This window comes from Mytilus trossulus, chromosome 11 (assembly GCF_036588685.1).
Source record: "Mytilus trossulus isolate FHL-02 chromosome 11, PNRI_Mtr1.1.1.hap1, whole genome shotgun sequence".
Taxonomy (NCBI): Eukaryota; Metazoa; Mollusca; class Bivalvia; order Mytilida; family Mytilidae; genus Mytilus; species Mytilus trossulus.
Genome location: NC_086383.1, coordinates 24,092,916 through 24,165,004, shown reverse-complemented (window position 1 = coordinate 24,165,004; position 72,089 = coordinate 24,092,916). Strand labels below are relative to the sequence as shown.

At 34.3% G+C, this 72,089-nt stretch overlaps 3 protein-coding genes across 3 annotated transcripts in view; all 3 read right to left on the bottom strand.

Moving 5' to 3' along the window:
• The window catches only part of LOC134690906 (uncharacterized), a 20,802-nt gene extending 17,394 nt beyond the window's left edge, over window positions 1-3,408 (bottom strand). Inside the window, exon 1 of the mRNA XM_063551069.1 lies at window positions 3,185-3,408. Coding sequence (XP_063407139.1) covers window positions 3,185-3,379 — 195 coding nt within the window. The 5' untranslated portion in view covers window positions 3,380-3,408. The remainder of the gene's footprint in view (window positions 1-3,184) is intronic.
• Window positions 3,409-30,165: 26,757 nt separating this feature from the next.
• On the bottom strand, window positions 30,166-34,944 carry LOC134689875 (uncharacterized). The gene is made up of 4 exons (XM_063549845.1): window positions 34,813-34,944; window positions 33,573-33,698; window positions 32,249-32,332; window positions 30,166-30,503 (listed from the first exon to the last, which is right to left on the bottom strand). The coding sequence occupies exons 1-4, from the start codon at window positions 34,895-34,897 to the stop codon at window positions 30,166-30,168; spliced, it is 633 nt and encodes a 210-aa protein (XP_063405915.1). The 5' UTR covers window positions 34,898-34,944.
• A 31,112-nt stretch (window positions 34,945-66,056) lies between these two features.
• The window catches only part of LOC134689874 (uncharacterized), a 10,083-nt gene continuing 4,050 nt past the window's right edge, over window positions 66,057-72,089 (bottom strand). Inside the window, exons 3-5 of the mRNA XM_063549844.1 lie at window positions 70,050-70,257; window positions 66,597-69,568; window positions 66,057-66,083 (exon numbers count right to left, since the gene is read on the bottom strand). Coding sequence (XP_063405914.1) covers window positions 66,057-66,083; window positions 66,597-69,568; window positions 70,050-70,257 — 3,207 coding nt within the window. The remainder of the gene's footprint in view (window positions 66,084-66,596; window positions 69,569-70,049; window positions 70,258-72,089) is intronic.

Here is a 72,089-nt window from a genome sequence, read left to right as displayed (position 1 = left end):
ACGGGCCCAAATATGAAAAATCTCAGTACATGGTTAGATTCAGCATATATCAAAGAACCCCATAGATTCAAATTTTGTTGAAATCAAACAAAGTTTAATTTTAGACCCCAATTTGGACGAACTTCAAAACTTTGCCCAAAACAAAAATCTAAATACGTGTTCAGGATCAGCATATCAAAGAACAAAAAGTAGTAATTTTTATTTTATATCTAACAAAGTTTAATTTTAGACCACGATTTGGAACAACTTAAAAACTGGTCACATTAGCAAAAATGTTAATACATGTTTAGATTCAGAATATCAAAGAACCCTAATTATTCAATTTTTATTAAAATAAAACAAAGTTTAATTTTGGACCCCGATTTAGACCAACTTACAAAATGGGGCCAATAATAAAAAATCTTGTACATGTTTAGATTCACCATATCAAATAACCCCAGGAATTCATTTTTTGTCTCAATCAAACAAAGTTTAATTATGGACCCCGATTGTGCACATGATAAAACATCTAAGTACATGTTAAGATTCAGCATATCAAAGAACCCCAATAACTAATTTTTTGTTTAATTTTGTTTAATTTTAGTTTAATTTTGGACCCTCTGGACCTTAAGGTAGACCCATTTGAAAACGGGACCAAACATTAATAATCTACATACACAGTTAGATCCGGCATATCAAAGAACCCCAATTATTCATTTTTTGATGAAATCAAATAAGATGCTTTTCTGTTCATAAACCTTGTGTTTAAATTTTATAGATTTCTATTTCCTTATCCTAAAGTTATTGTGCAAAAACCAAGACAAATGCTTATTTGGGCCCTTTTTGGCTCCTAATTCCTAAACTGTTGGGACCAAAACTTCCAAAATCAATCCCAACCTTTCTTTGGTGGTCATAAACCTTGTGTTTAAATTTCATAGATTTCTATTGACCTAAAGTAAGGTAAGAGTGCGAAAACTAAAAGTATTCGGACGACGACGATGACGACGCCAACGTTATACCAGTAAACGACCACAAATTTTTCAATTTTTGCGGTCGTATAAAAAAATCAATTTGGGAAGGACAAATGGATCGCACATTATGTTTTACAAATTTCTATTCAACTTGTTTAAATATAATTTGTTTTTTCTATGTACAAATTTCTCTAATTAAGAAAGACAAATCACAGCACTTCCTTGCATAAGGTTAATATGATAAATTACTTACTTAGTGACTTATCGTTTATAAACCGAAACACAACCTTGTCTTGCTCCATGGTTTTTTTTTCATAAACATTTTAAAGTCAAATGTATAATGATTATATATATAAGGGAATATTTGAATAGTGTGTAACCGTAAATTGTCCGATATGTCAGGGTTACATCTAACCGCAATATAAAATACATATCCCGATACTTTAGTTTGATACAATCTTCCTTAAATATTTACAGAAAATAGTTTTTGACTATATATTATGAGTCAGATAATACATAATTGAATGTTAATCACAGACATATCAATCAAATACCCGTTGGTATGTTATACGAAGGAACATCTAAAAAGATGCATTAGCTATAACACTTGACCCTAATCATAACTCAACAATACAAAACATCATGCTACTACTACATGTAAGAAGTATATATAAATAACCCAGCCATGCATCCTAACACTCGTTCTTTTTTTCATTAATTCACATCTAAATTAATCAGTTGCTCCGCAAGGCGCAGCTTTAAACGGACTTAAAGATAGAAATCTGAACAGTTGGGGCAAGTATGGCACAACATTTAAGCTTGATACAGCTCTGAATTTGAGTTGTGATTAAATAGTTGGCAAAACATAGATTTATGACACAAAATGAATGTGGTCTAAGAACTTAAAAACTTTATAAGAAGTAAATTGGAATTTACCTAATATGGTCCAATATCAAAAATCTAAATACATGGTTAGATTCAGCATATCATAGAACTCCAAGTGTTTAATGTTTGATGAAATAAAATAATGTTTATTGTTAGACCCTTTAGACCTCAATATGAAGCAATTTGATAACAAGACCCAAATATTAAAAATCTATATACAGTGTTAGATTCAGCATATTGAAGAACCCCATTTATTTATATTTTGTTGAAATCAAACAATGTTTAATTTTTGACCCTTTGGACCTTAATGTAGACCAATTTGAAAACGGGACAATACTGTGCAATTGAACATGTCTTGCTATTGCGCAATACTGTGCAAATGAACATTTCTTGCTATTGCACAATACTGTGCAATTGACAATTTCTTGCTATTGCGCAATACTGTGCTATTGAAAATATCGTGCTATTGCACACTACTTAATATAATAATTTTGGACCCTATTTGGACCAACTTGAAAATTGGGCCCATAATCAAAATTGTAATTTCTAGTTAAAATTCAGCATATTAAAGAACCCGATGAATTTTTTTTTTTAATTGTTAAAATCAAGTTTAGTTTAATTTTGACCTTCTGGACCTTAATGCAGACCAAATTAAAACAGGACCAAAAATTAAGAATCTAAATACAGGGTTAAATTTGACATATCAAAGAACCCCAATAATTCATTTTTGATGAAATCAAACAAAGTTTAATTTTGGACACTTTTGGCACCCAATTCCGAAACTGTTAGGACCAAAACTAAAAAAAAAATCAATCCAAACCTTCATTTGGTGATCATAAATCTTGTGTTAAAATTTCATAGATTTCTATTTAATTATACTAACGTTATTGTGCAAACACCAAGAAAAAGGCTTATTTGGGACCTTATTTCCAAAACTGTTGGGACCAAAACTCTCAAAATCAATCCCGACCTTTCTTTTGGGGTCATGAACCTCATTTCAAATTTTATAGATTTCTGTTTACTTATTCTTAAGTTAGTTTGCAAAAACCAAGAAACATACTTATGTGGGCCCTTTGTGGCCCCTAATTCCTAAACTGTTTGGACCAAAACTCTTAAAATCGATCCAAACCTTCCTGTTATTGTCATAAACCTTGCGTTTCAATTTCATAGATCTCTATTTATGTTTACTAAATTTATAGTGCGAAACCCAAATGTCTTCGGACGACGACGACGACGATAATGACGTCGACGACGCTCACGTCATACCAATATACAATGTACGACCAAACAATTTTTCATTTTAATTGCGATTGTTTAAAAAGACAAATACTCTAGTTGTTAACACGAACCTTTTCAATACGTATACATTTGTCTGTAAAGCTCACATTATCCATAGATGTATCACTCGCATGGGCCAATTGATTTCTGTACCACTTCAGTGTAGCCAAGTTTGCTCCTGGTAACGTATCATTCGGATGTGGAAGTTGATCCCATCCATTGGATGGCGTTGATAAACATCCTAGATTTCGTAGCAAACAGATCATCAGTGTCAGATCGAAGTCCTTAGAACATGTAGCTTGAAAAAGAAATAAAGTGTAATAAGAGGAAGGATACGTTTACTTTCAGAAAATTCCAACGTCCTTCGGATATGCATTCATTTACGCTGGTTGGTTATGGTTTTCATTGAATATGCAGTATTTGAAATATAAGATAATGTTCGATCCTATTATTCGGTAACTATCTTGGCATGTGTTATAAGTTGACTTGCAGTACAAAGTTTCTTTTTCAAGTGTTTCACTATCTAGTGTACATGACCTTGTTTCCATTAATTTTGTTGAAAGCTCATTGTTGGTAGATTGATTGATTTATTGATTAATTGAATGGTGTTTAATATTCGAACACTTTTATTGGTGAAGACAACAAGATTGCCCGGATTGAATCATTATCATCAGGAGGAAACATTACAGTCAACGTCAATTAAAAAAGTGAGGAAAGTGAATTTGTGCATGTTGGGTATGGCTGAAATTCAGACACCCATTATCGACAGACACATGTTTCGTTAGTTGATTTATTCCGACCACTTGGTCACCAATGTCTTGTACTCTCATCCTAGATAAAACATCAAATGTCGACGATATAAAGGTACCTTTTAAAGTATGATAAACGTGGTGGTTAATGATATGATCATTGTTTAAGTTTATGCTTTGACAAGTAATCTTCAAATACTACTCATTGAGTCTCTTGTGGATAGTTGTCCTATTGACATTCTTATTAATGCCCTGTATATGATTAATAATGTGTTGATACATTGTATCAAAACACAAATATCAATTTTGTAGCGGATAAGTACCGATTGTTTTGTAACATAAAAGGTAAAATCTCAAACATACTTAACTCAGAGAAAAATATAATTGGAAAGTCCAAAATCACTTGGTATAATAACAAAATATATTTATTTTTCATAAGTGTCAGTTTTGCAAACTATTTTAGAAGGCTAATTATAAAATTACACAAAAAAATACACCGTTAAAAACTCAATGATAATTGAAATAAGAACCTTTTGTTACAAGAGGCATCGGAGGCCGATACGGTGACCATATTGTCCCAGGGACACCTCTTAAAATGTCTAATTGAACCGCATTGATTCGTTTTGTATTGTGTAGTTTGATAATTTCGCGCACGTTGCTATTAATAACTTGAGTTAAGCTTGATGGCGGAAATTGTCCGTCAAAATATCTTCTGGCTATGTGAGGTGAAACTTTAAAGTTGAGCAGGAAAAACCTTGTGAAGTTTTTTTCTTCTTCTGTTAATTTCGCCACCGAAGCCATGATATAATTTTGTGGTCTTTGAGGGATGTTTTTTATCCAAAGTCTTCAATAAGGAACTCCACCTTTCGTCTATGCTGGAACCAGTAACCTGCAAGAAATTTAAACATTTTATAACATGGGTATACACATTTTAAAACAAATTCAGAGTAGCTTTTAATTCCATGGTGTTGTCTTTTCTCAGCTGATATTTGTCAATCGAGTTTCTGTTCAATATTTTATATAATGACAGAAGTGTTGATAGCAACACCGTTAAGACTTCCCATTCTTGGAGCTTAAACCAGTTTAATTTATTATTCATATCAAGTTTTTTATGAATAGAGACATATCATCGAAGCTTAATTACTCAAAACACAGTTTTTTTTAGGATATTAAAATTTCATTTAAGAAGACAATCTTTGGTTCTAGAAAAGGTTACAGAAAAGGAAATAATAAATTTTTACGTCATCACATATCTGTTATTTGATTGGTTGGCTAAATATAAAAATTAGATAATTCTAGAATATACACTTAGTTCAAATTGACTGTTTAATTCAAATAGAAATTGTCCACATAGACATAAATAAATTTATAAAATAAATTAGATTTTAATTCTTAAATTTTACAGCAATACTACAAATAACTAAATGACATGGGATTCAGTAAGCTTAATATATATGTAAGATAGCTGTAAAGTTTGATGAAAATCCAAGTTGATTTGAAAAAGTTATTAAAAAAAATTAAAATGTACTATCTCTATTTCATCTGAACTGCAAATTCTAGCTTTTTTTACCAAGATAACTTTAATTCTTGAATTTGATAGCAATGCAATAAAAAAATAAAATGACCTGGGATTCAGTAAGTTTAATATATATCTAAGATAGCTACATAGTATGATGAAAATCCAAGTTGATTTGAAAAAATTATTAAAAAAACTAAAGCGTACTAACTCTTTTTTGTCCGAAATGCAAATCCTAGCTTTTTTATACCAAGATAACTTTATCCTTACATTTAACAGCAATACAAAAAATAACTTATTGACCTGGGATTCAGTAAGCTTAATATATATGTAAGATAGCTGCATATTTTGATGAACATCCAAGTTGATTTAACAAAAAGTTATTAAAAAAATAGAGTGTACTTTCTCTATTTTGTTCGAACTGCAAATTCTACCTATTGACCTAGATTAATTTTTTTTTAATTCTACAGCAGTACAACAAAAAACTAAATGGCATGGGTATCAGTAAGCTCAATATATATCTGAAATATCTGCATAGTTTGATGAAAATCTAAGTTGATTTGAAAAAGTTATAAAAAAAATTAAAGATGCCTATCTGACATGTCTGAATTTATATAATAATTGTTATTTTTACATATGGTAATTATATTTTTTTTTCATTTCACAGCAATAAATCAAACTGCTTATAAGCTTGAATTTTGTAAGATCAACATGTAATTTAGTTAGATGGGCTGATTTAAACCAGTCAAAGCTAAATTTAAAGGTCAGGACTAGTCGAGACAGGTCGAGACTGGTTGAGACTGAGTCGAAACTAGTCGAGGCAGATCGAGATTAGTCAAGACAGGTCGAGACAGGTCAAGCATTGGTCAAGACCATTTAAGACTACACAAAGATCATCAAGTACTGAATAAGACTAATTAAGTAAAGTCGAGTACAGTTAAGTACAGTCGAGACAATGTCGAGACTAGTCAAGTAAAATGTGTGCTCGATTTTACTGGTCGAGCACAACAACTGGTCAATTCAGACTTTGAGCAGTTTGTAGTGTCTGTTCATAATGCATGACTGTGATTTCGTAATGCAAGGTGTGATTTCGTACTGCATGACTGAGATTTTATAATGACTTGGTGTAGCAATTTCTCCGTTTATAATGACCAGAAGTCGAAATTGTCCTTTTATAAAGCATGGGCATTTATATACATATTGTAGTAAGTTGGTTAATAATGAAACTTAAAATTTTCAAAAAAGATGACTGAATAAAAAAAAAGTTGCTGGTTAAAGGCAGGACATGGAAATAAGACTATTTAAGTATTGTCTCAGATACATTTTGCACACAAATAGTACAGTTAACCTATACATTACAGCATTGTTATCAACACATATTCCTCACATAGATATTGAATCGCATTTATAAACATTCATTCCAATAACAAACCATTTTTAATAATCATAATGATACTTTTTTCCGTAAGCAAATACAGCTTACAGGATTAAACTTATTTACACATTATACATATACAGTATTATAATGTCATAAACTATTTCTGACATAGATTTTTTTTGAGTTGTATTTCTAAATCTTCATTCGACTAATAGAACCATAAGTTGAATATTTTGGAGCAAATTTATAACATGTCGGATTTTGAAGACAATCATTACCAAAATCAAAGTCAGTGACGCTATTATGTATCAAAGTTCAGAATGTATTTTCAAACTAGTGCGAAATATGAGCACAGGACTAATTATTGCAAATAAAGCATATACCATACCATGTATATGGTGGTATTAATATAGAAACAAAATAATAAGAGAGAAAATTAAACATTGGGAATATAAAAATAAAAACATTACAGAAAAGGTTTATTGTTCGCGATATGCAGTATAAAACATAAAACATTTTAATTCAATTGCTGTCCAACCGGCTTAGTTCTTATTCATATTTCGCCTTCGGTCTCAAGTAATGAATTAGCTTAACTGCTCTATGAGGGGTGAAGATAACATATGATATCTCTGTTTAAAGAAAAAAATTATACCCACCAGACCATAGCTGGCCAGTGACCTTGACCCTAGTATATAAGCACCTGTTCCATAATAACTTGTCATTATTTTTCTAGAGGGTGTGAAGTGAACACTTCACTTGAATTCTTTTTAGTTATTTTATTTTTATCTTACATTTGGGAGAAAGTTACTAAAGTTACATTAACTTGTTTACGATGTACGACAAGTTCTAATGTTATTTTGTTATTTAGAAATAACAATTCCTCCATTGTCTACGATGTATGACAAGTGTTGATAGAAATGAATTTAAAAATTTCTTGTCTACGAGGTATGACAAATGTCCATGGAAATTAATAAAATATGTTATTTACGATGTATGACAATTTTATATATTCATTAAGTTTTTGCCTTAGTACGATGTACGGCCCATTTGTTACTTAATTCATACTCCTGTTTGTTGAACAGGTAGATATTTAAAAGTATTTCTATTCACCTGAAGGTATTGAGTACTCTTCACAATTTACACGTGTTTTACCTGCACAGGTACACTTTTTTGTATTACAATGGCTGAATGTGTTTATGCAAATGTATTGTTTTTGCAAGATGTTTAGAATGATGTTTACACTTACAAGGGTGATGGTTATGATTTTCATCACCTCTGGAATGTTTTAGAAATTAAAGATGATAAATTTAATAGAAAAACAAGAGGTATTTTGAATAAATCCTCTTCTTAAACAGTTATAAAACCTAGTAGATTTATAAAAGATCATAATGGCATGGCAATTGGAAATAATTAACAAAGCAACAGAACCTGTAAAAAGTAAGTTTTAAAATCTAGTGCTACTTGTATAGCTTCAAAATCTACTTGATTTGTGAATGTTTCTCACGAAAGTGCTGTTGAGATTTAAGATAGGCATGTATATTGATACATTGACTCATTATTATTAATGTAGTAAAGAACCTGTATGAATCATGAGGTTTGAGACAGTTTCACTGCCTTCAACTCAAGCAGAGTTTGTAGAGAAACCTGCTGCTATATTTCAATTTTGCCACTAGAGGCTTACTTTAATGAAGATTTAGTTCTAAATTTTGATATGAACTACTGAAATGATACTGTGTTTGTACCTCCTTTTGAAGTTTGTTCCATGGCTGATGATAGTCCAGCCGGAGTTGAATTTGATACGTCTTTTGATCTTGCATTAAGGTTTTCAGAAGCTAAGCCTTTAGGGCTTCTTTTAGTGAGATTAATAGTCCATTATCTCATCCTGTTTGTTGAACAGTTTAATCATGATTTTGCTTTGAAAATCCCAAAATTGTTCAAAAAGGCAGAAAACTGTCTAAGTTTTCTTCTGGACTTTCTGTGACTGTAAATAATACTACCATGTCAGCAAATATAAAATCAGGAAAATATAAAGTTCATAGAGGAAATACTATCACACTGAGAACTGTGACAATCCTAGTGAGTCTAGGATAAATAAAAAATCGAAATGTGGTTTCAAAGATGCAGGAAACCCAGAGATACTTTATTAAGGGGTTGATCATCACCCCTATTGTTGAGTTGGCTATTTGTCTTCTGTAAGAATACGCCATTGGATCTTGATAATACAAGGATTTTATTGTAAAATTATATGTGTTTGTTTGACCATGAGTTTCTAGTTAAACCCATAGGAGATGCTCAGAAATATTTAGACGATAAAACTTATTTGTAATTCTGTTGTGATAGTTGTTTTATCACGTTTCTAGTTATGATTGCATGAAGCAAACTTAGTGTTTATACAAAGATTCTAAAGCAAATTCTAGATTCCTTGGAAGAGGTTTCAGGTCTAGCAATTAATTTACTCCCAGCTGTTATGGGAAAGGCAATATCAGTTTTTTAACTGCAGAGGCTCGGTTGGTCAACAGGGTGACTATACTAGTAGGCAATTCCCTTCATTATGAGGGAGAGGTTTCCAAAAAGGGAACAGATAATCTTGAAGAGGTCACATTTATCAACCAGTTGCTATATATACATTAGATAACTTAAATATTATGATTTGGAAAATGTTACTAATGATCTATTGTTATTAGATTTAATAAGAAATGGTTATAAAATAATTTTAATGATGTACCACAAGGTTCATCATTTTTGAATAAAATACATTTCACCTTTCATAAGGATAAATCAATTTCAGAAGTCCAAAAATTGATAGCTAAGGGAGCTATTTGAAAGGTTGATCGATCAATGGAAAATCAATTTATTTCCTATATTTTCTTAGTTCCTACGAAAGATTGGTCTTCAAGGCCTGTAACTATTTGAAACATTCAAACAAACTTAGCTTGTGGCTAATCAGCATTTGGAGCAGGACCATTTATCTTTTGTTTAGATGTAATTCTTTAGGATAATTATCTTTATATAAAGAGAGAGGGAGCTAACATCTATAGATATCACAGATGCATATTTAAGTATTATTTATGATTATATCACAATTTCCTGATTCATGTGGAAAAGACATTGATATGATATTTATGTTTTTTGTTTTGAATTGGCTTCTGCATCAAGAGATTTTACTAAGGTTTTAAAACCTGTCTATATATTTATGAAATAATGTCACTTGAAGTATATACATGCTATAGTTTATAGCATCATGTAAATGTAGCGGAATTTGATAAGACTGTTATTAAAATGAGAGGGTTAGCGCTATAGAACCAGGTTTAATCCACCATTTTCTACATTTGAAAATGCCTGTACCAAGTTAGGAATATGACAGTTCTTGTCCATTCGTTTTTGATGCGTTTTGTTTTTTGATTTTGCCATGTGATTATGGACTTTCCAAATTGAGTTTCCTCTGAGTTCAGTATTTTTTGAGATTTTACTTTTTTTTATACATTGATGATTCTTTTATTATGGATCATAGTTCAGATGATTGTATTGTGAATACAGAAGGAGTGTAATTCTTGATAAGCTGTGCTTCGGAATAAATTTTGAGAAATTGGTACTCATTCCTCAGAAGCACATTGTTTTCCTTTGTCTCATTATTAATACTGAGCTATTTAATTTTTTTCTGACAGATGAGAAACGGTAAAATTATCTCCCTTGGGAAGTTCTTTTTAAAGAGAATTTTGTAACTGTATTATAGATGATTTACATCATATATTGGTCTTGTGACGAATGCTTTTAATGCAGTATATGTGGGAATGTTACATTGCAGAAACATGGCGAGAAATAATGTTGTAACACTGTATAGTTGTTACAGTGTTTATTATCATCAATAGGTGAAATTTTTTAACAATTTAAAATCAGAAATTAAAAATTTGATTTATAGACCCATCCAAATAAGTTTTTGGATTGGACCAGATTCCTCATAAGAAGGATTTGGGATCCAAATTTGAAGAAAATGTTTCTGTTTGTAGATGGAGCTTCTTTAAGAGTATGCACTCATTTCTTATAGATTTCAAAGTATTGTTGGCTATATGTTTTTTTTGGAGAAAAAGTTTTAGTCACAGAGAGTTATACAATCAGAAAATACAATTTCAGTAGCTTGCATTATGCAATAGGAGGTATAACCTCTTTGTCACTTAACATGCTTACTACAAATATTTCATTATTTGTGCTTGGTGTTCAAGAAAGAACATTTTTATCACAGCTCTTTATATTCCTGGTAAGAGAATGTTGATGCTTATCATATGTCTCAAAAGTTTACAGATTCAAAAGGATGGCAATTGAAAGAAGATATATTTGTTTTGTTGTTATCACGTTTTCATTTTCAAATCTGTAGATAATTATTTCGTTGTCTTTTGACCAACAAGCTCCTTTCAGAGATGTTTGTATTTTTCATGGTCAGAATTAAGACGTTTAATTGCAAGAGAACATACAATTGTCCATAATATAATTATAATCCATTTGTCATTTTTGACCAATAAATTGTGTTTAAACTATATTATTATTAAATGAGATATATTTAGTTAAAATCATCACAAATGTGGTACACAAACATCACAGATATATAAAAGGAGCATGAAACGACTAACTAATTTATTTTTTATAGTAATTATTCATACAAGCATTGAGATAAATCTAAATCTACTGGATTATAATTTACATTTTTGAAGCAAATAGTAGCAGAACTTAATTCGACTGAATTATTGCGATATTGATACACATTATGCTGATATTCCTCTTCATCATGAGGTTAATGATATTAAAACAAAGAACAAAACAGTATATATGGACAATATCTTAATTTGAAGAACATAGGAAGACTTTGCAACCGGAACCTCTCGTATGTGATCATAGTCTATTCAACTTATTAAATGTTACATGTCTAGCCACATAAGTTGTACTGCAAAGACATACCTAGTTCTATCATTTTTGACCTGGGTATACATTCTTTCTATAAAAAAACAATATAATGTGATTTATTTTAGGCAGTTACTTAAGGAAGCTGAAACTAATTCCTGATGAACAAATTTTTAGGTACTTGACGTCCAGATAGTATCTTCTATTGTTGGCTTTGACACAATGAAACGGGATGCTGATTAAAAGTATAAATAACTTGTATATTTGAAATTTAAAGGAAATTGAAACTCAACTATACTGACTCATACCTGGAAACATCACTCCTTTTTTATAAATACATTTCTTGGTAGGCCATTAATTTTTGCTTAATTTTTTCATCAGTTTATGTTTATAGTGATAATTGTTATGACGAAGTTAAATGAAACATAATAAAAAAAACTGACACAATCGATTACACCAAGTACCATTCACCGACTCTTCAGAAAAAACAAGCATACAAATACACCATAAATAGATACAAGCATAACTATTTTGTACACTACATACGTTCACAAAAGATTTATCAGTGATGCTCGAATCGAAAAAAGTTATAAAGTCGAACACAATCCGAAGTTTAAGAGCATAGATGACCCAAAAACCCTGAAGGTTTGTGCCAAATACAGATTATGTTATATATTTCTTAAACAGGACGTCCATAGCACTTTGTCAAATTTACAGTGCTGTGTTTACATAATATTTATGACCATATCATTGATAAATTAGCACAGAAGTCTTAACCTCGTAATATCATCGGAACGGAAACCTCTATCATCAGTGAAATATACCCAGTGGTTGTTAATACACTCATCACATATACCAGGCCTAAACTATTGTTTTCGTATACAAATAACTCATATCTGCTTATCTGCTATTGTTTGGATTGAAATAAAAAGATATAAGGCTGCTTAAAAGTATTTATAAAATACTTTAAATCACTTGTATGTATAAACTGTAAGAGAATTTGAAACGCAACTCTTCTGACTTCTGATCTTGCTATTTCATTTTTATTAATTCATTTGCACCCTGGCAAAAACTGTTTTGTACCTTTGCCATTTGTACCTCATGGAATATTAACATGTATAATTTTTACCGCATGAACAAACTTATATGTATACCATGTTGTACCTTATAGTGGTGATTTTTACTTTCAAAGTAAACAAAACAATTATTTCAATAACGTAAATATATGAATTGAGGGATTTGGTATGCCTGTCTATGAAACAAATGCACATACAGCAAAAACATTCGTTTAAGCCCTCTTAGGTCATCATTTGCTCTATCAAAAGGGTCAATAAGGATACATTTACATAGGACATATACAGATCTAAATATAGTCTTGAAAGTATGTTTACAATGATTTAGCTTGATTTTCGGCATGATAATTAAAAGGACAATACGAATTATCAAAACTAAAACAATGACCGACACTTACTCTTCTCGAAATAGTCAAACTCTAAAGAGCCAATTGTATTTTTAATGATAAATATAAAAGGACTTTCAGATTGATCAGGATATTTGACAGATCCGTAACACGACGATTACCCCCTGTTTTCGACAACTCGCACTAAATATATCATATTCAATAAGAATTAAAAAATGCAAAAAGAGTGAATGAATATAAGGCAACCCTCACACTAAAGTATCCTTGTTGTACATAAACGAACTTATATAAGACCTTGTAAAATATTTGCAAAGCGCTACATGAAAGACGGGCCAAATATACTAGAGGGATGGTTAAACTCATAGATCGCAAACAATAAAACTGACAACGCCATGAAAAACAGACAAAAAAAGTACACATGACACAACCTAGAAAACTAAATACTAAGCAACACGATCCCACCAAAAACTAGGGGTTATATCAAGTGCTCCAGGAAGGTAAGCAGACTATGTACCACCTGTGGCACCCGTCGTTTTGCTTATCTTATTACAAACCCAGTAAATAATCTAATGCGGTCGGTCACATTTATAATAAGGGAGAGGAATTATAGTTACGACGTAAGGAACATATCCGATATCATCTGTGGAAATTATTCCATAACAGTCAAGCAAGTCTTGATGGCGTCCGTCAAATCTACCAAGGGATAATTTCAACTTCACCATTTGGATTTTGGGGTTTAATGGCTTCCTTGTAACTTTTTTTAAAGATTATACCGTTTGTTTTTCCGTTTGAATGGTTTAACACTAGTATTTTTTGGGGACTTTTATAGCTTGCTCTTCGTTTTGAACAAAGGCTCTGTGTCGAAAGCCATACCTTGACCTCTAATGGTTTACTTGAATGGAGAGTTGTCACATATACCATATCTTACATTATCTATTTGATATCTGATAACTGTTACTGCAAATATACACAACTTACCCTTTCTACATCAGATGATCATTGGCAGTCGTTCCATCATGCTTACTATACCACCTCTAGTATTTTGTGCAATAGTTTATGGGAAACGAAAAACTTCCTGCTAGAAATTTTTACAATTCTTTTCCGGGAGAAATTTCCAATTATACTGATCATTTTAACAAAAAGATTGACAGATAAATATTATAAGTGTTTGAATATATATTAAGGAAATAAAATTCAATTTAATAATATTTGCAAAATTTTTTTCCATATTCTCGACTTTTTCGTGTGTACATCATGTACATAGGACAATATATAAAGCAATAATGATACTGCACTCCAACGAAAATTTAAAACGTAGGTTTTTCAGTTTTCATTTCTTTTCATCGACTTTCTCGACTTTTTCGTGTTTTCACAGGACAAAAAATAAAATAAATAAATAATAATGATACCGAACTCCAGGGAAAATTTCAAACGGACTGGTTTCGGTTATAATTCTGTTTTCACCTCTCTTCATGTTACCCATCCCCAATGATATGTGTTTGGTATGTGCGTTCCAGAAAAAAACCTCTTAGAATTCATTTATATCCCCCTTGCTTTGATGAGGCGGGGTTCCTTCTACTAAAGTTCATTAGACTTATTCGTGGTTTTTGGTAAAGTTTTGAATATCCACTTGGTATAGTCCACCATAAATTTAAACTGTGCTTGTTTTGGAACAGATTGTTATTAATATCATCCTTATATCAGTAGAGAGGCAAAAGATACCAAAGGGACATCTAGAGTCAACATCATTAAGGACCATGAGGTCTAAACTTTTCTTCAGAAATGAACAAAGTATCGTCCTGTATCCAGTATTGAATAGAAACAGTGTCGTCGTGTGACTTAAGACGATATGTCTGTCTACTGTAAAACAATATATAAACGTGAAAAAATGATAAAAAGCACTTATTTAATTTAAACTATGAATACACTTGACAGTCGTATATCTCGATAATAGAGTTCATTAGTCACCTTTTTCTATAATAAAATAATTATTCAGTAATCACAAAGCGGTTTGTGATCGTACTGGAAGACAAAGCAGCCAATATTGTAGTGATGATGTGACGCATATACTTCACTCAACGAAATGATAAACTAGTAACAAGAGCTATAATCCCTGTACGCTGCCACAAATGGAAGTATATGTGAAAATGTGGTTGATAATAATAGATTTTCAACTTATTTAAAAAAAAAACACCAGAAGATGGCAATCAGAAAGGTGCAAGTACATTTCTATTTCATCATTTTTTGACATTTTGATTTTAATCACAGGTTAAAGATGCCTTGAATTTTAATTGTGATTGATTCGGTGATGGATCAAGTGTGGGGGTTCTAGGGAATGAAATCCCCTTTGATTGATGACTAATGCTTTTGAATGGGGACTAATGGTTGGAACCCGCCTTTAAAAAACGCTAGATCAACTCCTGTTTTGTACCAGCCTACCTTACTTGGTAGACTTTGCATTGGATAAATGTGTATTCTTTACTACATGTTTAGTTGTATTATCATTTTTTTACTATGTTCATTTCAGTTTATGAAAAATACAACAGCAGCAGACGAAATGAATACTTTGTCTTGTAATAAAAACAATTGGCCATTTACATAAACAGATTCTTGTTGTCAACGCTACATGGGGAACAAGATGTAATACAATTCTTTATGCCATGTGTACAGACAAAAAACGACCAGACATACTAAATTCCTGTGATGTTACGGAATCAAAAAGTCTTTGATTAGAAAAATTCGATTTATGTTACGATATGTGTATCTTCATTATTTGAAGGATTATGATTGGATATCAAAATGAGACGATGATACATTTTTGATCATGAAGAATTTAAGATTTGTATTATCATTCCATAATCCTGATTTAATCCTGATCCTTGGTAACCATTTTGATATGCATTTAAAGCAAGGTTACATGAGTGGAAGAGCGGGATATGTGATAAGTCGGTCTGGGTTGAAGATAATTATCGAGGTAGCATTTAAAAAAATGGCTGTTCACCCGACGGGAACGATGAATATTTAGACATTGGTAAATGTCTACAGATGGCAGGTGTACCTCCGCTTGTATCATATGACAAATATGGACGTGAGACATTCCATACTGATAAGGTGTGGCAAAATCTTTATGGAACTGTTCCCAGATACTTGAAAAAATATAGTTGGAATGGGGTAACTGATGTAAGTTTATGTTGAATGTTGAAACATTTTTTGAAATTTTAGAATTTTCTGACATTAATATGAGACAATCAAAAGTCGTGTTACTTGTATACCTACATGGTAATGTTTTGATGTGCTGTCATGGCTGTGATCGTTTTTTGTAGGTTTTTGTTTTTAAAATGAATATCTTTAATTGAACGTATGTTACAGATGGGTGCACTCCTAACCTGTACAGCAAGTTAACTTGATAACCAGTCATTTGGACTGGTCAAAGTTAACCTGTGACCGAATATAGGACTGCTCTGACCAGTCCTAGGACCAAAATCTAGTTAACTTGAAAAGCGGACTTGGTCCTAGGACTGTTTTTATGTCTGCCAAAAAGTTAACTTGGAAACAGGTCCGCTATTGATATAAGTTAACTTCGAACCAGTCCTGTCATAAGTTAACATAAGTTAACTTCGGAACCAGTCCTGTCATAAAGTTAACATAAGTTAACTTGGAAACCGGTCCTGCCACAAAGTTAACTTCTGCTAGGACAAATCCGATCAAAACCAGACCTGTTCCCAAGTTAACTTTTGACTGGTCTGCTCAACACTTATTAAGTTAACTTGTAACCAGGACCGCTCTTCGTTGATTTAAAAAAAAATAATATCTTTGTTTCGTAGTATAAACATCGAAAATAAAGTAATTTGAAAAATAATACTTCCGTTTTATGAACAGGATTAAATACAAATATTTGAAAATAAGTACGCACAGAACGTAACACAAATTTATCTGTGATCTGACAATCTATCTATTATAAAAACGATCTCGGTTACAATGATAACAGGCACTGAATATATATATATTCCGAGATTAAATCAGGAACATATATATTAATGTTAGATATACTGTTCCCAGATTAAATTCAATCATATTATGTATGTTTTTGAAAAGAAGTATATTTGATGTTAGGTGTATACGTCCTTGTTAGTTATACATCCTTGAACTATGCAGCCGGCCCACAATAAGCAATAGTTTAAATAATGACTACAAATTTTTGTTCGCCTAAATTAAGGGTGCCAGCATGTCCTCTTTTTACTCAAAATACTGATACGTAACAAAATTTCAGTAGTTTAGAAGCCTCCAGTTGACTTGTACAACAAAATTATTTGACCGCATCCACCAAAACTGACCATATATGCACATTAATTTGTAAATCTATATACCCGCATAGTAAATCAGCCATATTTTTTTTATGTCAGGATTCAATGTATAATACAATCATGACAATGGACAGCAATATTACAATATAATAACAACAAATTTTTGTTCGCCTAAATTAAGGGTGCCAGCATGTCCTCTTTTTACTCAAAATACTGATACGTAACAAAATTTCAGTAGTTTTGAGGCCTCCAGTTGACTTGTACAACAAAATTATTTGACCGCATCCACCAAAACTGACCATATATGCACATTAATTTGTAAATCTATATACCCGCATAGTAAATCATCCATATTTTTTATGTCAGGATTCAATGTATAATACAATCATGACAATGGACAGCAATATTGCAATATAATAACAACAAATTTTTGTTCACATCAATTTAGAATACCAGCATGTCCTCATTTTATTCAAAATATTGATACGTAACAAAATTTCAGTAGTTTTGATACCTCCAGTTGACTTGTACAACAAAATTATTTGACCGCATCCACCAAAACTGACCATATATGCACTTTAATTTGTAAATCTATATACCCGCATAGTTAATCAGCCATATTTTTATGCCAGAATCAATGTATAATACAATCATGACAATGGACAGCAATATTGCAATATAATAACAACAAATTTTTGTTCACATAAATTTAGGATACCAGCATGTCCTCATTTTATTCAAAATATTGATACGTAACAAAATTTCAGTAGTTTTGATACCTCCAGTTGACTTGTACAACAAAATTATTTGACCGCATCCGCCAAAACTGACCATATTTGCACTTTAATTTGTAAATCAATATACACGCATAGTTAATCAGCCATATTTTTATGCCAGAATCAATGTATAATACAATCATGACAATGGACAGCAATATTGCAATATAATAACAACAATTTTTTGTTCGCCTAAATTAAGGGTGCCAGCATGACCTCTTTTTACTTAAAATACTGATACGTAACACAATTTCAGTAGTTTTGATACCTCCAGCTGACCTGTACAATAAAATTGTTTGACCGCATCCACCAAAACTGACCATATGTGAACTTTAAATTGTAAATCTATATACCAGCATAGTAAATCAGCCTTATTTTTAATGTCAGGATTCAATGTAAAGTACACTCATGACAATGGACAGCAATATTGCAATATAATAACAACAAATTTTTGTTCGCCTAAATTAAGGGTGCCAGCATGTCCTCTTTTTACTTAAAATACTGATACGTAACAAAATTTCAGTGGTTTTGATACCTCCTGCTGACTTGTACAACAAAATTATTTGACCGCATCCACCAAAACTGACCATATGTTCACTTTAATTTGAAAATCTATATACCCGGACAGTAAATCAGTCATTTTTGTTATGTCAGGATTTAATGTATAACACAATCATGACAATGGACAGCAATATTGCAATATAATAACAACAAATTTTGGTTCGCATAAATTTAGGATACCAGCATGTCCTCATTTTATTCAAAATATTGATACGTAACAAAATTTCAGTAGTTTTGATACCTCCAGCTGACTTGTACAACAAAATTATTTGACCGCATTAACAAAACTGACCATATGTGCACTTTAATTTGTAAATCTATATACCCGCATAGTTAATCAGCCATATTTTTATGCCAGAATCTATGTATAATACAATCATGACAATGGACAGCATTATTGCAATATAATAACAACAAATTTTTGTTCACATAAATTTAGGATACCAGCATGTCCTCATTTTATTCAAAATATTGATACGTAACAAAATTTCAGTAGTTTTGATACCTCCAGTTGACTTGTACAACACAATTATTTGACCGCATCCACCAAAACTGACCATATGTGCACTTTAATTTGTAAATCTATATACCCGCATAGTTAATCAGCCATATTTTTATGCCAGAATCAATGTATAATACAATCATGACAATGGACAGCAATATTGCAATATAATAACAACAAATTTTTGTTCACATCAATTTAGGATACCAGCATGTCCTCATTTTATTCAAAATATTGTTACGTTACAAAATTTCAGTAGTTTTGATACCTCCTGCTGACCTGTATAATAAAATTGTTTGACCGCATCCACCAAAACTGACCATATGTGCACTTTAATTTGTAAATCTATATACCCGCATAGTAAATCAGCCATATTTTTTTATGTCAGGATTCAATGTATAGTACACTCATGACAATGGACAGCAATATTGCAATATAATAACAACAATTTTTTGTTCGCCTAAATTAAGGGTGCCAGCATGTCCTCTTTTTACTTAAAATACTGATACGTAACAAAATTTCAGTAGTTTTGATACCTCCAGCTGACCTGTACAATAAAATTGTTTGACCGCATCCACCAAAACTGACCATATGTGAACTTTAAATTGTAAATCTATATACCAGCATAGTAAATCAGCCTTATTTTTAATGTCAGGATTCAATGTATAGTACACTCATGACAATGGACAGCAATATTGCAATATAATAACAACAATTTTTTGTTCGCCTAAATTAAGGGTGCCAGCATGTCCTCTTTTTACTTAAAATACTGATACGTAACAAAATTTCAGTGGTTTTGATACCTCCTGCTGACTTGTACAACAAAATTATTTGACCGCATCCACCAAAACTGACCATATGTTCACTTTAATTTGAAAATCTATATACCCGGACAGTAAATCAGTCATTTTTGTTATGTCAGGATTTAATGTATAACACAATCATGACAATGGACAGCAATATTGCAATATGATAACAACAAATTTTGGTTCGCATAAATTTAGGATACCAGCATGTCCTCATTTTATTCAAAATATTGATACGTAACAAAATTTCAGTAGTTTTGATACCTCCAGCTGACCTGTACAATAAAATTGTTTGACCGCATCCACCAAAACTGACCATATGTGCACTTTAATTTGTAAATCTAGATACCCGCATAGTAAATCAGCCATATTTTTTTATGTCAGGATTCAATGTATAATACAATCATGACAATGGACAGCAATATTACAATATAATAACAACAAATTTTTGTTCGCCTAAATTAAGGGTGCCAGCATGTCCTCTTTTTACTTAAAATACTGATACGTTACAAAATTTCAGTAGTTTTGATGCCTCCAGTTGACATGTACAACAAAATTATTTGACCGCATCCACCAAAACTGACCATATATGCACTTTAATTTGTAAATCTATATACCCACATGGTAAATCAGCCATATTTTTTATGTCAGGATTTATTGTATAATACAATCATGACAATGGACAGCAATATTGCAATATAATAACAACAAATTTTTGTTCGCATAAATTTTGGGTACCAGCATGTCCTCATTTTATTCAAAATATTGATACGTAACAAAATTTCAGTAGTTTTGATACCTCCAGCTGACTTGTACAACAAAATTATTTGACCGCATTACCAAAACTGACCATATGTGCACTTTAATTTGTAAATCTATATACACAATGACGTACCCGCATCCCTTACCGAAAAATAAGCCCTGCGGCAAACATTTGCCGCAAGTTTGCAACAAACATTGCCGCAAGTTTGCAACAAACATTGCCGCAAGCTTGCAGCAAACGTTTGCTGCAAATTTGCCGCAACCATTTTACCATGCAAATGAAGTTTGCCGCAAGCTTGCGGCAAACATTATTATGCAAATTAGATTTGCCGCAAGCTTGCGGCAATTGTTTGCTGCAAGCTTGCGGCAATTGTTTGTTGCAAACTTGCGGCAAACTTGCAGGAACTACACATATACCAATGTCATGTGTGTAGACACATTCAATTTATCTCTTTCAAATTACACAGCAACATTTTTAAAAAGTCAATTCCTGTCTTTATACAAACAGTCATTGAAATAATTCTTGCAAACTCATGAGATGTGAGGAAATACAAACATGCATTTGAGTTTTGAAAAGGGGCAGGATTCATTCTCAAATGACATAATATATTAAAAACTGAAAAAAGTAAAATCTCAAGATGTATTGAGTATAAAGCTAGGTATTATTGCATTACATAATTTAACTTAATAAACATGATCATGATGGTGCAGTACATCAGTAACAAATTCAAACTTATTATAATAGCTTAAGTTTTTCAATCACACATACATGAAAACCGAATATAGTTGCTTACTTATTTATGTATGATGATACCATTAATTATTTTATTAAAATATGCAGTTCTATGAATCATTTGTACTTACACAATTATACTGATTGTCCCATATTATTGAACCAAAATGCCTCCTTGATCTCTTATATGTGAAATGCATTTTCAAACACAATCAACATGACCTAGCCACAATTTCAAATTGTTAGCATCCAGGAAGTGCCAACTAGGCATGCCCAGTCAATATTGTGTAATTCCTGCAATGTTCTGGCAAACATAAAGAATGGTCAAAGTTTTCTGCAATCTTGCGGCAAACATATTGATTTGTCAAAGTTTTCTGCAATCTTGCGGCAAACATTCTTTATAATTTAAAATTTTCTGGCAATCTTACGGCAAACATTGATGTTTCTGCAAACTTGCCGCAAGCTTGCAGCAATGTTTGCCGGAAGTTTGCAGCTAGCGGCAAACATCTGCAAACACTATTTTCTGTGTTCCTGCAAACTTTTTGTTTGCCGCAAGCTTGCAGCAAGTCTGCTGCAAGTTTGCGGCAAACAATTCAGTTTCATAAGGGATAGTATTAATCAGCTATATTTTTTATGTCAGGAATCAATGTATAATATAATCATGACAATGGACAGCAATATTGCGATTTAATAACAATTTTTTTTCGCATAAATTTAGGATACCAGCGTGTCCTCCTTTTATTCAAAATATTGATACGTAACAAAATTTCAGTAGTTTTAATACCTCATGCTGACTTGGAAAACAAAACTATTTGACCAAAACTGATCATATGTGCACTTTTATTTGCAAATCTATATTCCCGCATACCATTGTACCGAGCGCCTTAATGTCTTCTCCTGGCGCTCCTGTTCACATTTTAGTAGGAGGGTAAATGTACACGTAATCAATAATATTGGAAAACTATTAATGCAAAAAATATTCTGAATAAATTGAGAATGTCAGAATTTCATCTCTTTATTCATAATGACAGTCCCATCATATATAGGAGTTCATGATGGTGTACGTGTAAAACAAAACTATTATGCCACATCATCAAAGTACCAACACTGACATGTCTGAATTTATTTGTACTATTTACAATGATTTAATAAAAAAAGTATACGAGGTTCTCTTCTTGGAATCTATTACCCGGTATGTCGGTTGATTGATTTTGTTTATAGTTAAACGTCAAGTGGCAACTATTTCATTAAAGTGCCCATTGGGTATAATTCTAGGCGTGCTTTCCATTATCCGGTTCGTATCGACGGAACCGGTTCAGGATAATAGAACATCCAAGGGCAGACGATACGATCCAAGATGGCTTCCGCTGTACCAGTTATTTCTTATAGTTATCCCTTTTTAGACGATTTTTTAGATACATCTACACTTTTTGATTATTTTATGCAATTTGAAGATTCAGTTTATAATGACCATTTTGTTACACCTTTAAGAAATAACATTAACCGTATAAAAAATTATTATGAAACGGTTATTCCAATTTATACCTTGGATGAATTTAGGTCTCATTTTCGTATGAGCAGGTCTACTGTTGAACAACTTTGTTAACAGTTAGTACTTACTGGGGAAATACCCACCATACATGAACACGGAAGGTCCCCGATAGAGTCGGAAAAACAGCTCCTGATGTACATATGGTAAAATTTATCATAATAGTAGTAAAAAGAAACAAAAACGAACATTAGTATCCATTACACACGTTTCACAGAAGCCCAAAAGTATGAACAACACAAAAACCTCATATTCATGATATTATTGATTGAAACCCAGGGCTCTAGAATGGAACGCAAAAGTTACTGCTCCACATGTGGCACCAATTATATAATATACCATCAGTGGCAGTATCATTGAGACCTGCCAAAGAGATGGGTAGGATATAAGAATTGTTCTTTTGAATAAAATGTCAGGATTTACAAGAAACTGTACTGTCTTTAATAAAAGAGATAATGAAATTATATAAAAAAAGAAGATGTGGGATGATTGCCAATGAGACAACTATCCACAAAAGACCAAATAGTTATCAAAAGTACCAGGATTACCAAATTGACACAAACATTAACAACTATAGGTCACCATACGGCCTTCAACAATGAGCAAAATAATAGCTATAAAATGCCCCGATAAGACAATGTAAAACAATTCAAAGGAGAAAACTAACAGCCTTATTTATGTAAAAAAATGAACGAAAAAACAAATATGTAACACATAAACAAACGACAACCACTGAATTACAGGCTCCTGAATGGCATGTAAACCACATGATAAATATGATATATTTCAGTTGACTTATATACATGTTATTTATGAAGAATAAACATAAACCTGTGGCTAGACATGTAAACCTTACAATAATTTCATACACCATGTACACCAAATAGAGTAAAACTGTTGTATAGAGTATAATAAAAAAAACAGACCAAGACACAAATACTTAACCATGTTAACTATAACCACTGAATCATGAAAATGAGGTCAAGTTCAGATGACACCTGCCAGTTAGACTAGTCCTACAATATATGACTTTGGAGGTTGATATACGTACATTCAACCTTTTTTAATATCAGTATCATTGCTGAAAGTACACCTTATAGTCCTTCTTAGTTCTATACACCAAATATACTTGACCTATTGCTTATTGTATCTGAGATATGGACTTTACCAACAATGAGGTACACACATACCAAATATAGTAATCCTATTATCATGATTATGACAAGGATTTGTATAGTGAGATCTCACCATACAAATCCTTGATTATGATAAGAGAATTTAACATTACATAAAATTCTTTTTTCAAGTAGTCACTGATGTACTGTATTTGTCATTTGTTTAGGTTATTTATACCGGTTTCTCGTTTTTTTTTATATAGAAGAAGGACAAAAGATACATGAGGGAAAGTCAAACTCATTTTAAACTAAAAAATAAACTGACAAGGCCATGGCTAAAAATAAAAAACAGACAAACAATAATACAAAGGACACAACATAGAAAATTGAAAAATAAACAACACAAACCCCACCAAAAACTAAGGGTGATCTTACATTCTCAGAAATGTTAAGGAGATCCTGCTCCACCTGTGGCACCCATTCTGCTGTTTATGTGATTGGTTGGTTTTCCCGTTTGAAAGGTTTAACATGTCTAGTACATTGACCTATAATCAGATTATGGTTTACTTTTATAAATTGTTATTTGGATGGAAAGTTGTCTTATTGGCACTCATACCACATCTTCCTATATCTACTAAACCATGAAAATGAGGTCAAGAATATTGGACATATAAATTATTATTTGGATGGAGAGTTGTCTTATTGGCACTCATACCACATCTTCCTATATCTACTAAACCATGAAAATGAGGTGAAGAATATTGGACATGTTTCTGATAGAAATTTTGTAACATGAGGCATCTATATATAAATTATGAAGCATCTCAGTTTTCTACCTTCAAAATTATCAGGCTTTACAAATTAAAGATTGAAAAACCCAATGTATGGCGTTCATTATCACTGAACGAGTATATATTTGTTTAGGGGCCAGCTGAATGACGCCTCCAGGTGTGGGAATTTCTCGCTACATTGAAGACTTGTTGGTGACCTTCTGCTGTTGTTTTTTTTTATTGTCGGGTTGTTGTCTCTTTGACATATTCCCCATTACCATTCTCAATTTTATATTTGAAGTTTTCTTTGTTTGACCTTATTATATAAGTAGGATAAAAGATCAAATTTAATAAAGGAATATTTTGTTGCAGCAGATTAATGTAGTTATATGTTTTACAAAGTCATTTGTTACTAGTATTTAAAAAAAACAGTTCATATTCTAGGTATATTGCTACATCTGAAACCTACAGATCAATCAGTGATCGCTTTGGTGTTACAATGTCCTCCACTCATCGTGCAGTGAGAAGATGCACAACTGCTGTAGTGCACATTGCAGACCAGTACATGTGTTGGCCAGATGAAGGTATTATAGGCATAGTAAAAAATAATACATTGTTATAGGAGCTTTCCTATCATAGATCTTTAATTATATTCTACAGCTGAAGCTGAAGTATAAATATGAGTATTCTAAATATGTACAATCTTATTTTACTACAATTTTAACTGGTTGAAGGATTGATATCAACTATGAACATTGTTCTGACAAATGAAATATATTGCTTTTACATTTATATAAGTGCATGTATAATGCAGACCATAAACATGTTGAACAAATATTGTTAAAGTTGATAAAATGTGTATCATTGCAGCCGAAAATTTACTTTAACTCTGCCAGGTTTTACCTGCCGGTCCCAAGCCCGGAATAAAGAGGAGGGAAGTCAGCTACTAAATGTTACTAATTATATATTTTTTTAATTTCAGATCTTTACGTGACTCTAACTCTGCCAGGTTCAATCCACAAGCAATTGTCTCTTAAACTTTTTTTTTATATTATATCAGAGACAAGCGCCTGAGGTTCAATCTGCCGGTCCCCAGCCCGGAAAAAACGAGGAGGGGAGTCATTGTTAAATTTAAATATTGTTTCCAAAGGTGTGCAGACATAATACATGTTATATGAATAATTGATTTTGGTTTTAGCTAAACAAGCAGAAATAAAAAATAAATTCAAAGCCATCAAAGGTCTTCCAGGAGTGATAGGAGCTGTGGACGGGACACATATCAGTATAAGGAAACCAACAGACCATCCACAGAGCTACCTGAACAGGAAGAAAGATTATTCCATTATTCTGCAGGTAATAAATTTGGACATAAGATTGATTGATTATTGGTTGCTTAATGTCCAGTGGCAAATATGTTATGCATGTTCAGGATGAGAGATAAAAGATAACAGTTAGAGCCCTGTAACCAGCATTAAAAATTCTGAGATTAAATAAAGCCAGTTAAAATTTCTTTGCAGACATTTTACTTTCAAAATTAATTTTTATACCTGAATGTTGCCTTTTTCAATGTTTCTTCAAAAACAAATATACAAAAAAAATCTGTTGGGTACTTTGAACTCTTTTAACTTTAATTTAAGGAATGATTGTATTTTTTTAAAAATATAAGTTATTTAATTCTGAATTCCATGTAAACAATGAAAAAAGTTGAAGATATCATGGTGACATGACAAAATTATGTCTCAGAGCTGAAAAACAAAACAACGTCAGCCAACCAAAAAACGTATTATATCTAAAATTCAATTATTAGCTTTTGAACTTATCATGCTTATATACATTTTTGTCTGATGAAGAAAAGTAATTTTTTAATGCTCATTTCGTGTTAATAAATGGACAAATAGACAGGTATTAGCATTTGAAATAAAAGAAAAAATCGACCCATTCAGGTGACGAAAAATATAATATGATTGAGACATATAGCCTATTGACTTATTTTACATTTCAAAGGGTGTGTGTGATGCAGACATGACTTTCATTGATGTTTTTGTTGGTTGGCCTGGGTCAGTTCATGATGCAAGAGTATATAGGAATTCACCTCTGGAGGAAAAAGTTTCCCTTCTGCCAATTGAAAGCCATTTATTGGGATATGGTGCCTACCCACTGACTAAGTATAAATCTTTAAAATATTTTGATAGGCTTCAGTTAATGCTCCTTAAAAATTTCATCATATGATATGATTTAATTTCCTATATACATGTATTCAAACAACTGTATTATGCTGACAAGGATTATTTTCCCAAAATACTGATTCAGTGGTAATAACAATTGTTGATGAAGGAGAGTAAATCGGATACAACTTTGCATAACTCACACTAAGGTTTTAAATAGATAGGTATAGTGTATCACAAATGGTAAATGTATGTCATCACAATTGATTGGTACATATCATCACAAATGAGCAGTACAATTAAACAAAAATGAGTAGTCTAGTCAAACACAAATGATTAGTACAGTTAAACACAAATGATTAGTACAGTTAAACACAAATGATTATTACAGTTAAACACAACTGATAAGTACACCTCATTTCAAGCAATTAGTATAGTTAAACACAAATGATTAATCAAGTTTAGTGCAAGTGGTTAGTACAGGTCTGGTCAACCCAAATGGTTAAAACAAAATAAATAGTAACTACTATATATTTAGATTTTTTTTTCACAAACCAAATTACAAAGGTATAGAGTTACTGGTCATATGTAAAATATATATAATTATTCAGAATATCACTTTTCTAACAAGAGTAACCACAAAACTTAAGCAATGCAGGCAAAGAAGCATGCAACATCATTTTTTTAATCTAAGTACCGGTAAGAATAAATAATTATACTATTACGCCAATGTCCCCCAATATTTGGTGTGGGCAACTTAACTTTCATCTTTTCTTTTTAAAAAAAAAACAAATGTAGGACATGATCTTAAAATTTTAGTCAACTTCTTTTATTATACATGTAGTAGTGGCCTTATTATATAATGTCAGTGGGCTAATCACACCATACAGAGACACAGGCAGACTTGCAAGTGAGGAATTGAAATTTAACAAAGTGCAATCTGCAACCAGAAATAAAATAGAGTGCACATTTGGCATGCTGAAAGGCAAATGGAGACGTCTTAAATATTTAGACATGCTCGACATACCATGCATGGTGGATTTAATTTTTAGCTGTACTGTTATACACAATTTTGTTATTCAAAGAGAAGGTACTCATCTCGATGATGACTTTGATGATGAAGACACTCTTCAACCTCCCAATTTGGATGTGCCAACACGATTAGCATTTCAAAAGAGGGATATGTTAAAGATGTCCATACAGTAAATAGTGTCTTGTCCCACGGTTTTAATATTATTTCTAAAAGTCTCCATAGGTTAAACAGGTCCTTATGTTTTTTTATATCCTTGAAATGACAGACTTCTGTACCTCATAAAAGATTATCTTCCAACGAGAAAGCAGATCATAGATACTTTTCTTTTGATTTTTAAAATACTTAAAACAATACCAATGCAAATAACAGTTTTCCACCCTTTAAAAAAATTAAATATTTGAAAAAGGATTGAATGATTGTTGGTTGATTTCGGTTAAGTGGCAAATATTTCATGCCTATTCAGGACGATCTCAAAATGAGGAACTGCATGACATATCAATATCTTTTTAAAGCTAAATGCTAAATATGTTTCTTAACTTCAATATGCTCTTCTGAATTAATACAATAATTTGTTAATTCCTATAAATTTGAAAATAACTATCATTTATTTCATGCATAGTCATACAGGTTTCAATTTAGTTAACTTTAATGAAGGCCAATTTAACTTAATTTACCATTTCTTAAAACATGCAAAAAGTTTTGTATATAAGATGTTGAAATCTGTTTAAATTTGAAAACTATAAACATTTGCCATGATGAATCAAACCTTATTACAGAATTAACACAATTATCATTGCTGGTGAATAAAACAATACAATTTTATAGTTATAACTAAAATAAAACCTGCTTTGACCTTTTTTAACATTTTTACCTCCACCAAACATTATAAATACCTTCACATAAATGGTATGCTGTTTTAATCAGTTACTTTACAATTTTCTGAAATAAACCTTCAACTATAAGTATGAATCATCAATCTTATCATCTGTATATATATATATATATATATATAATTAACAAGAATACCTTCTCTACAAAATTTTATATTTTCAATTGAAATCACTCATATTTAATGGAGAAATAATTTTTCTATCTTCTCTTTATTTCTTTCTTTAACAAATAGAATTCTTGCAAGAATTCTGTCTTTTTTTCTTATTGTAATGAATGATACAGATTTAATCAATGACTGTATTAAAAGGATTTATTTCGTGTTAACTATCAGTTATAATTTAAAAAAAATGAATACAATTTCTAATGTTAAAATAAATATCACAAGGAAAAGGGAAAACTGATTTTTTTTCAAAATTATTATATTTCAGGCAGAAGATAAAACAAATTTGAAATTTAATTTCATAATATGGTAGTGATTATTGAATATGCAAAGCTAATGAACTAACAAAACAACATTTAATCCAACAAAAATAAAGTTATATGTGCATGATGTGGGAGAATATTTATTTATCTAGTGTTATAATTCCTAATTGTAATAAAAATGTTAATAACTTTTGAAGAAAAAATTTGAAGTTTCAATCATCTTATACAATATATTTGAACAAGTAAAATTTTGTTTTTTCTTTTATAGGAAGAGGAAATGAGTGTTCTCTCAGAGTTTATCATAATAAAGCATTATATTGACAATTTTTGCAGAAGAAAATTTTTATGTGCTTTTAATTTTTTCAAGACTTATTTCTATACATTAAAGCTGTTTAACTTTGCAAAAATTCTAAGTTGTCAAATTATTATATTGAAAAATTATTGAAGCTGCATCAAGTTTTATTGGATTAAATGTTGAAAAAATCCTTGGTTTCTCATTTATTGCAACTATTCTTAAACACATTTATAAACTCTCTCATTAAGTCACATCTCTCTTTATTTATCTCCTTTACCATACTCTCAAACCTCTCATACCTATCCTCTCTCTCCCCCTTCATTTCCCCCAAAGATTCTGTTAGTTCATTAGCTTTTCTCTTACGGGGTTGCTTCCCTTTTCCCTCTTTTTGCACTTTGTCTTTTTCAACACTCAAATCCATGGAGGAAATGGTCTTAGCTGGACGGATGTTGGGGTTGTCCCCAACAGCTTCTTCCATTTCCTCCATGTATTTGAAGTTATGCGTTCCTTCACCACTTTTTTATTTTTATCCTCCACCTGTTTGAACTTTGATTCAAGCTTCTGCCACTTGGATTTCAGTTGAATCCAAGTGACAGTTTTAGCTTGTTCATCGCTTGTAGCAATAAACTTTATAGCAATGATTTCCCACACTGCCTTCTTAGTTAATCTCCCCTCCTCAAATTTGTTGGAATGCTCTTTTATATATTCGATGAGCCTCTTGATGCTGCAGTCATCCCAGATATATTTTTCTGAAATTATGTACCATTTTACTTACTTTACATGTTAAATTATATGTATTATTTCAAATCAAGATAATGTGGACTGTTATAGAAATATTTCTTTTTGTTAAAATGTTGGATTAGTTTTCATTTACCTTTTGACAACTTTCATCTGTTAAGCTGATTGGGGATGAAATAAACAATTACAGTATTGCCCTTTTGAGGTTATGTAGATCTATGTAGTTCTGCTGTCTCTGTGACTCAAACGACATTGGTGATGAGTACCATTATATTATGAATTGTGGATTTTTTATGTTTGAAAGAAAAATGTTTACCTTCATACTGCTGGTCAAACTGTAATATCTATGAATTTGATCAACTGTTATATTTATGTAATATTGTAATATTAGAAAAACTATGTAAATTTATTAAAGTTATAAATGTTAAAGTTAGTCCATCCAAGTTTATTTCGTTGTGTTGTTCACACATGCTTGTAAAATTTTTACCTTATAGTTATATTTATGTATGTTCTCTATAACTATGTAATTGTAGTTTTATGAGAAATATAGTATTCATATTCGTACCCAGATATACCTATAAAAACTACAAGGCAAAAATGTAGTTCAAGTTAAGTAATATTCATAAAAATAAAAAAAAATCTCAAGCAATGAGAACTTTACAAATTGGTTTTGATTTTTGATTGCTCTATGCTGTATCTGCACAAAAAGGTTATTTCAGTTATTTTTTTTTTTAACAAATGGGTTATTTAGTGAAATGACTCAGTTATTATATTAGTTGGATGCATTATATGTATTGTCATTAAAACAAAGTTTATTGTGTTTTTTCTTATTTTCCTCATGGAAGTGATTCAAAATTTGATGAAATCAAATAATGTTCAATTTTAGACACTTTAGACCTCAATGTGGACCAATTTTTTAACGGGGCCCAAATATTAAAAATCTAAATAAATGGTTAGATTCTGGATTCAGCATATTGAAGGACCCCATATATTCAAATTTTTTTTGCAATAAAAAAAACTTTAATGTCAACCCTTTGGACCTTCATTTAGACCAATTTGAAAACAGGACAATACTGCGCAAATTAATATTTCTTGCTATTGGGTAAAACTGTGCACTGGAAAATTTCTTGCTTTTGCGCAATATTGTGCAATTAGGTATTTCTTGCTATTGTGCAATACTGTGCAATAGAATATTTCTTGCTATTGCACAAGACTGTGCAATTGAAGATTTTTTGCTATTGCCCAATACTGTGGAATTTTAAATTATAATAAAAAATCTATAAGTTTATGTTCAGATTCAGCATATCAAAGAACCCCAAGAATTCAATTTTTGTTAAAATCAAGCTAAGTTTAATTTTGAACCCTTTGGACTTTAATGTGTACCAATTGGAAAATAGGACCAAAAATTAAGAATCTGGATACATGGTTAGATGTGGCATATCAAAGAACCCCTGTTTAGACCACAACTCTCAAAATAATTCCAAACCTGCCGTTTGTGGTCATAAACCTTGTGTTAAAATTTTATAGATTTCTATTTACTTAAACTGAAGTGAGAGTGCAAAATCAAATGTCTTTGGACAACGACCCCAACATGATACCAATATACGACCAAAAAAAACTTTACGATTGTAAACAAATAATGAAGCCTTTATGATATACATTATAAATTTTTTATCTTTTGAATAAATTCCAACATTAATTGTTTTCCCTTCCATTCTGTTTAATATACAGATACAAGTTAAGAAAAAACACATACCATTTTCTTCCTCTGCAGCCTTGCTTGTTGATGGTACTTCTTGGTCTGTACAATTCTTTCCAACACTGGTACTTGCTGATTTAGCTATTGAAATAAGTTTAATTTTTATATTTTTTTTTTAACTATAGGACTTCAGTTTGAAAAGAATGATATTGTTTCTTGTTATATATATATATTTGTTGTAATATATATTGTTTCCTTGTTATATTTACATTTTTATTGTATGTACTGTACATATTGTTTCCTTGATATATATGCATTTGTTGCTCAATATTCATCATTTTTAAATGAATGAAGAAGGACTGTGATAAAACCTCTTTTATTAATTCTACAATGATAATAAATTTCAAAAGGTATTTAGTAGTTTTATTTTTAAAGAGTTATATATTTGCTGAATATTCATAAATTTTCAATGAATGAAGAAGGACTGTGATAAAACTTGTTTTAAAGCATTTTTAATTTTACAAGGATAATAAATTACACAAGGTATATAGTACATAAATGTACAAGTGTATATATATATATGTGAAAATGGATAGCAAACAACATGCAGGCATCAAACCAGCTACTTTTATTTTACCATTATATTGTAATGTTATTATTGTCAGTTTAAATTAAATGTACATGTATTGTGAGCATTTTTATGTATAAATAGATTACAAATATATCAATATGTTTCTGAGTGATGGAATAGTTTATTACAGTGTTTACAGCTGTTTTGATATATCAGACGTAATGGACATGATTTACAAGTATGCCACTACCAATACCATGAATTAAATAAACAAATTAATAAAAAATACTATATACTAATATGTTTTAATAGGAATAAAAAGAACATGCTTGTGATACTTATGGTATATTTGGGTCATTACCAGTCCAATCATAGTAATACGAATTACATGTGTATTAAGATGAATGTATGCCAATGTGTTAAAGCTCAGCTCATATATCATTGTATATAGTATTTAAATGTGCTTTTGAATATAATTACATTATATTATAATGATTAAAGATAAGCACATATTCATAGATCTTATTTGTCATTTACAAGGTTTTGTTTTAAGTTTCAGGGGAGTTGCTATGAATGAATATGATATACTGTTGTAATATTATATTTAAAAAAAAAAAAAGGGTAAAAGGGGTGCTACTCCTATAAATTTAAGTTGATCATTGTTGATATGCACATCTGCTTAGTATTTTCTTATTATCTATTCATGAAATTTTGTTTTGGGTTTGACAGAAATTGCAACAACAAGAACAAGAATACAGATAAATAGAATTAAGAATCTCAAATAAGTCTCTCCATCAATGCTATACATACGTCTTGGTTCAATAACCAAAATTTTTTCTTGTTCTACAGAACTTTCTTGTTCTGTCAATATGTTGACTCCATCTTTATCCAAAAGATGCCCCTGCTCATTTATTAATTTTTGTAGATGCTCTGGATCTACAATGTAAGGATACATATTTTTAAATGTGAGGTGTTTTAGGTGAAACACATTAAAACAATTGTTTATTATAACAATAAAAAATGGAATTCAAATATGTCAGAAAAATGTCGCATACGTAAAATTACATTACATTATGGCAAGTTATTGTGATTGGCTTACATTTACAACAACATCATGTCATTTTAAAATCAACCTTCATTTAATTTCCAATCAAAAATGTAACATTAATGATGAAAATACATGGAGCTACAATGTACTACAGTAAAATGCATACAGTACATATAGTTAAATAAAATAAAAACTCGATAGGAATTGTATTTTCATTATTCTATCAAAGAAATGTTATTATAGGAATTGAATATGGTGCATACATGTAAATTTGTTTTTTCCTGTCCTAAGTCATGTTACTGACGTTCAGTGGTTATCATTTGTTGATGGTTTTTTTAAGGATTTCTGTTTGTTATATATAGACCGGATCTAGGCCATTGGTTGACCTCTTTGGATTGTTCATTGTTGTTTGGCACAGTCAATTTTTGGGATTTTAATAGCTTTGTGTTTAGTTTAAGCCAAGACTCTGTGTTGAAGACCGTGATTAAATCTTAATTTGTTTTTACAAATTGTGACTTAAATGGAGAGTTTGGCCTTCGGGCTAGGGTCAAATTTACTTTTCAGTTAACCCCTAAAAGGGTTCGTTTAATATGACTGTGTATGGGTTTGAAATAAAAAAAAATGAAAAAATAAACCAACAAGTTACATGCTACACAATTAGCCCGTTTCTCCGGACTGGTTTAATTTTATTCAAACTTTCAGTTGGTTTGTTTTTACAAAATCTTATCATTTGCTTTTCATGTTTATGACAATGTTAGTCCGAGATTACTCTGACGTTCGACGGCTGTTTTGCCAGGCAAGCTGGGGCCGTGGGACGTCAGAGTAATCTCGGACTATGACACTGTATGATCTGACAATATCATCTAATCATGTTATTAGATAAACAGTTGGTTAATAATATTTTTCTGGGAGACAGCTTGCTCATTCATTTCATTGTTTAAAAAATTGTCAATATTAAGGTAAATCATTTATATAAACATGATTTTCCTTATTAATACTTACTGTCATGGTAAAAACTCATCATACTATATGTAGATTGAAACCTGTAATTTTGAAATTCATAGTTTAATACGGCCTCTGCTTGCATTGTCTGTTCGTGATGGATACCTTATATATTTAAAGAAATGAATTGACTTCAGTCTACTGTACCGGAGGCAGATGTCAGATGAGAAGAGTGCAGACGACAATGAAACAATTAGAATTCAAACGACGAAAAAATTAATCTATCCTTACATATCAAATGGCACCTCAAATTTATAACAAAAAGGTGCACAAACGATATAAAAAGACGATTTTTATTGCATCTCAAGCAGACGAGAATACTGTTACTTTCATTCATGTATTTGGATGAGCTTTTATGAATGGGCTGGAAAATCACAAATATGCGGCATTTTCACAAATGAAAACCCCCAAAAATAACTCGGTTGTGTAATTATATGTTTCCTTTAAAATCGTAAGTGTTCTGTGCCGTTGAAACATCATCATATATCTTTCCTTTTCTGTAATCTGTAATTGCAAATTGTTTACATTCTTCTTAAACTCTATTTTCCGCCATCTTGGATCTGTATTGGATCGGGGAAATCGACGAATCAGACGAACCGTATGGTACGGCGCGTTCCATTTCAGGTTCGAGGGGTTCAGCTGGTACGTACCGCATAATGGAAAGCACCCTAGGACGTCCCATATAAATATCGGCAATGACAAATCTCTCGATAAATCTGACGAATTTGACGAGATTGTTGATAGTTTTGCCACACCGTATGCTTACGGACACTGTACAATTTCTGTTAGAATATTCTGCGGGAAATAGAATAGTAAATCCAATGCAAACAAGTTGAATATCAATGAAATATCCATGCAAGTATAAATTAATGCATAAAGTAAATTTAGGAAGGGACAGGTAAACAACGGGGAACGAAGTAACGTAGACAATGTTGCCGATATCCCGTGATATAAGAATATTGTTCCGATGCGTTGGATAACCTTTCTATCCGCCTTCTAATAAAAAAAACTCTGTGTGATCGTATAGCCATTTTTCATTTATATAAGACTACATGTATATCAAATAAAAGAGAGCATTTGTATAATATCTAGTAGAGTCTAGCGAGTAAATAATAAATGATATCTGTGGAAAAACAATGCGAATGTTGTTTACATATTTTAATGAAAGCTCAAGTCTGATATGAAAACTCTTATAACGATAATCTGTCATAAGCAGACCTGTCCTCAGGTCTGGTCAATAGCAGACATGTCCACAGGTCTGGTCAAAAGCAGACCTGTCCTCAGGTCTGGTCAGGAGCAGACCTGTCCACAGGTCTGGTCTGAGGCAGACCTGTCCTCAGGACTGGTCAAAAGCAGACTTGTCCACAGGTCTGGTCTGGGGCAGACCTGTCCTCAGGACTGGTCAAAAGCAGACTTGTCCACAGGTCTGGTCTGGAGCAGACTTGTCGATAGGTCTGCAGCAGTCCTAAAAAGCAGACCGTAGGTCTGGTCCACCAACGACGAAGTTAACTTGCTTGACTGCTTAAAAATTCTCAAGTTAACTTAGAAAGCAGTCAACAAGTTAACTCTAAGTTAACTTTTGTCAAGGTTAGGACCGCATCCATCTGTATGTATGTTTAGTATGTGTTATATTTTAAATATATTCAATTCAATGTGTAAAGCTAAACCAATCTACATACTAGCAGTATTGTACATTTTGTTTTTTAAATGAATATCTGTAAATGAACAGAAGTACAGTTTGTGTTTCTTAACTCATAGTTTTGAATTTAAGTTGTGTTATATTAATGACCAATGGAAGATAACTCATAATCTTTAAATGTTTTTTTGTGTCTAAGACATTGTACAGAGTTATGATAATTTCATTTACAAAATCATCATGTTCCTTAAATGATCAGTTTGCAAAACTTATTTTAATCATGCTTGAAGATATTGACTTGATATTTGTTATATATATATATAAATTTAGCTCTTACTTCACAATATCTTTCAACACAAAAAGTATTGTGGATTTCTATGATACAGTGTGTATCACTATTTCATCATTTTGCATGATTCTTAGCCAGACTGCTACTTAAGTATACATTGTGTATGGTTATATTATTTATAAAGCAAACACTCTTTAAATAACCCTTTTAGATTAATTAATCTATTGAAGAGGATTTTTATGTAGATTAATATCAAATCACAATCACATTTTTTTTAACAAATAAAACTAGAGTCATCTGGTTCAATTGCACTTGTGATTCAATAGATGAAAGAATTCATATGAATCTAAGAATATTTACGAAGTTAATATTGAACAAAAAAGTTTATTGGCAAACAGTATTCGTAATTTGATATACACTTTTAATTGAATTTTGGGTGTAACGCGTCTTCTGATTGGCTGACGTTATTTTTTTAAGAGCCCTTTGACATAATTTAGTCATGTGATCGTGACGTCATCAACGTTTTTTCATGGTTTTCTACGGTTTAAAATAGAATTTCGAATTAAATTATAGGAAATGACTGCAATATTTTTTCTGTCTATTCGAAATAACATAAAAAATGTGGTGCACACTGTTAAAAAACCTTTACAGAAAAAAATATAAGATTAATTCCTTAATTAAAAAACATCTCCGAGTCAACATCGTAAAAAAAGTCTAGGCAAAGGTCTATAGTTCTTGACTAACGAGTTTGATTTTTCTTCTTCGCTATATTTTATTGATCTGATATTCTATGAACTTACCGAAACAAAACATTAAAAATCTTGCTTTGTTGACTGTTATTTTAAAGAAATAATATAAAGTAAAAATTCTTGAGATAAGTAAGTACTTTATGTAATTAACTTGTAACATGAGAAAAAACTAATGAAAATGCACATATCTTTAGAAGGAGAACTGACCAATAGGATAATGTCTATAAATATGTCAATATAACTAAAATTGTCTTTGAACTTTTTATACTGGCTTTCCTCTTCAATAATTGAACAAAACCGTAATTCAGTAAGTTTTCAATGGCACGATATTATATCGGTAACAAGGTCACATATGATATTATTGTATAGCAATATAATATTTCCCACAGAACGTTACCAAAAGTAAGCGTGCAATAAATTCTAATATTGCACTAGTGCAATAAATCTTCGAAATTCATGACGTCATTAACGTTTAAATATTAGTTTAAACCAATTTTTACTTTTAAATATTATATTGATATACAATAAAAGGGTTATTGCATGAATATTGGGAAATATTGTCCCTCGTAGAACATATATTGCAGTCACAAGCTCGTGCATTATAAAATTCTACTCGGGAGAATATTCCCCCATATTCATTCAGTAACCCTATATTATGAACACACACATACAAAAATACCGTACTTATCAATCTTGTGACTGAGTAATTCTTCAAAATAACGCGTGTACACTAAAAATTACAAAAAAGACAATTGTACCTGTTTTGGGCTACGCCATATTGGGATCACCGTATTTGCAATAACGATGATCAGTTTAAAGCTAGTGGTAATGCAGAAGGCGGATGACAAGACTCGTTCAAAGTTTACACGAATCTTAAAACTGTTATCATGCCAATTTTATGAAAAAGAATAAAACCCTGTTAACCAACCCACCAGCTGTGATGTGGTTTGAATACCGTATTTAACGTAGAGTAGACTATCCCACTCCAAGTCTATATCAAAATAAACTACCCGAAGAATGTCAAGGAAATTCATAACCAACCTATTGATTTATACTCCGCTAAATATTAATTAACCATATATTCTATGAATTAACCGCAATAAAATATATAGACTCTTCCTTTAACTGACAATTATTTTCAGGAAAATTATAAATAATTACAGTTTAGATATATTATTTCTTATCTTGGGGTAAGTTTTGTGTCAAATTATACAATTAACTTGTACAAACAAAAAGAAAATAATTCGTAGAACCTTGATACTATTTTTTTTTCTAAGATGAATTATGAGCGTTATATGCTATATATGTAATCTCATATACGTACGTTTTTTTGTTAAAAGTTGTATGTGCGCGTGAACATGTGGGCATCATAAAGGACTGGTCAAGTGATATGTAATACTTCGTATTTAGCAATAGCAAGTAGCTCTGTGAGGACACACTATGGATCTATTAATTGATAGAGATAATCAATTTTTACATAAATAAGGCCGTTAGTTTTCTCGTTTGAAATGTTTTACATTGTCTTATCGGGGCCTTTTATAGCTGACTATGCGGTAGGGGCTTTGTTCTTTGTTGAAGGCTGTATGGTGACCTATAGTTGTTAATGTCTGTTTCATTTTGATTCTTTTTGGATAATTGTCTAATTGGCAATCATACCACATCTTCTTTTTATTTTATTTTAAGGGGACAGGTACATTTTTACAATACGACAAACGAAGATATATAAATAGGATTTTGCATTCACAACTATAGGAATCTATAAAAATGCCTCTAAATAAGGATACACAAAAAAAAGGATAGTCAATCAATTGTATCTTACTTCCTACACATTTCAATGAACATGATCGTTTAAAAGCAACCGTGTGGAGACCATCTATATTCCATATTAGGTTAATAGGCGGTATTATTTAAACACATGGTAAGTCAATGATGTTGCGTTCCCTTATAAGCACAACACGGTGCTTAAGGATCAACTTGACAGATTTCAACAGACAAAGAAATTGATGATGCATGATTGAAATAGATTTATAAAATGCATTCAAAGTAGTTGTTAACATTTGTTTGAAATAGACAAATGATGGAAGTTCAAAAGTTGGTTGTTAATATAAAGTATTTGAGACTTAATTATATTGATAGGTAACTAATCTATATACAAAATGTTGAGATAGTTGAATTGGTGAGAAAAATGCGTTATACAATGACCAAATACGATCAAATATAGGTCTCGGTCTCACCCCATATGGAATTTATTGACCCCAGATATCGTATTCGGTCACTACATACTGTGTAACCATCAGCACAGTCCCTATCCACAACGATGGTTTTCAAAATTTCTGAGAGAAAAACACCACTGATCTATGCAAACAAGATAGTAACACCATAACTGCAGTAGTCGTAACACATGCACATCCATACAGACATATCCCTTAATATAACTATATTACAACCGATTCTTAAACTCCAATTCCGATGACAAAAATTAGTATTCGTTGACTCCTTGGTCATTCTGAAAGTCCAAAACATTTCACTACCAGAAAAAAAATATTTGACATCGTAATCGCTCGGCGTTTACATTATTATATTTTCACAATAGTTATTTAAGGAAAGTATCGGTACCGACTGTTTACACCAACTCTGACAGCAACATGAATGGTTCTTCTCAAAATAGATGAAAGTACTGAATAGGTAAATTTCCTAAGTAAAACAAGTCAACCAACCGTAACATGTTATTCTGACCGCGGACAATGTCGTGCTGAGTGGAGAATCAGCAAATATTAATTTTTAAGTCTTTGCTTTTTCCATATGTGAATAGATCATTTCCAAAAAGGAAAGCCCCTCTTAACTGTTTGACTCTAAAAGGGGTGCACGATCCAAATTTCACAAAACGATTCTGTTATCTTTATAAAATTATCCAGAAAAGGCGACTAGGTCCCTATGATCTCCCCTTTTTTCAAATCCACATCTAGAGAAATATTCCTGGGTTGCCATTTTAACTTTTACAGAATGGCCGCAACACTTTTTAATTCTAATTTGTGGGCACATATGTTTGAAAGAAGTATGGTCAGTACTGATTATATGTTCTCTTATATCCCACATCACTTGTAAATTTAGGAAACTACATTTTACTTGTTTATTTTGCTTTTGCTAAGAAGAAAACTATCATTATACGTTTAATTTTCAACAAATATCGAGGCGGTCGTCTTTTCATATGGAGAAACCATTTTAATTTAAAGTAGGTTGGAGGGGAAGGTATGTTTTTGTGCCACCGTGGTACTGCCTTTTTTTTAACATTTCTGCTCCTTAACGTCACACAACCTTCACCCTCAACTATAAAGACTGCTTTCTAACTTTGGCGTCCTTCATTTTTCGTATCTATTAAACAGTAAAATGTTTGTATCAGAGATAAATAAAGGCAACTGTAGTATACCGCTGTTCAAAGCTCATAAGTCCATGGACAAAAAACAAAATCGGGGCAACAAACTAAAACCGAGGGAAACGCATTAAATATAAGAGGAGAACAACGACACAACACTGAAATGTAACACACATAGAAACGGACCAAGCATCAGACAAAATCCCATGAGAATAAAAAATATGACATCAAACCAAATGCATGAATTTGGGATAGACAAGTACCGTGCCACGTCTTATTTTAATATCTCAAAAGTAAGAGAAAACAAACGACGCAACGTTAAAATGTAACACACACAGAAACGAACAATAACATAGCAATGGCCATCTTCCTGACTTGGTACAGGACATTTTTAAAAGGGAAAAAATGGTGGGTTGAACCTGGTTTTGTGGCATGCCAAACCTCGCACTTTAACGACAATGTTAAATACAACACCGAAACGACAACTTAATATTACAGGACTACAATACAATAAATAGAACTTATTAGACAAAAAAACACATGATTCACAGACAACAAAAAGCATCAGGTTTAAAATTCAATACGCCAAAAACACGCCTCGTCCACACAAGACTTACCAGTGACGACCAGATATAAAAGATCGACAGTGAATAAAAGTATAAAGTTGTACAGTACTGAAGATCAAAAGTATCAGAGAACGGGATGAATGTATGTTTAAATTGATATTGTCGATAGATTCCTTATGAATCAAGAGCGCCGCTTAATTCGATTTTGAGATGACTCTTGTAATGTTTTCTGTAGGCACCGGAGGAAACCGTCGGAACCGATACTTTCCAAAAATCTCTACTACTAATTCTTCTATATTGTGTCACAATACATCAATCATTGTATATTTAGATTAAATCTAGTATTAGCATAATGAGATGTATTATGATAATCAATGAGCCAACTATCTGGTAAAGTTAAAATGAAGTGGATTTAAGCAATTATAGACACTCATAACAATGAATAAAGGCAACATCAGTACACTTAGAACGAAACTTTATTCATTACCCCTTTCAAAACTTCATTCTCTGTTCAATTTATGTTTGGAATCCACTGTAACAAACCCTCATTCAAACCAATACAAACTACAAGCTATAATTTCGGATATTGCTAGTCACAGACTTTTCAAGCCAGTTCGCATTGGAAAAGATGAAAAAGAGAAAAGATATTTTCTAAATCTTTCCTTTGCCAACAAAGGTCTCGATGGCGTCAACCTAGGCAATATCCTTCATCATAAATTAGTTCAATCGAAAATACCTCCTTATTTCAAAGACCAGTCTGTACCAATAATTTCTTATACCTATACCAAACCTATTGCAACTAAAATTTTCAATTACAAACGCGTTTTGCAGGATCTCGATATTGACGACTTCAAGTCTAAACCTCCTGATTGCACTTGTGCTAGTTCCCAATTCACATATAATCCTGCTGGCCACGTTATTACCGGTGACCTTAACATTGTTAATAACACTTCTCTACGAAATGTGTTATCGAAAGGTCCGAAATATCGTGAGCCTAAATCCATCAATTGGAAACACAACTTTAAAATTTTGATGGATTCAGTCGAGGATTATGCCAGGCAATGGGCTAAGCGCGAGAAGGAAGACGTAGACACTCTATCCGAATGGATTAAGGCAGTGAGGTCGTTAATACAAATCAGAATTAAGAAACTGAATGGGTCCATCAATGCCCATGCTACGTCAATCTTCAAAGATCCAAATGTTGCTAAACACCTATCTGACCTCCATGATGAATATGTTGTTGTCCCCGCAGACAAAGCCCCAAATAACATCGTTTTTATCTGTAAAAGTCATTACATAAATTGCTTGATAAACGAATTAGGTATAGACAATTCACTTGGAAACCCAACATATACCCTCACGACACTTACCAAAGAGGAAATCCTGGATAATCATAGGTCTGTTCTTTGTTCCTTTGGTATTTCAACCAAAGATGAAGAACTAGATCTTCCATCACTGTATTGGATACCTAAACTACATAAGTGTCCTTACAAACAACGGTATATTGCTGGGTCTTCCAAGTGCTCCACGAAACCCCTTTCTAAATTATTAACATCCATTTTATCAGCAATCAAAGACGGGCTTCAAAGTTATTGTGAAACTGCCTATTCTAGAGGTGGCGTGAATCAGATGTGGATACTTAAAAATTCCAAAGATCTTTTAGAGTACATACAATCTAACTCTCTTTCATCTTGTAACAGTATTAAAACGTTTGACTTTTCTACTCTTTACACAAGTATTCCACATTCCAAACTAAAAGACAAATTAAAAGAGTTGGTATTACTTTGCTTCATAAAAAAGAATGGCCAACGTAGATACAAGTATCTTGTCTTAGGGAGGGATAAATCATACTTTGTAAAGAACCATTCTGATTCAAACAAAAAATTCTCTGAAACCGATATTATCAAGATGCTTGATTTCTTGATTGACAACATATTTGTTACGTTCGGAGGACGTGTTTTTCAACAGACTGTCGGTATCCCAATGGGAACAAACTGTGCCCCTCTACTTGCTGACTTGTTTCTTTATTATTATGAGGCTGACTTCATGCAGGAACTTCTTAGGAAGAAAGATAAGAAGTTAGCAATATCCTTTAACTCTACTTTCCGCTATATAGATGACGTTCTTTCACTAAACAATTCAAAATTTGGTGACTATGTTGATCGCATCTATCCCATCGAATTGGAGATAAAGGATACTACAGATACAGTTAAGTCGGCTTCATATCTTGACTTACATCTAGAAATTGACAATGAGGGTCGGTTGAAGACAAAACTTTACGACAAAAGAGATGATTTCAGCTTTCCAATTGTGAACTTTCCATTTCTAAGTAGCAACATTCCAGCAGCACCTGCATACGGGGTATATATCTCCCAATTGATACGATATTCCCGTGCTTGCATTTCCTATCATGATTTTCTTGATAGAGGGTTACTGCTCACAAGGAAGCTATTAAACCAAGAGTTCCAAATGGTGAAGTTGAAATCATCCCTTCGTAAATTTTACGGACGCCATCACGAGTTGGTTGACCGTTATGGAATAACCGTTTCACAAATGATATCGGATATGTTCCTTACGTCGTAACTACAATCCCCTTCCCTTTCATGAATTTGACCTACCGAATTAGACTATTTACCGGATTTGTAATCACATAAGCATCACGACGGGTGCCGCATGTGGAGCAGGATCTGCTTACCCTTCCGGAGCACCTGAGATCACCCCTAGTTTTTGGTGGGGTTCGTGTTGTTTATTCTTTAGTTTTCTATGTTGTGTCATGTGTACTATTGTTTTGCTGTTTGTCTTTTTCATTTTTAGCCATGACGTTGTCAGTTTGTTTTAGATTTACGAGTTTGACTGTCCCTTTGGTGTCTTTTAGAATTTAGTTTACAATTAAAAACAAACATATCGTAAAGTTGACTATGGAATACGTAGTCGACTAATTACAAACGGCATATTCATAAATAGCAGTGATGCATCTATGATGATGTAATATCATAAGCAACCAACCAGTCTTTGAAAAAAATACCCTAAATGGCTTTCAAAGGGTTATCATAATAGTTATAAATATATAATAATATAAAGCTTTAAAAGCTTTGTCTTTGATATAAAATGATATTTGGCATATTGCATACTGATTTTTGTAAGGACATAGAAACATATATATAGTCAATAAAAAAAAAGTAAAATAAAAAAAATGTTACCGAATACTGATGAAAAATCCTTATAAAAACGGACCCATAAGGAAGTTTAAAGCTCAAAACACATAAAAAGAAGGCACAAAAACTGACACATTTCTGATTGTGTGCTGTTAGAAAATGAAGAATTAATATTGAAGTTAGTTTCAGAGATCATGTGAGAAGTTTGGCCAGATATACAATAAGTTGTAATCAACCCTTTTCCATATACAAAATACCTATACAAATTCCCGAATTTGACAGTTGTTATCCAGGGGTTTAATTTCTGTTAGCTCTTGCTTTTGCCTTTTGATGACGGGTTTTTCGAATCTGTTTTGAATTTTCTCAGAGTTCTTTTTTTTTTAATCTAACGTGATACATCGACATATTTGAGAAGTCCAAAATATAGTTTAGTAACTCACCTAACCATATAATATTTTTGATGGGTGTCTTGGTGATATATCGACATCTTAAATGTCTCAATCAAGAGTTTTATTGTAGGTTGCCAAGTCAACGAATTTTTATCGATTTGAGTTAACGGATGACACACGGCTGTATTAGAACCACAAGCCGCATCGAAATATTGATGTCGTAGTTGTCTACACTGGTCGATTTTCTGATATTTTGTCTATACTTCGGACTCATTTGATATCTATGTTGCCAAAATACGGTTCGGGTTTGACAATTGTACTTATCGTCCTTATCTCCACCTATATCATCCGGCTCTGTCGCTTCGTAATTATCGTAACAAGACTCCAAAATGAGACCAGGCATTATCATCGACGTCGCAATGCTAAGGGAGTAGTTATCCGTGACGTCACAATGCGAGAGAAGACGTTACCAAGCTTGATTTTGTCAAGCGTTAAACTGTATTAGGAAGTGGGAAAGGATCAGCAATAGAACAATCGACAGAAAATCTGGTTTTCCTTGTATAGATATCCATGACTATATCAACATGGAAGGAAATCAGTCTACACCTACTGCTACCCATAACTATATCAACAGCCAAGAAAATCAGTCTACACCTACTGCTACCCATACCTATATCGCCAGAAAACAAAATAAGGCTCCACCTACTGCTATCCATGACAATATCAACATATAAGGAAATCAGTCTACACCCGCTGCTACCCATGACTATATCAACAGCCAAGGAAATCAGGCTACATCTACTGCTACCCTTGACTATATCAACAGGGAAGGAAATCAAGCTACATGTACTGCTACCCTTGACTTTATTAACAGGGAAGGACATCAGGCTACACCTACTGCTACCCATGACTATATCAACAGGGAAGGAAATCAGGCTACATGTACTGCTACCCATCACTTTATCAACAGGGAAGGAAATCGGGCTACACCAACTGCTATCCACGACTATTTCAACGTGAAGGAAATCAGGCTACATGTACTGCTACCCATGACTATATCAACAGGGAAGGAAATCGGACTTCACCAATTGCTATCCACGACTATAATAACAGAGAACGTAATAAGGCTACACCTACTGCTACCCTTTACTATATCAACATATAAGGAAATCAGTCTACACCCACTGCTACCCATGACTATATCAACAGAGAATGTAATAAGGGTACACCTACTGCTACCCATGACTATATCAACATATAAGGAAATCAGTCTACACCCACTGCTACCCATGACTATATCAACAGAGAACGTAATAAGGGTACACCTACTGCTACCCATGACTATATAAACATATAAGAAAATCAGGCTACACCAACAGCTATCCATGACTATATTAACAGGGAAGGCAAGCAGGCTACATGTACTGCTACCCATGACTATATCAACAGGGAAGGAAATCAGGCTACATGTACTGCTACCCATGACTATATTAACAGGGAAGGAAATCAGGCTACAAACACTGCTATCCACGACTATATCAACAGGGAAGGAGATCAAGCTACATATACTGTTACCCATGACTATATCAACAGGGAAGGAAATCGGGCTACACCAATTGATATCCAAGACTATATCAACATGGAAGGAAATCAGGTTGCACCTACTGCAACCCATGACTATATCAACAGAGAACGTCATAAGGCTACACCTACTGCTCCCTATGACTATATCAACATATAAGGAAATCAGGCTACACGTACTGCTACCCATGACTATATCAACAGCCAAAGAAACCAAGCTACACCTACTGCTACCCATGACTATATCTACAGAGAACGTAATTAGGCTACACCTACTGCTACCCATGACTTTATCAACAGGGAAGTATATCTGGCTACACCTACGGCTATCCATGACTATATCAACAGGGAAGGAGATCAAGCTACATATACTGTTACCCATGACTATATCAACAGGGAAGGAAATCGGGCTACACCAATTGATATCCAAGACTATATCAACATGGAAGGAAATCAGGTTGCACCTACTGCAACCCATGACTATATCAACAGAGAACGTCATAAGGCTACACCTACTGCTCCCTATGACTACATCAACATATAAGGAAATCAGGCTACACGTACTGCTACCCATGACTATATCAACAGCCAAAGAAACCAAGCTACACCTACTGCTACCCATGACTATATCTACAGAGAACGTAATTAGGCTACACCTACTGCTACCCATGACTTTATCAACAGGGAAGTATATCTGGCTACACCTACGGCTATCCATGACTATATCTACAGGGAAGGAAATCAGGCTACATGTACTGCTACCCATGACTATATCAACAGGGAAGGAAATCGGGCTACACCAACTGCTACCCACGACTATATTAACAGGGACGGAAATCAGGCTGCAACTACTGCTACTCTTGGCTATATCAACAGGGAAGGAAATCAGGCTACACATACTGCTACCCATGACTATATCAATAGGGAAGGAAAAAAGGCTACACCTACTGCTACCCATGACTATATTAACAGGGAAGGCAATCAGGCTACACGTACAGCTACCAATGACTATATCAACAGGGAAGGCAATCAGGCTACAAGTACTGCTACCCATAACTATATTATCAGGGAAGGCAATCAGGCTACACGTACTGCTACCCATGACTATATCAACAGGGAAGGCAATCATGCTACACGTACTTCTTCCCATGACTATATCAACAGGGAAGGCAATCAGGCTACACGTACTGCTACCCATGACTATATTAACAGGGAAGGCAATCGGGCTACACCTACTGCTACCCATGACTATATCAAAAGGGAAGGAAATCGGGCTACACCTACTGCTACCCATGACTATATCAACAGGGAATGCAATTAGGCTACACCTACTGCTACACATGACTATATTAACATGGAAGGCAATCAGGCTACACGTACTGCTACCCATGACTATATCAACAGGGAAGGTAATCAGGCTACACCTACTGCTACCCATGACTATATTAACAGGGAAGGCAATCAGGCTACACGTACTGCTACCCATGACTATATCAACAGAGAAGTCAATCGGGATACACGTACTGCTACCCATGACTATATTTACAGGGCAGGCAATCAGGCTACACGTACTGCTACCCATGACTACATCAACAGCGAAGGCAATCAGGCTACACGTACTGCTACCCATAACTATATTAAGAGGGAAGGTAGTCAGGCTATTCGTACTGCTAACCATGACTATATTAACAGGGAAGGAAATCAGGCTACATGTACTGCTATCCTTGACTATATCAACAGGGCAGGAAATTGCGCTACACCTAGCCTACTGCTACCCATGACTATATTAACATGGAAAGAAATCAGGCTACGCCTACTACTACCCATGACTATATCAACAGGGAAGGCAATCAGGTCAAACGTACTGCTACCCTTGACTATATCAATAGGGAAGGACATCGGGTTACACCTACTGCTACCCATGACTATATTAACATGGAAGGAAAACAGGCTACGCCTACTGCTACCCATGACTATATCAACAGGGAAGAAAATCAGGCTACATGATCTGCTACCCATGACTATCTTTACAGGGAGGGAAATCGGGCCACAGCCACTGCTATCCACTACTATATCAACAGGGAAGAAAATCAGGCTACATATACTGTTACCTATGACTATATCAACAGGGAAGGAAATCAGGCTACACCTTCTGCTACCCATGACTATATTAACATGGAGGGAAATCAGGCTTCGCCTACTGTTACCCATGACTATATTAACAGGGAAGGCAATCAGGCTACACGTACTGCTACCCTTGACTATTTATATCAACAGGGAAGGAAATCGGGCTGCACCTACTGCTACCCATGACTATATCAACAGAGAACGTAATAAGGCTACACCTTCTGCTCCCTATGACTATATCAACATATAAGGAAATCAGGCTACACGTACTGCTACCAATGACTATATCTACAGAAAACGTAATTAGGCTACACATACTGCAACCCATGACTTTATCAACAGGGAAGTATATCTGGCTACACCGACAGCTATCCATGACTATATCTACAGGGAAGGAAATCAGGCTACATGTACTGCTACCCATGACTATATCAACAGGGAAGGAAATCAGGCTACACCAACTGCTACCCACGACTATATTAACATGGAAGGAAATCAGGCTGCACCTACTGCTACCTGTGGCTATATCAACAGGGAAGGAAATCAGGCTACACATTCTGCTACCCATGATTATATCCATAGGGAAGGAAAAAAGGCTACACCTTCTGCTACCCATGACTATATCAACAGGGAAGGCAATCAGGATACACATACTGCTACCCATGACTATATCAACAGGGAAGGAAATCGGGCTTCACCTACTGCTACCCATGACTATATTAGCAGGGAAGGCAATCAGGCTACACTAACTGCTACCCTTGACTATATCAACAGGGAAGGAAATCAGGCTACACCTACTGCTACCTATGACGATATCAACAGGGAAGGCAATCAGGCTACACGTACTGCTACCCATAACTATATCAACAGGGAAGGCAATCAGGCTACACGTACTGCTACCCATGACTATATCAACAGGGAAGGCAATCAGGCTACACGTACTGCTACCCATGACTATATCAACAGGGAAGGCAATCAGGCTACACCAACTGCTACCCTTGACTATATCAACAGGGAAGAAAATCAGGCTACACCAACTGCTACCCACGACTATATTAACAGGGAAGGAAATCAGGCTGCACCTACTGCTACTCTTGGCTATATCAACAGGGAAGGAAATCAGGCTACACATTCTGCTACACATGATTATATCCATAGGGAAGGAAAAAAGGCTACACCTTCTGCTACCCATGACTATATCAACAGGGAAAGCAATCAGGCTACACGTACTACTGCCAATGACTATATATCAACAGGGAAGGAAATCGGGCTTCACCTACTGCTACCCATGACTATATTAGCAGGGAAGGCAATCAGGCTACAAATACTGCTACCCATAACTATATTATCATGGAAGACAATCAGGCTACACGTACTGCTACCCACGACTATATTAACATGGAAGGAAATCAGGCTGCACCTACTGCTACTCTTGGCTATATCAACAGGGAAGGAAATTAGGCTACACATTCTGCTACCCATGATTATATCCATAGGGAAGGAAAAAAGGCTACACCTTCTGCTACCCATGACTATATCAACAGGGAAGGCAATCAGGATACACATACTGCTACCCATGACTATATCAACAGGGAAGGAAATCGGGCTTCACCTACTGCTACCCATGACTATATTAGCAGGGAAGGCAATCAGGCTACACTAACTGCTACCCTTGACTATATCAACAGGGACGGAAATCAGGCTACACCTACTGCTACCTATGACGATATCAACAGGGAAGGCAATCAGGCTAAACGTACTGCTACCCATAACTATATCAACAGGGAAGGCAATCAGGCTACACGTACTGCTACCATGACTATATCAACAGGGAAGGCAATCAGGCTACACGCACTGTTACCCATAACTATATTAACAGGGAAGGCAGTCAGGCTACATGTACTGCTATCCATGACTATATTGACAGGGAAGGCAGTCAGGCTACACCTACTGCTACCCATGACTATATCAACAGGAAAGGCAATCAGGCTACACCTACTGCTACCCTTGACTATATCAACAGGAAAGGCAATCAGGCTAAACGTACTGCTACCCATGACTATATTAACAGGGAGTCAATTAGGCTACACCTACTGCTACCCTTGACTATATCAACAGGGAAGGAAATCAGGCTACACCTACTGCTACCCATGACTATATCAACAGGGAAGGCAATCAGGCTACACGTACTGCTACCCATGACTATATTAACAGGGAAGGAAATCGGGCTACATGCACTGCCATCCACGACTATATCAACAGGAAAGGCAATCAGGCTACACGTGCTGCTACCCATGACTACTGTGGATTTATTAATATTCGTTGGATACCAATTTTCGTGGATTTCGTGGGTTCAAGAGAACCACGAATTTAACTGTTCAACGAATTACAAATATTCTGAAGGAATGTATGCAGACTTTGTCAAAACCACAAAATTAAATATCCACGAAAATACAGGTTTTCCTCGAACCACGAAAATTGATACCCACGAAAATAAATGAATCCACAGTATATTAATAGGGAAGGCAGTCAGGCTACACGTACTTCTACCCATGACTATATTAACAGGGAAGGCAATCAGGCTACAGCTACTGCTACCCATGACTATATCAACAGGAAATGCAATCAGGCTACACCTACTGTTACCCTTGACTATATCAACAGGAAAGGCAATCAGGCTACACCTACTGCTACCCTTGACTATATCAACAGGGAAGGAAATCAGGCTACACGTTCTGCTACCCATGACTATATCAACAGGAGAGGCAATCAGGCTACACGTACTGCTACCCTTGACTATATATATCAACAGGGAAGGACATCGGGCTACACCTACTGCTACCCATGACTATATTAACATGGAAGGAAATCAGGCTACGCCTACTGCTACCCATGAATATATCAACAGGGAAGGAAATCAGGCTATATGTACTGCTACCCATGACTATATTAACAGGGAAGGAAATCAGGCTACATATACTTTTACCCATGACTATATCAACAGGGAAGGAAATCGGGCTGCACCTACTGCTACCCTTGACTATTTCAACAGGGTAGGCAGTCAGGCTACACGTGCTGCTACCCATGACTATATTAACATGGAAGGCAATCAGGCTACACCTACTGCTACCCTTGACTATATCAACAGGGAAGGAAATCAGGCTACACCTTCTGCTACCCATGACTATATCAACAGGGAAGGCAATCAGGATACACATACTGCTACCCATGACTATATCAACAGGGAAGGAAATCGGGCTTCACCTACTGCTACCCATGACTATATTAGCAGGGAAGGCAATCAGGCTACACTAACTGCTACCCTTGACTATATCAACAGGGAAGGAAATCAGGCTACACCTACTGCTACCTATGACGATATCAACAGGGAAGGCAATCAGGCTAAACGTACTGCTACCCATAACTATATCAACAGGGAAGGCAATCAGGCTACACGTACTGCTACCATGACTATATCAACAGGGAAGGCAATCAGGCTACACGCACTGTTACCCATAACTATATTAACAGGGAAGGCAGTCAGGCTACATGTACTGCTATCCATGACTATATTGACAGGGAAGGCAGTCAGGCTACACCTACTGCTACCCATGACTATATCAACAGGAAAGGCAATCAGGCTACACCTACTGCTACCCTTGACTATATCAACAGGAAAGGCAATCAGGCTAAACGTACTGCTACCCATGACTATATTAACAGGGAGTCAATTAGGCTACACCTACTGCTACCCTTGACTATATCAACAGGGAAGGAAATCAGGCTACACCTACTGCTACCCATGACTATATCAACAGGGAAGGCAATCAGGCTACACGTACTGCTACCCATGACTATATTAACAGGGAAGGAAATCGGGCTACATGCACTGCCATCCACGACTATATCAACAGGAAAGGCAATCAGGCTACACGTGCTGCTACCCATGACTACTGTGGATTTATTAATATTCGTTGGATACCAATTTTCGTGGATTTCGTGGGTTCAAGAGAACCACGAATTTAACTGTTCAACGAATTACAAATATTCTGAAGGAATGTATGCAGACTTTGTCAAAACCACAAAATTAAATATCCACGAAAATACAGGTTTTCCTCGAACCACGAAAATTGATACCCACGAAAATAAATGAATCCACAGTATATTAATAGGGAAGGCAGTCAGGCTACACGTACTTCTACCCATGACTATATTAACAGGGAAGGCAATCAGGCTACAGCTACTGCTACCCATGACTATATCAACAGGAAATGCAATCAGGCTACACCTACTGTTACCCTTGACTATATCAACAGGAAAGGCAATCAGGCTACACCTACTGCTACCCTTGACTATATCAACAGGGAAGGAAATCAGGCTACACGTTCTGCTACCCATGACTATATCAACAGGAGAGGCAATCAGGCTACACGTACTGCTACCCTTGACTATATATATCAACAGGGAAGGACATCGGGCTACACCTACTGCTACCCATGACTATATTAACATGGAAGGAAATCAGGCTACGCCTACTGCTACCCATGAATATATCAACAGGGAAGGAAATCAGGCTATATGTACTGCTACCCATGACTATATTAACAGGGAAGGAAATCAGGCTACATATACTTTTACCCATGACTATATCAACAGGGAAGGAAATCGGGCTGCACCTACTGCTACCCTTGACTATTTCAACAGGGTAGGCAGTCAGGCTACACGTGCTGCTACCCATGACTATATTAACATGGAAGGCAATCAGGCTACACCTACTGCTACCCTTGACTATATCAACAGGGAAGGAAATCAGGCTACACCTACTGCTACCCATGACTATATCAACAGGGAAGGCAATCAGGCTACACGTACGGCTACCCTTGACTATATCAACAGGGAAGGCAATCAGGCTGAACGTACTGCTACCCATGACTATATCAACAGGGAAGGAAATCAGGCTACACGTACTGCTACCCATAACTATATTAATAAGGAAGGCAGTCAGGCTACACGTGCTGCTACCCATGACTATATTAACATGGAAGGCAATCAGGCTACACGTACTGCTACCCATGACTATATCAACAGGGAAGGCAATTAGGCTACACCTACTGCTACCCTTGACTATATCAACAGGAAAGGCAATCAGGCTACACCTACTGCTACCCTTGATTATATCAACAGGGAAGGAAATCAGGCTACACGTTCTGCTACCCATGACTATATCAACAGGGAAGGCAATCAGGCTTCCCGTACTGCTACCCTTGACTATATATATCAACAGGGAAGGACATCAGGCTACACCTACTGCTACCCATGACTATATTAACATGGAAGGAAATCAGGCTACGCCTACTGCTACCCATGACTATATCAACAGGGAAGGAAATCAGGCTACATGTTCTGCTACCCATGACTATATTAACAGGGAAGGAAATCGGGCTACATCCACTGCTTTCCAAGACTATATCAACAGGGAAGGAAATCCGGCTACATATACTGTTACCCATGACTATATCAACAGGGAAGAAAATCGGGATACATCAACTGCTATCCACAACTATATCAACAGGGAAGGCAATCAGGCTACACGTACGGCTATCCTTGACTATATCAACAGGGAAGGCAATCAGGCTGAACGTACTGCTACCCATGACTATATCAACAGGGAAGGAAATCAGGCTACACGTACTGCTACCCATAACTATATTAATAAGGAAGGCAGTCAGGCTACACGTGCTGCTACCCATGACTATATTAACATGGAAGGCAATCAGGCTACACGTACTGCTACCCATGACTATATCAACAGGGAAGGCAATTAGGCTACACCTACTGCTACCCTTGACTATATCAACAGGAAAGGCAATCAGGCTACACCTACTGCTACCCTTGATTATATCAACAGGGAAGGAAATCAGGCTACACGTTCTGCTACCCATGACTATATCAACAGGGAAGGCAATCAGGCTTCCCGTACTGCTACCCTTGACTATATATATCAACAGGGAAGGACATCAGGCTACACCTACTGCTACCCATGACTATATTAACATGGAAGGAAATCAGGCTACGCCTACTGCTACCCATGACTATATCAACAGGGAAGGAAATCAGGCTACATGTTCTGCTACCCATGACTATATTAACAGGGAAGGAAATCGGGCTTCATCCACTGCTTTCCAAGACTATATCAACAGGGAAGGAAATCCGGCTACATATACTGTTACCCATGACTATATCAACAGGGAAGAAAATCGGGATACATCAACTGCTATCCACAACTATATCAACAGGAAAGGAAATCGGGCTACATCCACTGCTATCCACGACTATATCAACAGGGAAGGAAATCAGGCTACATATACTGTTACCCATGACTATATCAACAGGGAAGGAAATCAGGCTGCACCTACTGTTACCCATGACTATATCAACGGAGAACGTAATAAGGCTACACCTACTGCTACCCATGACTATATCAACAGGGAAGGCAATCAGGCTACACGTACTGCTACCCATGACTATATTAACAGGGAAGGAAATCGGGCTACATGCACTGCCATCCACGACTATATCAACAGGAAAGGCAATCAGGCTACACGTGCTGCTACCCATGACTACTGTGGATTCATTAATATTCGTTGGATACCAATTTTCGTGGATTTCGTGGGTTCAAGAGAACCACGAATTTATCTGTTCAACGAATTACAAATATTCTGAAGGAATGTATGCAGACTTTGTCAAAACCACAAAATTAAATATCCACGAAAATACAGGTTTTCCTCGAACCACGAAAATTGATACCCACAAAAATAAATGAATCCACAGTATATTAATAGGGAAGGCAGTCAGGCTACACGTACTTCTACCCATGACTATATTAACAGGGAAGGCAATCAGGCTACAGCTACTGCTACCCATGACTATATCAACAGGAAATGCAATCAGGCTACAACTACTGCTACCCTTGACTATATCAACAGGAAAGGCAATCAGGCTACACCTACTGCTACCCTTGACTATATCAACAGGGAAGGAAATCAGGCTACACGTACTGCTACCCATAACTATATTAATAAGGAAGGCAGTCAGGCTACACGTGCTGCTACCCATGACTATATTAACATGGAAGGCAATCAGGCTACACGTACTGCTACCCATGACTATATCAACAGGGAAGGCAATTAGGCTACACCTACTGCTACCCTTGACTATATCAACAGGAAAGGCAATCAGGCTACACCTACTGCTACCCTTGATTATATCAACAGGGAAGGAAATCAGGCTACACGTTCTGCTACCCATGACTATATCAACAGGGAAGACAATCAGGCTTCCCGTACTGCTACCCTTGACTATATATATCAACAGGGAAGGACATCAGGCTACACCTACTGCTACCCATGACTATATTAACATGGAAGGAAATCAGGCTACGCCTACTGCTACCCATGACTATATCAACAGGGAAGGAAATCAGGCTACATGTACTGCTACCCATGACTATATTAACAGGGAAGGAAATCGGGCTACATCCACTGCTTTCCACGACTATATCAACAGGGAAGGAAATCCGGCTACATATACTGTTACCCATGACTATATCAACAGGGAAGAAAATCGGGATACATCAACTGCTATCCACAACTATATCAACAGGAAAGGAAATCGGGCTACATCCACTGCTATCCACGACTATATCAACAGGGAAGGAAATCCGGCTACATATACTGTAACCCATGACTATATCAACAGGGAAGGAAATCAGGCTGCACCTACTGTTACCCATGACTATATCAACGGAGAACGTAATAAGGCTACACCTACTGCTACCCATGACTATATCAACAGGGAAGGCAATCAGGCTACACGTTCTGCTACCCATGACTATATTAACAGGGAAGGAAATCGGGCTACATGCACTGCCATCCACGACTATATCAACAGGAAAGGCAATCAGGCTACACGTGCTGCTACCCATGACTACTGTGGATTCATTAATATTCGTTGGATACCAATTTTCGTGGATTTCGTGGGTTCAAGAGAACCACGAATTTATCTGTTCAACGAATTACAAATATTCTGAAGGAATGTATGCAGACTTTGTCAAAACCACAAAATTAAATATCCACGAAAATACAGGTTTTCCTCGAACCACGAAAATTGATACCCACGAAAATAAATGAATCCACAGTATATTAATAGGGAAGGCAGTCATGCTACACGTACTTCTACCCATGACTATATTAACAGGGAAGGCAATCAGGCTACAGCTAATGCTACCCATGACTATATCAACAGGAAATGCAATCAGGCTACACCTACTGCTACCCTTGACTATATCAACAGGAAAGGCAATCAGGCTACACCTACTGCTACCCTTGACTATATCAACAGGGAAGGAAATCAGGCTACACGTTCTGCTACCCATGACTATATCAACAGGGAAGGCAATCAGGCTACACGTACTGCTACCCTTGACTATATATATCAACAGGGAAGGACATCGGGCTACACCTACTGCTACCCATAACTATATTAACATGGAAGGAAATCAGGCTACGCCTACTGCTACCCATGACTATATCAACAGGGAAGGAAATCAGGCTACATATACTTTTACCCATGACTATATCAACAGGGAAGGAAATCGGGCTGCACCTACTGCTACCCTTGACTATATCAACAGGGTAGGCAGTCAGGCTACACGTGCTGCTACCCATGACTATATTAACATGGAAGGCAATCAGGCTACACCTACTGCTACCCTTGACTATATCAACAGGGAAGGAAATCAGGCTACACCTACTGCTACCCATGACTATATCAACAGGGAAGGCAATCAGGCTACACGTACGGCTACCCTTGACTATATCAACAGGGAAGGCAATCAGGCTGAACGTACTGCTACCCATGACTATATCAATTGGGAAGGAAATCAGGATACACGTACTGCTACCCATAACTATATTAATAAGGAAGGCAGTCAGGCTACACGTGCTGCTACCCATGACTATATTAACATGGAAGGCAATCAGGCTACACGTACTGCTACCAATGACTATATCAACAGGGAAGGCAATTAGGCTACACCTACTGCTACCCTTGACTATATCAACAGGAAAGGCAATCAGGCTACACCTACTGCTACCCTTGATTATATCAACAGGGAAGGAAATCAGGCTATACGTTCTGCTACCCATGACTATATCAACAGGGAAGGCAATCAGGCTTCCCGTACTGCTACCCTTGACTATATATATCAACAGGGAAGGACATCAGGCTACACCTACTGCTACCCATGACTATATTAACATGGAAGGAAATCAGGCTACGCCTACTGCTACCCATGACTATATCAACAGGGAAGGAAATCAGGCTACATGTACTGCTACCCATGACTATATTAACAGGGAAGGAATTCGGGCTACATCCACTGCTTTCCACGACTATATCAACAGGGAAGGAAATCCGGCTACATATACTGTTACCCATGACTATATCAACAGGGAAGAAAATCGGGATACATCCACTGCTATCCACAACTATATCAACAGGAAAGGAAATCGGGCTACATCCACTGCTATCCACGACTATATCAACAGGGAAGGAAATCCGGCTACATATACTATTACCCATGACTATATCAACAGGGAAGGAAATCAGGCTGCACCTACTGTTACCGATGACTATATCAACGGAGAACGTAATAAGGCTACACCTACTGCTCCCTATGACCATATCAACATATAAGGAAATCAGGCTACACGTACTGCTTCCCATGACTATATCAACAGCAACGGAAACCAGGCTACACCTACTGCTACCCATGACTATATCTACAGAGAACGTAATTAGGCTACACCTACTTCTACCCATGACTTTATCAACAGGGAAGTATATCTGGCTACACCTACGGCTATCCACGACTATACCAACAGGGAAAGAAATCAGGCTACATGTACTGCTACCCATGACTATATCAACAGGGAAGAAAATCGGGCTACAACAACTGCTATCCACGACTATAATAACAGGGAAGGAAATCAGGCTACACCTACTGCTACTCATGGCTATATCAATAGGGAAGGAAATCAGGCTACACATACTGCTACCCATGATTACATCAATAGGGAAGGCAATCAGACTACACCTACTGCTGACCTTGACTATATCAACAGGAAAGGCAATCAGGCTACACGTACTGCTCCCCATGACTATATTAACAGGGAAGGCAATCAGGCTACACCTACTGCTACCCTTGACAATATCAACAGGGAAGGAAATCAGGCTAAACCTACTGCTACCCATGACTATATCAACAGGGAAGGCAATCAGGCTAAACGTACTGCTACCCATAACTATATTAACAGGGAAGGCAGTCAGGCTACACGTACTGCTACCCTTGACTATATTAACATGGAAGGCAATCAGGCTACACGTACTGCTACCCATGACTATATTAACAGGGAAGGCAATCAGGCTACATGTCCTGCTACCCATGACTATATCAACAGGGAAGGCAATCAGGCTACACGAACTGCTACCCATAACTATATTAAAAGGGAAGGCAGTCAGGCTACACCTACTGCTACCCATGACTATATTAACAGGGAAGGCAATCAGGCTACACGTACTGCTACCCATGACTATATTAACAGGGAAGGCAATCAGGCTACACGTCCTGCTACCCATGACTATATTAACAGGGAAGGCAATCAGGCTGCACGTACTGCTACCCATGACTATATCAACAGGGAAGGCAATCAGGCTACACCTACTGCTACTCTTGACTATATCAACAGGGAAGGAAATCAGGCTACACGTTCTGCTACCCATGACTATATCAACAGGGAAGACAATCAGGCTACACATACTGCTACCCGTGACTATATATATCAACAGGGAAGGACATCGGGCTACACCTACTGCTACCCATGACTATATTAACATGGAAGGAAATCAGGCTACGCCTACTGCTACCCATGACTATATCAACAGGGAAGGAAATCAGGCTACATTTACTGCTACCCATGACTATATCAACAGGGAAGGAAATCGGGCTGCACCTACTGCTACCCATGACTATATCAACGGAGAACGTAATAAGGCTACACCTACTGCTCCCTATGACCATATCAACATATAAGGAAATCAGGCTACACGTACTGCTTCTCGTGACTATATCAACAGCCACGGAAACCAGGCTACACCTACTGCTACCCATGACTATATCTACAGAGAACGTAATTAGGCTACACCTACTGCTACCCATGATACAATAGGAATTTTAGCATAAACTTTAATATTAGGTAAAATTGTGCGGACCCATATATAAACTAGAGAGCCTGTGTCGCTCACCTGAATCGAATTTGGTTTCGGAAATCTTTTAAAAATAGATTAAAATCATATCAAATGCCCTAATTATGATTGGCGTTTATTTTAAGAAGACATTGGTTACACAATTCTCCATAGTGTTCTGTGTTAAGGTAGGGTCCTTATGATGTTTATATTGAACAGTAAATTCGCAACAAAGTAGCAACACTTCAACAACACCTCATGAGAAACATGCATGTACTGTTTTGTTTTATTCCATGCAGTGCTCCTCTAGAAGCATTTGCACGTATTTTCTAGAAAATACTTTGTTAAACTGAGTTCCCCGTTGGTAGACATCTTGGTTAATGAATTTGCTAAAATAGTAACAACACTTGATCAGCACTTCATATGGAATATTCATGCCACATGTGCCATATAAGGTTTCATTCCATTCAGTGGTTCTTCAAAAGAAGACATTTGTATGTAGTTTACATATGATCCTTCGTTAAACTAAGTTACCCACTGGTAGTTATCTTGGATGATTGATTTGCTACACAGTAACAACACTTGATCAGCATCTCATTCGGATTATTCATGCCATTCAGTTCTCTAATTAATACATATCAAATAGGGTCATATGTAAGACTAAGTCCCCCCAAAGCGGCAAACTTTGGTGTAGGATCCGGTTTCAAAACAACAATACTTGGTCCTCACCTCATATGAAACATTCATGCTGTTTGATTTCAGTCCTTTCAGGTTTTTTTTAGATTCGAGCGTCACTGATGACTCTTTTGTAGACGAAACGTGCGTCTTGCGCCAATATAAAACAAAATCATTTCGGGGTCTTTTATAGCTGACTATGCGTTACGGGCTTTGCTCATTGTTGAAGACCGTACAGTGACCTATATTTCTTAATTTCTGTGTCAGTTTGGTCTCATGTTGGGCGTTGTCTCATAGGCAATCATACCCCATCTTCGTTTTGTTTATGGTATTAACTATAAGTATCTCTAAAAGAAGACATTTGTATGTATTTACCCCGCCACATTTTTGAGCCTCTGGTCTTTTTGAGTCTAACTTGAATGATTTTTTATTTTAGTTTCTGGCGTATAATTCAGAGTTTAGTATGACGTCCATTATCACTGAACAAGTACACATAATTGTTTAGGGGCCAGCTGAAAGACGCCTCCAGGTGCAAGGGTTTCTCGCTGCATTGAAAACCCATTGGTAGCCTTCGGCTGTTGACTGCTCTATGGTCAGGTTGACATATTCCCCATTTCCATTTTCAATTTTATTGTTCATATGGTCCTATTTTGAACGAAGTTCCCTGCTGGTGACCAACTTGTATGATGAATCAGCTTCAAAGTAACAACACTTGGTCAGAATTTGTTTGAAGAATATTCATAAAATGTTTTGTTGCATTACATCCCATGGTAGACGAAGTTTAGAATGTAAAAAGCTAGCAGACGCCAAGAGATGCAAAAATTTCACTTGACCTTTAAGTCAGGTGAGCTAAAACAAATTTAGAACAACAATCTCACCTAAAAACACATCAAACGGATGAGTAACAGCTGTCATATATATCTGTCTTTGTACAGGCATTATCTGGTGCAGAACATGGTGGATTAAACATTATAACAAGCTCAACATGCTCAACCTCTCACAGGTATGACAGTCGCATAAAATTCCATTACATTGCCAACAGTACTTATCTATGATTAGTTTATTTAAACAAACCAAAAAGACACAATAGGCAACTAGAGGCTCCAAGGAGCCTGTGTCGCTCACCTAATATTTTGTGTAAACTGTATGTTACTCCTAAGTTCAATATTAAGCCAAGTCGGTCAGGTTGATTGGCAAGGAGGGTCATCGGACATATTTTTTAAAATAAATACCCTAATGATGATTGTGGCCAAGCTTGGTTAAATTTCTCATACATGTAGTTATTTCAGAGGATCCTGAGAAGATCAACAAACATTTAGGCAAAATGATTTAAAGGGCAATAACTCATTAAGGGGTTAATCGACAATGTTGGTTCTGCTGACTTATTTGTAGATCTTACGTTGTTGAACATTATCACTAATCCAGGGTCAACAACCCAGCAACGGGTTATCTGATATTAAAGATCTCAACCTAATGAACATTTTTTGCTCTAAATGCTTTAGTTTCATAGATAAAAGCCAAATACTGCATTTTACCCCTATGTTACATACACCAATGATCATTGTGGCCAAGTTCTGTCAAATGTGCTAAAAAGTTTCAGAGGAGAGAACAAATTTTAATTTTTACCACAATTAAGACCAACTTGAAAACTGGGTAATACCTGCATTGAAGAATCAAATCTCAGGTCATAACGCGTACGAACTTTTTCGAGCTGAATTTCAGTATTTATGGTACATTTTCTTATAATGTATATCAAAGATACCAAAACATCAATGCATGTTCACTTGGTTAAGTCATTTTAAATCTTATTAATTCATTGCATTTTAAAAGATTTTTATAAATTTATGTAACACAGTCTTATGTTTTTTTACTTTTTGTGATTATTAAGTACCTTTTACTAAAATTTATTTTACAAATGTAATTTTAAAATGTTTGAAACTACACCATCACACCATTAAGAAGGAAATTAGACTGTGATAAAATATAGTAAAACAGTTAAAGGAGGTATAAATGTAAAAAATAATTAACAACTTTTTTTAAAAAATTGTATAAAGGTATAAAAATAATGCAAAGTTATTTTCCAATATGTATTTGAATTTAATATTTCTAATGATTTTATCTTTTTCACCCATAAAACGTAACTATTAGGAATAATTTTGAATGGTGACAAATAAGGGGAAGTAACTCTACTAAGTTGAAATATTTTTGTAAACCTACGACCTAAAGCTAAGGTAATTGGTGTTAATTAACAGTGTGTTTGACACCAAAGCTGTCAAGTGAAGCCATGCACTTAATGGATCACTTAATTTGAAAGTTTACATAGCTAGATGCACTTCCTGTTCATGGAAGAATTACGAATTTGCCGGTATTTCAAAGGAATATTACTTATGAAATCAATCTCAAGGCTAAGAAATACGGGTGAAATCGGGTCATTTTCGGAATTCCCGTGTTATTTCAATGACCCGACGGGTGACCCGGGTGATCTCTTAGAATTGTGAAAATCTCGGGTCACACCTGCAGAATACGGGTCAGCTGGGTCCATAATTGAAAATTAAAGTACATGTTTAGTTTCAGCTTAGCATAGAACCCCAAGAATTTTTGTTAAAATCACACAAAATTAAATTTTGTACCCTTTGTACCTTAATGTAAACCAATTTGACAACGGGACTAAAAACTAAAAATCTAATAAAAGACGAAAATCAAAAATCAAAAGGTAAAATCAAAAGTCCACACACATCAAACGATTGGATAAAAACTGTCATATTCCTGACTTGGTACAGCCATTTTCTAATGTAGAAAATGGTGGATTGAACCTGGTTTTATAGCTAGCTAAACCTCTCACTTTTATGACAGTCGCAACAAATTCCATTACATTGTCAACGATGAATGAACAAAACAAACATACTCAAAGAGTAAAAATGTCAAAAATAAGGGTGCAGCAGTCATTAATGTGTTATCATCTTAACAACACTGTAAAACAACAAATGTAACGAAGAAGCACAAAAAGGCCTACATCAAATTTAACATACTAAATATGATTTTCTTATACGACTTAATTTATGTGTGTAAAGTCTACCCGTAAAGGATAGAAGTTTTCAGTACTGTGTCAAATTGCGCGTTTGAAATTCGCACAGGTAGACATAACAATAATTCTGTCGTTCAAAGTATGACGACATGCATACATGCAGAGTCACGTAAAGTAGATATAACAAAAACAGATTTAACAGTAAAAGCAATAATAATAGATGAAATAATTGAGTGGTTCAAATTATGACGGGATACAGTTTCACGTTAAATGTATATCATAAAAAAACAGACTTAACAGATAAAGTAGTAGTATTGAATAAAATAGTTTTGTTATTCATAGTATGTCAATATCCATACGTAAAAGTAATATTAGTAAATGAAATAATTTTGTCGTTCAAAGTATGATGTTTTCATAACCACAGAGTCACTTCAAAAGAATATCTCAAAAAACCGACTTAACAGTACAAGTAATATTAATGGAGACAAATAAAAGAATACTATAACACAGTTAGATTCGCCATATCAAAGAACCCAAATAATTCAATTTTTTATGACCAAAACTCCCAAAATCAATCCCAACCATCTTTTTGTGATCATAAACTTTGTGTTTAAATTTCCTATATTTCTTTTTACATATACCTCAGTTATTGTGCAAAAAACAAGAAAAATGCTTATTTGGGCCCTTTTTTTTGGCCCCTAATTCCTAAACTGTTGGGACCAACACTCCCCAAATCAATCCCAACCTTCCTTTTATAGTCATAAACATAGATTTCAATTTTACTTATACTAAAGTAATGGTGCAAAAAACAAGAAAACTGCTTATTTTGGCCCTTTTTAGGCCTCTAATTCCTAAACTGTTGGGACCAACACTCCCAAAATCAATCCAAACCTTCCTTATATGGTCAGAACCTTATGTCATAGATTTCTATTCATTTATACTACAGTTATAGTGCGAAAACCAAATGAATTCGGACGACGACGACGTGATACCAATATGCGGTCGTTAAAAACACATTCTTTTATTAAATAAAAGATATTCAAAACCTGCTATAAATAAGTATCTGCTTGGAAGTAACTACAGAATATAATGCATTTTATTCGAAATCCATAAACAAGAGAAACATGACATGATAACAATTAACAATCAAGGTAGTACCAAGCACCTTGATTAAACTAAGTTGGGCTCGTTTAATTTTCATAAAACTTGGACAAAATGTTTTCTTTGAACATTTGGAAAAAACATAAAAATATTTAAAAAAAACAATGAACGACACACTTTCTCAGAACTTAGTACACGAACATATTTAAAGTTAGAATTTATATAGATCTACAATAAACGCGAATCATCAAATAAAATATTTCTTTTTTCTTTGCTTGAAATACAGAAAAAAAAGAACTTTTCCCGTTCTTTTAATGGATTAAACTAGAGATACTGTGGATATTTCTTACACATATATTTAATGTCATTTTTACAATTGCAATAATCAGTAGTTGCAATAGTGAACAAGCATTCATATTATTTAAATGTGTCAAGGAGAATGATGAAGCAGCATCTAAGAAAGTTGGGTAAGTTTGACTTCATCAATTAGGAATTAACTTGTTTCCCAAAAATAAACTCTATCTCCACACTATTTTTGTACAATATATTACTAATAAATAACCTAATTGTACAACATGGGTAGACAGACTGTCTTAAATTACGCCTTGATGATTCGTAGTATATTTGAAGAAAACCAATATTGCGTATTACTATGTTGATAGGTAAATTCGTCATTAAAGTAATCAGTTGTTACTGATTATTATGGGTTTATTCTCCTAAACTTTACTACAATTATTGAAACATGCTTAGGCGAGTTGTATATATATTATACATTATGTACACAGCCATGTATCACCATCATTGATGGCGATCCGATGGATACATCTGCTGTAGGGTTGTCACTGACTCAGACGTACTTATATATATATATATATATATCAGTCTTAAGATTTGCACATCTTTAGACTGATATAATGTGTTAATTATCTGCATAGTATCGCATATTCTAGACGATCCGGTACATAGTAAATTTGCTGGTTGGTCCTTTTTATATATATATGACGAAAGTTTAATTAGAGGAAAATACTGGTGTTACCAAGACCTATACGAAGAAATCGACACCATTGGGTTTAACATATATGGTATAGGCTAAAATTGTAATGAAATAATAAAGGAATTATGTGTACAATTTAAAGCTGTTATGTGTTTATGGTAACGTGACAAAATTCAAATAATTATTAACAAAATGACAAAGAAAAATGATTAACCCTTTTGCTGATATTTGTTTTACTCTCTGGTACATGTTAGTGTACACATGCTTTATCTGGGTTTTTTTAATATTTGACATATGGGCCTGTATCCTAAAAGCAGATAAAATTATATAAACTTAAATAAAAAATAAATATAAATTGCTTCATATTAAAAATCCCATATAATATTTGATATCTGATTTTGATTTTCCTCTTAACAAGTATTGATATACAGTGTAGAAAACAATAGGCACATATTGCATGCGACCAATATATTGTTATAATGCATATGTTCGACCAGTCTATAAATTCGGATTCCACTATAAGTGTACCATTATAACTTGAATTTGTTATATTTGGGTCAGTAAGACATTGCATAGAGAAATCTACACCACTCATATAAGTAATGTTATAATCTAAACTTGTACATGAGATATTAACAGAACTTAATTCGGTACAATTGGAAGATGTTATGTTGAGTGTATATATAACTCGATTAGTTGAAATATCGTACAAGTACTGATGGCCTTTTATAAAATTTAAAACAACATGAAAAATAAAAAAACTTGTGAGAGAAAAAAAATTAAATAAATCTAATATTAATTTCTTTCTTGTTGACCTAACACCTTGTATACCACATAATGTCATCCTACTTGAGAGAGTGACGAAAAGCATCCTAGACATAAACTCACACTTTTTTATGGCGTGAAGTTTTGAAAATGTACCATAAACTATTAAAAAAACACTTCCATAAGAAATCAAAATTAAATTTCGTAGCCTTTGGTCAAATGAATATCTCATATCAAACGTAAACAATGATAATGACCAATACAATACAATACACAGTAACATGTACATGGATCTCGTTACTTGTACCAAAGTTATATTAGTAGATTCTGTACCTTCTCCAACGCAATGCAAGTCGTGTCCACTTTCCTCACGTACCATCCAGATATTAAATGATAACAAAATGATTGTAATTAAAAACGTTACTACAGCAAATAATTTATGAAAGTTCAGAATTAGTTGTCTATGTTTTGTACTTCTAGGTATGTATGTGTTTGTATCACCACGCTCATTTAACTCCAATGCCGATATACACATGTTATTAAACAAATAAGGATTTGCTCCATTCTCTATCAATGTTTCCCTACAATCTCTGCTTTCCTGTATTAAACGACGCCTTTTTATAATAGAATGTAAGGGTGAATTGCCATCCACGTCTTGCACGTTAACGAAGTCATGTAAATATAATCTAAATGCAGTTTGTCCAGTAATATTAAAACAAGTGGTCCTAAACGCTGATATAGGTGTTTTTCCATACTCTCTTTTGTCACATGTATTTCGAAGAGACTCAAAACACTGTTTCCGAGAGTTATGAGTGAGTAATAAGTGTGTTGCACTTGCACTTTTTGTGTAATGTAAAGGGGTTCTATAGATATTATCACGAACATTAACGTCAGCTTTATTACGCAACAGAAGAGATAACATTTCGATATTATCTTTTATAACTGCTAGGTGGAGAGCAGTTAGTCCACTATTGTCACCTATGTTTACGTTCGGTATCGACTGTTTGCATAAACATTCTTGTTGAATATCTTGTGTAAACTCAAAATGTTCAGGCAACTCTTCCCGAAATAAAACCTTAATAGCATCTAAGTTATCTAACAATACAGCGTAATGTAGGACAGTCAATCCCCTTATCGTTTTAGAATCAATATTTTCTGGTCGAATATTTGATCTCAATTTTTTTAAATCTTTATTGCGGACTGCCTTATGAATCACGGTCTGGGATAAATCGTTTTCAATACATGCAATAATAAAACTAGTAAATTGTTGATTGTTTGGAGTAACAGCAAAAGGGATGTATATTGCACCATGGGCTGACAATTCTCGTAGGCTTACTTGTGCTCCATTTTGCAAGAGTAAAAGTACAATATCATGACGACCTGTCTTAAGTGCTATATGCAAAGGTGCTTCCCAAAACATAGAAGAGAAATTAACATCTGCACCTTGACAAATTAATTCTGCAACAATACCTAAGCTGCCGCCCAGTACAGCTAGATGAAAGAAGGACTCAAATCCTATTATTCGACGGATTGAACATGATAAATATCTACCTACTGTCACTTTACGCTCTAAAGTTGTCATTTTGTTCCATGCATATTGAAAAAATTCATAGCAGCCAAATGCCACAATCCATTCCATGAGCGTTAATTGTCCCTTCATTACTTGAATGATTACGTTTTGGTCCCTGCAATATTTATCCTTGTATAACATCTCTAAAGCTTGTTGAACTAATGACTGATTCATGCTTGATATTTTCTCGGAGCTGCACTGTTTCATTAAAGTATGTATGCTCTCATCAAAAGTATTTGCAAATATACTGACGAATTTTCTATTCATAAAAAGAGGACTCACCAACACATTAGAAAATCTCCCCTTTTTTAATTCATTCTTAAATCTATCATATAACGGTACAAAACGATCCTCATCCAACTCATCTTCCAGAATATTGACAATATTTTCATTAGAATTTTCATTCGTGTTATCAATTGAACATGTTGAAAGAATTCTGACTCGATCTCTTAAAAAAACGATATCACACTCTGAAAACATTTCTCTGTGATCGAACGAATAAAAATGATAACCAACTGTCTCTTCCAAAACATCGTGAATAAACCAAAAATTGTAACTGTTCGTCGTGAAATACGATCCTAAAGCAGACAAAGCGCAATCCTCAAGTTCTTTCTTAGAAATGTTTCTTTGGAGTCTACAAATTTGCATTATTCTATATATTTTCTGGTCATATTCGTTTGAGTTGATGTCAAATATCCTTCTACTGAGTGAACCATTAAATAACATACAAAGCACCAAAACGCAATAAAGCTTCTTGTTTTCATTACATATTTTATCAAGTTCTTCTATGAACAGGGATAACGGTTGCTTAAATAACGCGATTTTGTTTTGGAATCTTTTGTTATCATTTGCAACTAACTTACAAAGGAGAGGGAATGCATAATTCGTTTCACACATTATTTCGACTTCCTCTGTAGTAATTTCAGTTTCTATTTTACTTCTACTTAGGTGTTTCAATAATAGTTTCTTCTTTTTCTTTTTTGAAAGAGCAATTGACTCGTGCTCTAAATTAATGACTTCTTTGTTTAAAATTGTAGAGGCATTCTTGAATCTTTTGAGGAGTGATATGTGTAATCTTAGTGTACACAATATTTTGTTTTGCCCTGATTCCTTGTTCAAGCAGCTTATAAGCTTTTCGTTCAATATTTCCCATCTCTCTAACAGGGTTGGACTTAATTCGTACTTACCAAGGACGTCATCAATAAGAAATACTTGTTTTTTAGTAGTCTTGTATTTGATTATATCCTCTGGCGACTCAATGGGAACAATTTCAAATCCTTGTTGTTTTAATTTAAATGCAATATGTCGAATGGTGGCTGTCTTTCCTAATCCAGACTTTGATGTCACCAAAATACAACTACAATCCATAACTTTGTCATAAACAAGCTCTGATCCCTTTGTCTCATAAAAAATGTCGTCATCTTTTAGCCATGTTTCAACTAAAGCCTCATTGGCCTCTGTAAATATTCATATACATGCATATAATATATCTATATATAAAACGTATATTTTTATCGACAATATTGATCAGAAACTATAAAAAAAAAATTGTTTTCCACATTGAAATGTTATAAACTTTATATCACAATAAATATGAAATTAGTAATTAAGATGTATAATATATCAAATCATCCTGATCAGTTCGAGAAAGTAAAAAGTTCAATGAAGAAGCATTCTAAAGCGGCCAATATCTTGATGACAATTATTTTATAAATCGTTCGGTCTATTTTAGTAATGCTTTTAACAACATTTCAAATTTTTTACCAACATCCTTCGAAATAACAACTGAAAATGAACATTTGGTATTGTGCATAGTATTAAGGGAAATAAACGAGAAATGACCAAACAGTTAACGTATCAAACTGTTACATATGTACTTGACCTATATCTTATCACTTCAAATTTTAAACTGGTTCAATTGATTAAATCAAAACAAACCTGATATTTTTTTCGGAATATTTCCTTCCCTGTAATAAGAGAAATCACTTTCTATCTGTTCTTTTTCCTTTTCACATTCCATGTATTCATTTTTCAGTTGCATCAGTTCTGCATTTGCCAAGGTTTTTGCATGTTCTCCATCGAGATCATAATTTAAGATTTCAGTAACCTCATAAGGTATTTGACCATTATTCAAAGATGTCAATGCCTGAAGGAGAATATATAAGTAACTGATAAAAAAAACAATATATAAAGGGCAATATCTTTTTTGAAATTTATCAAACAGATTCAGTCATTTTAATTTGAAAAAAGCATCCAGCATAACTCCTCAATTCGATTCTTCTTTACAATTTCATGTTTATTACAATAAGTAGGAATATTCCATTAGCACCTGCATACGGGACATACAACGTATATCTTCCAATTGATAGGATATCCCCGTGCTTGCATTTCCTATCATGATTTTCCTGATAGAGGGTTGCTGCTCACAAGGAAGCTTTTAAACCAAGAGTTCCAAATAGTGAAGTTGAAATCATTCCTTGGTAAATTTTACGGACGCCATCACAAATTGGTTGACCGTTATGGAATACCCGTTTCACAAATGATATCGTATATGTTCTTTATGTCGTAACTACAATCCCCTGCCCTTTCATGAATATGACCTACCGAATTAGACTATTAATCGGATTTGTTATCATATAAGCAACACGACGGGTACCACACGTGGAGCAGGATCTGCCAACCCTTCTGTAGCACCTCATATCACCCCTAGTTTTCTGGTGGGGTTCTTGTTGCTTATTCTTTAGTTTTCTATGTTGTGTCATGTGTACTATTGTTTGTCTGTTTGTCTTTTTCATTTTAAGCCATGGCGTTGTCAGTTTATTTTTGATTTGTGAGTTTGACTGTCCCTCTGATATCTTTTGTTTCTCTTTTATTGCTATTTTAAATCCGTCATTAAGTTTTAAAACATTTATCAAAATAGTATTGTATTTCTTACAAACATTAACTTATAATAAAACTCATTACAGATACCAGGCCTAGAGGCGTGTTTCATCGGTGTTACTATAATCAAAATCATTAGATTGCCAAATTCAATATGAACGGCTCTGATAACCGGATATATATTCGTAATGATGTTGCCAAATATCAGTCTAAGGCAATATGTGCCCGAATATATAACCTATTATAAACCATTATTTTCATAAAATATGAATTTACATTTGTCAAACGATAATTATGATTTGCTTATAATTGGAATGATCTGCGTTTGTAATATGCACCTAGGTAGAAAATATTAATTTTCATCAACATTTGTTTCTTTTCATGTGGTTTTAATTTGCATCCAATGCAAGTTGTTGTCTTATACTCCGTGTATAACGTGAAATTTTAACAAAATTAAAGTAAGGTCACATAAAATATTGAATTCCGAGGAGATTCAAAATTATATAATATTAGAAAGTCTCTCATCAAATGGCAAACTGAAAAGCTCAAATTCCTCAAACGAATACATAATAACTTTTTAATTTCTGACTTGGTACAGGCATTATCGAATGTAGAAAATGGTGGTTTAAACATGGTTTTAAAGCTTACTAAACTTCTCACATATATGACAGTCGCATCGAATTCCATTTATATTGAAAATTTTGTGTAAACAAAACAAACACAATCGGTTAAAATGTCACAAAAATATCTCTAAATAGAAAACTATAATCCATTTCTCCTTGGTACACAAATATGTGCAACTGCGTGGTACGGTACCCATGATTTAAATCTGTATGGACAATTTTTCATCTCCCATTTTCTGTGTACCATTGTTGTACATGACTGTATCTTCAATGAACAGAACATGAAGATGATCTGTGTCATGGTAACATGTAAAAATTAAACCATCTGCACTATCTAAACTGTGATCATGTGAAGAGTAGGAATGTGTTAGACATTAAGTCTGACTATATACCTTACTCTTTCATTATGGAATTTTGAGGAGAACGTTAAAATTTAGAATGGAAATGGGGAACATGTCAAAGAAAAACAACACGA

Coding starts and splice junctions, on each gene's coding strand:
- LOC134689875 (XM_063549845.1), bottom strand. CDS start 34,897: ATGCAAGCAGAGGCCGTATTAAACTATGAATTTCAAAATTACAGGTTT. Junction 33,699..34,812: donor GATGAGTTTTTACCATGACA/GTAAGTATTAAT, acceptor CTTACATTGTAG/ATCCAGAGCATCTACAAAAA. Junction 32,333..33,572: donor TTTGGTTATTGAACCAAGAC/GTATGTATAGCA, acceptor TTATTTCAATAG/CTAAATCAGCAAGTACCAGT.